The sequence below is a fragment of the Physella acuta genome, unplaced genomic scaffold (genome assembly GCF_028476545.2).
Source record: "Physella acuta isolate Inbredline_101_S28 unplaced genomic scaffold, ASM2847654v3 ptg000592l, whole genome shotgun sequence".
Classification (NCBI taxonomy): Eukaryota; Metazoa; Mollusca; class Gastropoda; family Physidae; genus Physella; species Physella acuta.
Genome location: NW_026732111.1, coordinates 412,300 through 484,388, shown reverse-complemented (window position 1 = coordinate 484,388; position 72,089 = coordinate 412,300). Strand labels below are relative to the sequence as shown.

At 35.4% G+C, this 72,089-nt stretch overlaps 5 protein-coding genes across 7 annotated transcripts in view; 1 reads left to right on the top strand and 4 right to left on the bottom strand.

Moving 5' to 3' along the window:
• The window catches only part of LOC131947415 (repetitive organellar protein-like), a 12,157-nt gene extending 6,025 nt beyond the window's left edge, over nt 1-6,132 (bottom strand). The window contains exons 1-4 of the mRNA XM_059308629.1: nt 5,956-6,132; nt 5,687-5,791; nt 5,434-5,488; nt 4,570-4,799 (exon numbers count right to left, since the gene is read on the bottom strand). Coding sequence (XP_059164612.1) covers nt 4,570-4,799; nt 5,434-5,488; nt 5,687-5,791; nt 5,956-6,132 — 567 coding nt within the window. The remainder of the gene's footprint in view (nt 1-4,569; nt 4,800-5,433; nt 5,489-5,686; nt 5,792-5,955) is intronic.
• Nucleotides 6,133-14,333: 8,201 nt separating this feature from the next.
• Nucleotides 14,334-19,852, bottom strand: LOC131947414 (ERC protein 2). Its single transcript, XM_059308628.1, has 10 exons — nt 19,713-19,852; nt 18,729-18,827; nt 18,422-18,548; nt 18,098-18,229; nt 17,181-17,938; nt 16,863-16,967; nt 16,582-16,636; nt 14,833-14,888; nt 14,509-14,685; nt 14,334-14,360 (listed from the first exon to the last, which is right to left on the bottom strand). The coding sequence occupies exons 2-10, from the start codon at nt 18,825-18,827 to the stop codon at nt 14,334-14,336; spliced, it is 1,536 nt and encodes a 511-aa protein (XP_059164611.1). The 5' UTR covers nt 19,713-19,852.
• A 4,519-nt stretch (nt 19,853-24,371) lies between these two features.
• LOC131947318 (uncharacterized) lies at nt 24,372-31,682 on the bottom strand. 2 transcript variants are annotated; one of them, XM_059308512.1, is made up of 7 exons: nt 31,657-31,682; nt 31,145-31,243; nt 30,839-30,965; nt 29,354-29,485; nt 29,056-29,195; nt 27,836-27,890; nt 24,372-25,269 (listed from the first exon to the last, which is right to left on the bottom strand). In XM_059308512.1, exons 1-7 carry the CDS (start codon nt 31,663-31,665, stop codon nt 24,881-24,883), a joined length of 951 nt encoding a protein of 316 aa, XP_059164495.1. In that variant the 5' UTR covers nt 31,666-31,682; the 3' UTR covers nt 24,372-24,880. The 2 variants fall into 2 exon arrangements, with proteins under 2 accessions (XP_059164495.1, XP_059164496.1); XM_059308513.1 differs by lacking the exon at nt 31,657-31,682 and adding an exon at nt 31,530-31,630 and having other exon boundaries at nt 30,839-30,968.
• A 14,562-nt stretch (nt 31,683-46,244) lies between these two features.
• Nucleotides 46,245-52,526, top strand: LOC131947303 (chromosome partition protein Smc-like). 2 transcript variants are annotated; one of them, XM_059308482.1, is made up of 9 exons: nt 46,246-46,307; nt 46,644-46,777; nt 49,220-49,318; nt 49,440-49,566; nt 49,785-49,901; nt 50,036-50,946; nt 51,174-51,278; nt 51,484-51,538; nt 51,821-52,526. In XM_059308482.1, exons 3-9 carry the CDS (start codon nt 49,220-49,222, stop codon nt 52,210-52,212), a joined length of 1,806 nt encoding a protein of 601 aa, XP_059164465.1. In that variant the 5' UTR covers nt 46,246-46,307; nt 46,644-46,777; the 3' UTR covers nt 52,213-52,526. The 2 variants fall into 2 exon arrangements, with proteins under 2 accessions (XP_059164466.1, XP_059164465.1); XM_059308483.1 differs by lacking the exon at nt 46,644-46,777 and having other exon boundaries at nt 46,245-46,307.
• A 6,529-nt stretch (nt 52,527-59,055) lies between these two features.
• On the bottom strand, nt 59,056-62,217 carry LOC131947413 (uncharacterized). The gene is made up of 5 exons (XM_059308626.1): nt 62,145-62,217; nt 61,540-62,006; nt 61,108-61,162; nt 59,331-59,710; nt 59,056-59,073 (listed from the first exon to the last, which is right to left on the bottom strand). Exons 2-5 carry the CDS (start codon nt 61,876-61,878, stop codon nt 59,056-59,058), a joined length of 792 nt encoding a protein of 263 aa, XP_059164609.1. The 5' UTR covers nt 61,879-62,006; nt 62,145-62,217.
• Nucleotides 62,218-72,089: the final 9,872 nt, after the last annotated feature.

Here is a 72,089-nt window from a genome sequence, read left to right as displayed (position 1 = left end):
GCTCTAGTTGAAAAGGTTGGTGGCACTTTTGAGCAGTCAATACTTTTTTTTGCCACACTTAGAGAGTGTACTATTCATTATCAATGATTTCTACCAAATTATCAGTCAACAATTTAGTGGTGCCACTTTATAAAACGCATACTGATGTAACTTTAAAATGAACATTTATTTAGCTTATCTATAAATTACATGCAGATGTCTGAGTACAACCCCACCCATGAATCTTTGAACATTTTGTTGGAACAGTTAAAGAAGATCCATGTTCATGTCAAAAGTAATTTAAGTCGTTGTGTCACACAGGTAAATCAAATATATATATATATATATATACAAATATATATATATATATATATATATATATATATATATATATATATATATATATATATATATATATATATATATATATATATATATATATATATTTAAAATGCTTTTTCAATACTATATTTTATATCGAACTTATTTGAATTATAAATCTGTATTTTAAATAAATATTGTTATGGCTACTGCCTTTGCTCACGACGAACATTTATTTTAACTGAATTAATAACGAAAACTATTTATCTACTAATCTATTTGCCCTAATTAATTAGGACAAACTAAAAACCAGGAACTGGATGGATAAAACGTCTGACACTGATATGACATTGATACAGCATGTAGTAAAGTAAAAGTTTGTATCTTGCTTTTAGAATTGGCAGCTACATGTTCAAAATTTTGTTGATTTTTTTTACTATCAGTTTTTAAATATCAATTATGTAACATATAACGGAAAAATTTAGGCATGACATTTAGTTATTTTTTGAGTGAATAGTTTTTAATTATTATGGAGCATACGAAAAGCAGGTGATGTTTATTTTTTGAACGAAGTCATTAGTTAATATATTTATTTTAGATTGATAAAGTATGTAGTAAAAATCAAATTGAAAAGTTGAAAATGATAGATAGTTTTTGTCTTGATCAAAACATATTTTATTTTATCATCGCTTTCTAAATGAAATTATATATTCTTACCAATGAAAGACTTGCTTATAAGTTTCAAATAACCCATCTTTAGACCAACCTTTTTTTTACAGAATACAACATGCAGTCTACTACGACAGTTGGACAACACAAGACACCTGGTCTAGCAGACAACGAGGAATCGCAAACTGGTGGGAGATTTTTTAAAATTTATAACAAATATTAGCTAAAAAGGTGGTGAAACTAATGTCGCCTAAAAGGTTATTTACAGTTTACGTTTACAGAAGTTGTTTCAATACTATAGTTAAATAAACATGTTGTTTTGTTTTTGTTTTCTAGTGTGTGGGAATAACTCTCATTTTACTTCTTAAACTTCTTTAAATAATACAACTTTATTAAATTTAACTTAACAGTTGCACTCACAGCTACCCAATAATTAACAATTTATCTCGTTAAATTTTTGTAACCGCTTTTCTTTTCAGTGACCTTTACTTTTTCGCTGCGTTTTTTTTATACTTTACATGCACCTGTTCAAAACATAAACTGTGACGGATTTTTGTTTCGTTTTCGCGTTCACAGTTTTGGTGAAAAGGGGACTAAAAAACAGTCATTGATTAGTTGAATGATGATGATATAGGAAATAAAATGAAATATGCAATATAATAGATAGTATAAAAACATTACACATTACGAAACGCTAACCAATAAATACTACGTAAACACTATACACTACCCAATACTCACTATTATATAATAGATTTACTAACAGTTATACTAACCTAAAAAACAATGAACAAATAATTAACACATGTGTAACAATGTAAAGAAACGTTTAACAAAACATACATGTTTTTTTCCTACTTTACAGAGAAACGTGCAGCATGTCACAGATATGGTTGTTATATCCATATGAAAGACAACTCAATGATCACATCGAATTCAAGGATGAAAACATTTGGTGAAATTAGAGAATACAACGGTCAACATTTTAATCAAACAATAGGAACATTTGTATCACCACATGATGGTTTATATCTTGTCTGTGTTACTCTACATGATTAGGAATACAAACAGATTAGAGTTGGTGTGTGGGCTGGAGGGATGTGGTGTTTGTCTAAAGAAGTGAAATGTGCAGACACTAGCGCTGCTGGGTCAGTGGTTGTTGACATGAAGAAAGGTGAAAAACGTTACTTTGAAGTGTCTCAAGCAGAACAAGCCACAAAGTTATCTCACCGCAGTAGTTTTACTATCGTTAGTTTATAGAAGTACAAACAAAACATGGTGCATGGTTAACTTTACAAACAATGAAACTTGTATCCACAATGTTAAATACCATGCAAATATATTAATCTTGCAAAAATATTTTCTATTTCTTTATATAATTCCACGTGTTATTATTTGTTTTTATATCAATACAATAAACACCTAACCAGCCCAAAGTTCTATTTACTTAAACAATATAAAATATTAAGTGTCAGGGACTGTACCAATAGGACTGAAGTTTTAAATCTTTACAGGAATGTTGTTCAGACGTTCTTTTGTTATTATTTTGTAAACACTAAAACAACATTAAACCTTTAAAGTGTGATGACTGGGACAAGGGACATAACCATTAAAATACATTTCAATGTCTAAATGTCTTCAAAAGTTTCTCCTGAGATTTTCTTTACACTTTACTTTCTCGTATACAAAGTATGAGGTAGTGTAGTAATCATGCAAAAAAAAAAAATCGAGATTTGTAATTTTTACAAATCTCGACATTTTACACCTCCTTGAGTTAGAAAAAAAACATACATTTGCAATTTTGTCCGCATGTCTCTGTGTGTGTATATGTGTAAGCCTATGTCTTTAAACACGATAACTTCAGTATTGGTACAGCTAGGCTAATGAAATTATATATATAAGTAGTATATCAAATGTGTAGTTCGGTATCAACTTTTCCGCGATTTTCAGAACATGGAACTGGGACTTATTCATATGTAATTAAAAGTGTCAGTTTATTTGTTACAAATGCTTACCCGGATGACAATTTGTATGGAAATGATAAATTAACGAATTTAGATGACACGTACCTCACTTATTCAGACGGATTGGGGCGTGTAAGCCTGATCATAGCGAAAGCGTAATATTAACTTATGTAAGAGATGTCTGTAAAAAGGACGTTTAGCTTTATGTAATTCCTGTAGTTTCTCCAATGTGTCTGTAAACCATCACAATATGTTTTAAATGTTTGAAAAGAAGTAAAGTAAATAAAGGAGAGTTTTTGACTTTGACATATATATGATGTGTGTAGTCAGCACTTTGCCTAGCCGCATTAGCTTCAAAGCTGGGTAGGGTCAGGAAACAGAATTCGAACTCGAGACTTTCGGGTTAGCAGCCTAGCGCTCTACCTCTTTGGCCACCCCGTCCCAAAATGTTTCATTGTGTTACTCATAGAGTTTGTTTTGTACACATGTTACTTTTTCGTGTGTCATCAAATATAAAATAAAAGTGTAAGTATTATGTCAAAGTTGTGTTGATTAAATTCATGTTAAATACTTTTAAATACATTTTATGTTATCGGTTATAAAAATAAAAGTTGTTTTCACTTAATCCTTATAACACTGGTTCCCAAACTGTGGATCGACTGGGTGATCGCTTTTTAAGAAATCGGAAATAGCTTAAATTACTACTTCCACTCAACAGAAATTACTTAAAATTTGACACAAGGCAGTGAACTAGATCTTTTACTTACATGTGAGATTTCGTTTATCTATTTCGTTTACTGAAAAGTTTGATACAGATCTACAAATTTAATATAATACTTATATATGAAATTTTATCAACCTAGCTGTAACGGTGCTTAAGTTATCGTGTTTAAAGACACACACACACACATACGCACACACACAGAGACATACGGACAAGATTGCAAAAGTATGTTTTTCCGACTCAGGGTGAAGTAAAACGTCGAGATTTGGAAAAATCTCCTTTTTTTTTTTTTTTTTGCATGATTTCAATATTTACTCTATACTTCGTATACTAGAAATTAAAAAAGATGTAATATATAAAAACATACTCGAGTGTAGCCGTGTTTAATCTCGAAAAACAACTTCTTATATATCAGTTTCAGATTTAACACATACAAACATTGTATTTTTATTTTCATCACATTAAACGTACATAAATTATACATTACACATAAAGCTCTAATACAGAGAAGTAAAAATGTACATAAAAATATAGTTATATGTTTATTTAAATCAAGTAGAACATTAATTGGTGATCACATTAAATTATATGGAAGTGTATAATGTTAACTAAACAAATAACATATAAACCATGTATGTGTGTGTATACATGTAGTCTACACACATAGTACGTTGATTGTGTGTATTTAACATGTTGGTTACATATTTTATTTTTGAGAATTTACCATCCAACATGTTTTATGTTGTACTTCTATAAACTAACGATAGTAAAACTACTGTAGCCGGATAACTCTGCGTCATGATCTGTGTGAGCCACTTCAAAGTAAAGTTCTTGACCTTTCTTCATGTCAACAACCACTGACCCAGCAGCGCTAGTGTCGGCACATTTCACTTCTATAGACATACAACACACGTTTTCAACCATCACATTAACTATAATCTGTTTATCTTCACTCTCATTTAGTGTCACACTGAGAAGATATAAACCATCCTGTGGTGAAATAAATTTCCCTGTTGTTTGATTAAAATGTTGACCGTTATATTCAAGTACTTGATTAAATGTTGAAATAATTAATCCACCACTGACAGGTGTTGAATCAACAAGTTCCATATAACAAGCATATCTGTTACGTCCACGTGACTCTGTTGATTAGAAAACATATGTATGATTTACTTGATCAATTTCACGAGTGTTCTGACTATTTGATCCATAATATTTTGTAAATTGTCGTTGCATTAGTTTATTTTATCATCTCATTATATCTGTTTTGTATGCAGTTTATAATGTAAGTAAAATTGACAAACCCAAATCAAACAATTATTTAAAAAAAAACTGTATATAAGAATCTATAATGTTTATTGAAACACTAGACCACTAGTTTAGTACGGTCCTTAGTTTGTGTAATGCTAGGTTATTGTTTCCCACGTATTGACCTTACCAGTTAGCAGGTCAATTAAAACGTCACAAAACGTACAACAAATGTTAAATACGTTATGCTAAAACCGGGTGTACGACAAATGCGGTTTGTCCCAAGGCCGATTGACAGAATGGACACTTTCCCGAATGCGACAAATATCATGTTATGGTCTGTCTGGCTAACGAACATTACGTTATGATCTGTCTGGGTTAGGGTTAGGGTTAGGGTTAGGGTTAGGGTTACCAATAAGTTAGCATTAATAACTAAACGTTGTATGTGTTACTTTCTCACGAGAAAAAATAAACCATTATAAGTCTTAATAAAGTTTCTTTAATTATTTGTTTTCAAAACACACTTACCGATTAAATGAATTTCTTTGGACATCTTTGAAATGGTAATTTCAATATTTTCAAGCTAAACAAAAATAAAGTTTAAATGAAATAAATTTCCTAAATATTAGTAAAAGATACTGAATAGATGATGCAGTGACCTACGCTTTTCTTTATATTTATTTAAATATTAGTGTGTTTTTATATGTTATAAGAAAATAATTTTTTTCAGCTTTTTCGTGCATGATTAAATTATTACCTTTTTAAAACATTTATAACATACCTTGTGTAATCTTTGTTCCCTTGTTCCCAAGTTCTGGTTAAAGATTTGAATCAGTTTGTCAATAGACATCAATCTTTGTTGCAGAAATTTGTACATCACAATGTGCTGAGTGAATTATTAAAATTAGACTATTTCTATTGCAGATACTTAAAAGTGTGCCTTGCCATTAGTTTCAAAATCGTAAGTATTACTGGTGGAAAACGAATCAACTGACTTTTAATAATATTTTAAAATGTTGTTCTTATAATTGGAGTAAGAAAAAAGTTTACCTTTGATTGCACTTTCTCAAGTTTCATTGTTGTATCGACAATGATTTTATGATCTTCTTGTAAAGAAACAATCTGATCAGAATGTCTTTTAATTTCTTGAGTTATACTGTCTGTTTTATTTGTATGATTTTGCAATTCTTTATTTATTGTGTCCAATTTGATTTTATGTTCTTTCATTTCTACAGAGATTTTCTCTAGTGTGTTGTTTGACTTGGATTCTTTTTCTTTTAAACTTTCAATTTCTTTGTTCAGCTCCTTTACTTTGTTATCTTGTTCACTCATTTGTTTTCTGAGGTTTTTAAAATTCTGCTTTTGTTTTTTAGTGAGTTGTTCAATGTTTACCCCCATGTCATTCTGTTCTGTTACAAAGTTGTCTCTCCATTGTTTTATTTCTGATATGTCATCTGTAGACTTGTGTTGTGTGTCTTGTAGAGAAGATATGACTGTCTCTATCTGCTCAAGACGACTGGCGTCTTGTAGAGAAGATATGGCTGTCTCTATCTGCTCAAGTCGGCTGACGTCTTGTAGAGAAGATATGGTTGTCTCTATCTGCTCAAGACGACTGGCGTCTTGTAGAGAAGATATGGCTGTCTCTATCTGCTCAAGTCGACTGACGTCTTGTAGAGAAGATATAGCTGTCTCTATCTGCTCAAGACGACTGGCGTCTTGTAGAGAAGATATGGCTGTCTCTATCTGCTCAAGTCGGCTGACGTCTTGTAGAGAAGATATGGTTGTCTCTATCTGCTCAAGTCGACTGACGTCTTGTAGAGAAGATATGGTTGTCTCTATCTGCTCAAGTCGACTGACGTCTTGTAGAGAAGATATGGCTGTCTCTATCTGCTCAAGTCGACTGACGTCTTGTAGAGAAGATATGGCTGTCTCTATCTGCTCAAGTCGACTCAATACTTCTAAGGCATTGTAAAGTTAAGTTAATCGCTGAAGTATATATGTTTATGTAATAATTAAAAATATTATTTCTTTAAGAAAAATTAACTGAATTACACATCTTACACGACTTTTAATAAAGATAGTTAAAACATATTAATACCAGATTCTTCTTGAACTTTTTGTTTTAAAATTCTTTGGTCACGTTGTTCTGTTGCTGTAGTGTGTGGTTTAGACTGGGATAAACAAGGAGTTCCTTCTTCTAATTCTAAGTGTTCTTGATTTTCATCTTGTTTAACAAACGCATTAATATATATATATATATATATATATATATATATATATATATATATATATATATATATATATATATATATATATATATATATAATATAGTGTTACATATTATTAAAATGATGTTTTGTTATTTTACGATTTCTAAAGCTATAATAATAATTTAATATATTTATTACGAGGAAACGGTACAATAATAATATTGTTATTTATTATTTCAAGAATGTTTTTGAATTTATCAATGATTATATTTTTACCCCAGATTGCCTAGAACGGTCACAAAAAAATGGACGACGGTTTTCTTGTGTTTGGTAATTGGTCCTCAAGAACATAAATATAAAGATACCTTGTATGTTATAAGATTGTTAAAATATTTACTTAGAATTTGTGAGGCTACATCCAACATAGCCGTGGTCGCTGATTCAAGTTCCTGGTATAGCACGATGTAGGTGATAGACGGGTTGTCATTTTTATCTTCTAACCAAGACTTACTTTTTTCTACTGCCTGACGAAACATTAATTTTGATACTATTTATAGCATATGTGTCAATTATTATAATTGTGTGTAATATCAGTCTAAAAAACGAGTAGCACACAATATCTTTCGCATATTAATATGTGTTTAGTAGGAATTTTTTTTTTACATTTTTCATAGCTTGAATGGCAGGTTCGATAACTTGTATCTGTTCTTCCAAATATTTCATGTGTTCTGTAACATGTTTGACCTGAATTCGAGATCGCATCTTAGTAAATACAGATCTTCTCTTCAATCTTTCTCTTGTCTTGGTGGATGTAAAATACTCTGTAGAGATTGGTTAATCTTATAAAGAAACTTTAAATACAATATTTTACTAAGGATTTATTTTGAAATGTCTACATATATAAAGATATTAAAACGCCAGATGATATGATATGTGATAGAGGTAATAGGATGTTTTATCTTGGTACTTAAGTAAGATATTTAGATTATATAGTGTTACCTTATCGTATATATTACTATTATAGTTCTGTCTGTCTTTCTGTCTGTCGGGAACGCTCTAGAGAAAATACAAGGAAATGTAAAAGATGCATAGTGAAAGACCGTGACGTCACAAGGAACACATAGGAAGTTTTCAAAATGAAACGAAATATGTACAGTTCTAAAGCCAGAAAAGTACAAACAAAAATGATGTCATTTAGTCTAGACTAAACATAGAATTAAAAAGCCATTTCCGAAAAAAACCACAATAATAATGACGTTATTGTTCTTGAAACAACACCACTAACATTACCGCCGTATTTATTTAGAGATTATTCGAGAAAGATTGGGGGAGATCACTCCCGGTTTATTTTACAATGGGCTTATATCACGTTTAAAAATCCTCTACTTTATCAAAAGTCATCGTGAATAGGAAACAATCTTCATGAATAAAGACAAAAAAAAAACATCTTGTTAGTCCATTGACCTGATTATATAGTGCAATAACGTTCAGGAAATCTGGATAGATTGTAACGTTTTGTAACAAGTGTTTCTTCTAGACCTTTTTTCACCGGTGGTGGGGGGTAACTTGATATGTTCGTCGGTGGGTAGGGGGTGGACTAAATTTTCGGGGGGAGTAGCAGACATTGGTAAATGTATATAGTTTCTATACAGTTGACTATTTTTATAAGGCATCTCAGCGGGAGGAGTGGAGGGGGGAAGCAAATGTATGTAGAAAAAATATGCATTAACCGGTGGAATTTTTCGTCCCCCCCTCCTGCCCGGATAAAAAGGTCTGAAAGAAACACTGCAAGTAGGTATCCTGTTTGGCTGTGCCGGTCAGCTCCATACGGTTTGTCTGGCCTATCATTTCTACGAACCTTTATTACTTACTCTTTAATGCCTCTTTGCTTGCGTTTACATATTCTTTTCTGCGTGCCCTACTAATTATCTCATCTAGATACATAGTGTTAGTTCCAAATGGATACGTTCTTCTTATACTATTTATAAATGTGCACCTTGATAAAAGGTTATGTCGTATACTATGAGATGAAAGATATAAATTACACAGTTACACATCAGTGTGTAGTGTGCTAGTGACCTAAATATTAAGTGTTGTTGGGTTAGTTACCTACATCGACATCAATTGTTATAAATTTTGTTGCCATAAATAATTATAAGTTCTAACAAAAATACTTACAAGAATGTTTTCTAACTAAATCACCTTTTAAAATAACTTTTAAACACTTTAATAACAGCTGTATGTGAGTGTATGTTCGTCGTCAGGACAACTCTATGACCTGTACATACAGATATAATATAGGGATTTCCCATTAGACAGTTTTAGTTTCATTATCAAGCCGACTAGATCTAAAGGACCCAAACATCAGATAAAATAATATTAGGGTATTGTATATAGTGTGAAATAATAGATTGAATTTTTAAATGTTTGATATTTAAAAAAATCAAAAACCCTCGAACACAAGTTTTAGCTAAATATTTTCTTCTACCCGTTATGCACCCCGTTAGAGTCGGCGTCCGGGCGGTCGCCTCACCCACCCTCCTTTCGCTAAACCTTTGGTAATAATTATTGACACGTCACTAAGTAAACCTACGGATAAATATGTATATGTAAAATATATTTTTAGATTTTTTGGAATGCAAGCTTATTTCTAAAGTATATTGTTATATAGTCAAATTAAATCAACTGTTATGGTCATGATTATATTAAACTACTACTAATTAAAAGAAAAAAATTAAAATTCTAAAACAACAGCCCAGATCATTATTAAAAATAAATTTTATATTTTAGAGATAAAATTAAACCAAATACTTAAATCACACAAATATAAGACTTTTGATTTAAATGTAAATAAAGTAAATTAATTACAGTTCCGAAATTGCTATAGACCTACTAGGATTTCTCTATTTTACTACAATACCTATTAAAAACAATAATACTTGGATCTAGATAACATTTTTTTTACATTTAGTTTGATTGTTCAAAACAGTAATTTAGGTAAAATAATATATAATTATCTGTAGTATTTATACGTCATTTAAATGCTTTTTATACCTATCTCAAGCGAAATTAAAGTTAACGTATATTAATTTAAACAATGAATATTCGTGTAATATTTAAATAATTTAAAATTTATTATGCAGCCTTTTGTTTTATGTGTTGATTGTTATCATTACTAAATTCAATAGATTTTATTTTATAAAAATTATCTGTTTACAGATACTTTATAATTTCCGGATTCCGTTTAGCTCTCAGGAAAAACAGGTCTAAAGAAGTTCTACAGTTCCTAGGCCACATATGTTGATCCGTGAAAGTTAGAGTGCTAACCGGGAAATCCCGCTATTACATTACACCCTGATGTCACAATGCAAGGGACATATCAGCCACTGCTCAAGTTTGGCAAAATAGTTTTTACGGTAACTTTTAGTTTTATCTTTTAGGAACACATAATATCTCGTGGCATATACAGTTGTCAAAATGTTATTAAACTTTTTCGGATTGGGATGTGTGTAGGATCTAGGTACAGACAGCATGCAGTCCAGCAAAATTTCAGATATAAAATCTAAAGTTGGTGTTTTATGGTGGTGATGTCGTCAAAATAATGTTTCAGTGGATGGTTGAGAATTACATTAAAAATATCCGATAAAAAATAAACATTATTGTATATTAAGGCTTGCTTTAAAATATACTTTTGCCTATTGAATTGTAAGGACTAAATGTGTCATTTAGATCTTAGTGATGGGTTGTCTTGTTGTACTTAAATCTACTTACTAGTCAAACAAATGATAATTACGACAATTAGGGTTTGTGTTTTAAAATTGTATATCCTATCAGAAGAGGTTGATGGTAATGGCGAAAAATGGCTGGTAAGTTCCAGAATACCCATACAACAGTATACAATTACTCCGTTGGGACAACCAATACATGAAATGATTTCTGTCCTTAATTTTAATTATCTTTGAGTTAGCTGTTTTAAAACTTGAACTATTCTATAAAAACAATAAAAAGGATAAATTAACGAATGTAGATGACAAGTACCTCAATACCTTAGGCGGAATGTGCAATGGAAGCCTGATAGTAGCGAAGTCGTAATATTATTTTATGTACGATGTGTGGTTATCGGTGTTGAAAAAGGTTGTTTATCTGTAATATTTCGGGTGTCATCTACTATAAATAAAATGTAAATATTATGCCGTTGTTGTATTGATTACATTCATAGTAAATACTATTAAATACATTTTATTTTAAATTTTATAAAAATAAAAGTTTTTTTAGTTACCCCTTATAACAAATCTAAACACATTTTATTTTAGCACAAAAGTAAAATAAAACCTAGGATACAGTGGCTACAGAACTAAAATGCACAGCAGAGCTTTTTTACAAGTACACAAGAACAAAGTGTACTATGACCACGTGATTAATTACAGCTCAAAACACGAGTGGTGAGCACTAGGGGAGGGGACATGGTACTACGTATCAACAACATCCACCCCTTCCATCCCCAACACTCATTCACTATATAAAGCAATTTGACATTGCGTTGTGCATTAATTGTAAAATTAAAATAAACGTATCAAAGTGAGAACAGATTATTTCAATAAAACCTTAAAACCTTAAATAAAACAGACAAACGTGATTAGTATTTGCAGCTAGGCTTAACTAAACCTATGGTTAGCCTCAGAGGCGTATCCAGGTTTTCGTAGTAGGGGGAGCGAAAAGAGCAAAAAAGGCGCCGAATTTTTAACACGCTCTATATACGTGTATTTTATATATATATATATATATATATATATATATATATATATATATATATATATATATATATATATAATTACTAGCTGTATGTCATTACTTCGCTATGATGTTAAATAAATTGAAAGTAACACTCTGAATAAATAAGAAAAAACACACAATGTAGGCCTACAAAACAAAAATTGTATCAATCTAAACAAAAAAAACAAACAAAATATACACACACTACAACCAAAAATAATGAACGTAACACAATCTGTTTTGTAATTCTTGTAAAAAAATTTCTTACATTAAAATTCCTGGAAAATTATTTAAGACAAGTGAAATAGGGGAAATAATCACTCTCTTAATATAAATATGTATATATCTACACATTTAATCATAAATGTCAAAACAAATAAATAATTACTTTAGAATATAATGAAATTGTTTAATACTATTGGTGTTCACAAATGTTTTTGTCTCTAATCAGAATTTAATATATAGTCATCATAAATGCTAAAGTATTACAGCATAATGAAAGTTTTTAAAATCAGAGTTGGTATAAAACCACGCTTTTCGATACAATAGAAAAACATTCGGAATAACAGCCTACATTTAACTAAATCTCGGTCATTTAGTTCATATCATATATTTTTTTCAATTAAGTACTGCTTCTTGTGTTCCTCAAAGATCATTTTTTAACATAGCGATAGGTATGGGTTAGATCACTGTATTGCTCACATACCTTTTTACTGTCCGGTTACTTTAGGTCAATTATCCAACTCAGTGTATACCTAGGCGTGACATTAATGTCGCTCTACACGATTGTGGTGGTGAGGTGTATGGGGGGGGGGGGGAGATAACCAACTCAGAGTGAACATAGCGTCAGTTTTTAGATGACTGTTCTAAACATACATATATATTACACATGTATACTGATTCAGAAATAGATTTAAATAAGTAGCAGTGGTATTATGACAATATTTTTTTTTACAGAGGGGTCCATTGGGGAAGAGGGGTTGTAACTGTTTCATATAATTTGTAATCGTAATCACTATCGCTCAAACTGTAAGAATACTTTTTAGAATGGCAAACTGATGCAGCTGTTAATACGTGTTGTAAAGGTAGACACTACTAGACTAGTACAATAATGCTTAATTGCTGCATGAAAAGAAATCTTGTGATTTACATAGATGTGCCGACCAAAAATATTTTTTTAACAAATATCCTTGTTTAAAACTTTGAGTTTAAAAAGTTTCCAAAAAGGCGCCACTTTGCTGAAAATGGTCACAGGGGGAGCGGCCGCTCCCCCTGCTCCCCCCCCTGCGTACGCTACTGGTTAGCCTACACTAAAGTAGACAGGTTAGAGTTTCTTCAATGATTGTAAACATTTGGCTGCATACTTGATTTTCAGTTCCGCTGAATAATTTGCCATTATTGAGATCTGTGGCGAAGAAATGTAAATTTTAACGTGAAAGATCTACTTAATCATCAGCTTTCGTAGTTTGTTTCCGTACAGAAAATATCACACAAAGATGTAATTTATAAAAACTTACTTGAGCGTAGCAGTGTTAAATCTACCATAACCACTACTTTCTCCACTAAGCCCTAACCCAGCTAACTAAACGAACCATTACTTATCTGTAATCCAACCCTGATCCGCTTCCCACACACAATACATACACCAAATTACTTTAGGTCTGTAATTTAAATTGTTCTAGTATTTTTTAAATTTAAAAAGGCGTATTATTCTTTAACACCATGGTTAGGTTATTATTCCTGATGTAACCATTTACCTTCCTAATGTATCTTACGTTTATTTATGTTTGTGTTAAATAGGCGAACTATTATGTGTAATTTAGATTAGGCAATGGACGGTGTAATGATTTTAGGTGATTATTGGTTACGTTTAGTAGAACGTAATTCGGTTCTATGTCTGTGCAAGACTGGGCAGTATGTCTAACGTAAATACTATTTATATACTGATGTATATATATATATATATATATATATATATATATATATATATATATATATATATATATATAATAGAGAGATGTGAATATTTTGTATATATATGTAGCCATGGCCTATTTGTGTATGTGTTTTTGTAGGTGTTAATTCTCTTATACTATGCTACTGATTTAACACTATTAAATAGTTACTTGCAATATCTTTCTGCATATTATAAAATGCATATCTTGGATTTTTTTATAAATACCAGACATAATAATATAGATGTTGTTCAGTGAAATTTTTCACACATTTATCTATTAATAGTTAATTTGCTTTTTGTCGAAAAAACGGATTTAAATTTCATATTTAACACTATTTAAAAACAGTTTAACACACTAAACTTACACAATTAAAACGCTACACTTTAAGCTCTCATACAAATAAGTAAAGTATAAGTAAAAGGAGAGTTATCTGTATGTTTATTGTAGTCCAGTAGAACATAATAATATTTCTTGTGATCACATTGAATTAATTGATGGAACTGTGTACAGATAGCTAAAGAAATAATAAATAAACAATTCATTGTAAAACATATAGTCTACACACATAGTAAGTTGTTAGCGTGTGTTTAACATAAACATAATTTATTGTTTTTAAAAATTTAACATCTACTATGTGTTGTGTTGTACTTCTATAAACTAACGATAGTAAAACTACTGAGGCAGGATAATGCTGCGCTTTGATCTGCTTGAATCACTTGAAAGAAAAGTTCTTCCCCTTTCTTCATGTCGACAACCACTGACCCAGCAGTGCTATTTCTGGCACATTTCACGTCTATATCCGTACACCACCTGCCTCCAGCCATCACACCAACTTCAATCTGTTTATCTTTACATTCATGTAGAGTGACACAGACAAGATATAAACCATCATGTGGTGATACAAATTTTCCTGTTGTTTGATTAAAATGTTGACCGTTATATTCACGTACTGCACTAAATGTTGAAATAATTGATCTAGCACTGACAGGTGTGGAACTAGCAAGCTGCACAAAACAAGCATATCTGTTACATACACGTGACTCTGTTGATTAGAAAACATATGTATGATGTACATGTTTAATTTCACAAATGCTATAACTACTTCCTCAATAATATTTGAGAATTTTCGTTTCATTAGGTTATGCTATAAACCCTAAACATTATCTCATTATATGTGTGTTGTATGCAGTTCAGAATGTAAGTAAATCTGGCAAACCCAAATAAAACATTTTTTTCTCAAAACAATAAAATGTGTATAAGAACCCATAATGTTTACATAAGTTTGTCTAAATTGAAACACTAGACTACTAGTTTAGTACGGTCCTCAGTTTTGGTTGTGAAACTACGAGTGTAGTACGTAACGCAATAAGCCACTAAAGGTACATCAAATATTGTATGCATTATATAATAATCGTGTCTACAACAAAATCCCGAACGACTCTTGTTCGAAAGCCGATTTCCCGAATGCAAGTGTCTATTCGGGTATTTGGCTGATTCGGAAATCTTGTCTTTCAGGAAATCGTCCGACTCCAGTGTAATTACATAGGGCTTATCTATCGAAACAAAAATTACTAGAACTAAAGTTGTTTTTATGTACTTAATAATGACCGATAACAAGATTTTTTATTGTTAAGTTCAGTTTACATTAAATAAATCAGATACTAAGATGTTAAAAATGTAAAAATTATCAATGTTTTCATGTTATTATTATTTTTTTTAAATTTCAGCCCTGGCTCGTATGTGACAACTTCTTAATATTAGAAACTTAAAGTGATGTTCATTGGAAACTTAAGCTCTGTAAATGTCTAACTCTACTAGGATAAACCGCTGTAGGTCGACCCCGACACACCAGGTGGTGTAATGTACCAGGTGGTGTAATGCACCATATGGTGTAATGTACCAGGTGGTGTAATGCACCAGGTGGTGTAATGCACCAGGTGGTGTAATGTACCAGGTGGTGTAATGTACCAGGTGGTGTAATGTACCAGGTGGTGTAATGTACCAGGTGAGGAAACAAACACCTGACGGAAACCCACGGGTCTAGAGACTGGCACTATGGGTGAGTGAAATGTTCCATTCTTTATTACGTTATGGTCTGTCTGGCTAACGGACATCACGTGATGGTCTGTCTGGCTAACGAACATCACGTTATGGTCTGTCTGGCTAACGAACATCACGTTATGGTCTGTCTGGTTAACGAACATCACGTTATGGTCTGTCTGGCTAACGAACATCACGTTATGGTCTGTCTGGTTAACGAACATCACGTTATGGTCTGTCTGGCTAACGAACATCACGTTATGGTCTGTCTGGTTAACGAACATCACGTGATGGTCTGTCTGGCTAACGAACATCACGTTATGGTCTGTCTGGCTAACGAACATCACGTTATGGTCTGTCTGGTTAACGAACATCACGTTATGGTCTGTCTGGCTAACGAACATCACGTTTAGGTCTGTCTGGCTAACGAACATCACGTTATTGTCTGTCTGGCTAACGAACATTACGTTATGGTCTGTACGCGGGTACGTCCGTGTAATAGAATTGCAGAGAGTAAGAGATTTAGAGAGATCGTGAGAGTGGGCGGTAAAAAAACGTATTGGTTATCATTGAGAATTATTGATAGGTTTTACTATTGTTACATTTAAACGAGAAAATCAATAGATAGAATTGTCATTCAATCTTTATTGTTATATAAATACGTTTTAAAAACTTTTTTTACAAAGCAAACTTACCTATGAGAAGAAAATCATTAGACAACTTTGAAATAGTATTTTCAAGCTCACCCAGCTAAATTAAAATAAAGTGTAAAGGAAATTAATGAAACAATCACAAATCTACTGACCCACTAGATTTTATAGATAATGATAACTTTTAAGAAAAGGAAATAATTTATTGTATATTATTATTTAATTATTAAAACTATGTATTAGTGAAATCCCAAAAGTTATGGACTGGGGTAATTTAGGATATATCAATTTTGCAAATGATTTTTTAAACAGTATTTCAAAAATACCGTATTTAATCTTTCTTCCCTATTTTCCATGTTCTGGCTAAAGATTTGAATCAGTTTGTCAATGGGCATCAACCTTTGTTGTAGAAGTTTGTACATCACACTGTGCTAAAGACCGACGATTATAATTAAAGATTAAAAGAAATTTTCTACAATTAACTATTTTTGTTGTACATTAAAACTCACATGCAATTAACATTTATATAAAAGTTATGATTATAGGTTAAATTAGTCAACTGCCCCTTTTAACAATTTGAAGTAAATTAAATTGCAATTAATAATAGAGCTTTGTACACAAAACACACCAATTTTAAAATGTACCTTTAATTGCAAGTTTTTAAATCGGGTTGATGTTTTGGCCAAAAGTTTATTATTTTCATCTTGTAAAGAAACAATCAAATCAGAATGGCTTTTAATTTCTTGTTTTATACCGTCTCTTATATCTTGCATCTCTTTGTTTATTTTGCGCACTTCGTTTTCATATTCTTTCTTATCGAGAGACAGTTTCTCTAGTGTTTTGTTTGACTTGGTTTCTTTTTCTTTTAAACTTTCAATTTCTTTGTTCAGCTCCTTTACTTTGTTATCTTGTTCACTCATTTGTTTTCTGATGTTTTTAAAATTCTGTTTTTGTTTTTTAGTCAGTTGTTTAATGTTTACCCCCATGTCACTCTGTTCTGTTACAAAGTTGTCTCTCCATTGTTTTATTTCTGATATGTCATCTGTAGACTTGTCATTGGCGTCTTGTAGAGAAGATATAGCTGTCTCTATCTGCTCAAGTCGACTGACGTCTTGTAGAGAAGATATGGCTGTCTCTATCTGCTCAAGTCGACTGACGTCTTGTAGAGAAGATATGGCGGTCTCTATCTGCTCAAGTCGACTGACGTCTTGTAGAGAAGATATGGCTGTCTCTATCTGCTCAAGTCGACTGACGTCTTGTAGAGAAGTTATGGCTGTCTCTATCTGCTCAAGTCGACTGACGTCTTGTAGAGAAGATATGGCTGTCTCTATCTGCTCAAGTCGACTGACGTCTTGTAGAGAAGATATGGCTGTCTCTATCTGCTCAAGTCGACTTAATATTTCTATGGCATTATAAAATTTAGTCAATCGCAATAGTAATAAAGTTTGAAATTTATTATAATATGCTACTTTTCCTTTAAGAAAATATATTTGAATCATTCACCTTGAAAATACTTGTTTCAATTAAATTATTTTTTGTAAAAACTATGTGTCTATAGTACCTGATGGTTTATAAAGTTCGTTAAGGACTTGATCTGTTGACTGCCTACGGCCACGTTCTTCTGTTGCTGTTGTTTGTGAGGTAGACTGGGATGAAAATGACTTTCCATCTTCTACACTTTCTTTATTTTCGCCTTGAAATTTTTAGTAAAATTGTAAAATATATAAATGGTATTTGATCAATTGAAATATATCAATTTTAAATAAGTAAAAAATCCAAAATTGACCAGATTTTACAGTCATTATTTGTATTACATTATTGATATTTAACTGATACTCCTGAATATCAATTAAAGTAAAACACAATGGTGTTTTAAAATATTTACCTAAAATGTGAGACGCTTTATCCAACAAGGCCAAGGTAGCTGATTCAAGTTCTTGACATAGATCACAGTATGTCAAAGATTCGTTGTCACTTTTATCTTCTAACCAAGTCTTACTTTTGTCTACAGCCTGCTGACATAAATCATTTTGTCTTAGCGTTAAAATGTGTGTCAGTATGTTATGTGAGAATATTGTGTTTTTTAAATGTTTGTGGTTTTTAAATACTATACTCCATCATTATCTACAACAAGCTTAATATAAAAAGCACCAAGTCAATGATGAATTCAGGGAGAGACAATAACCACTTACACCTTGCAAAGCTTCAACCACAGGTTTCAGGACGTGTATCTTTTCTTCTAAATAGTTTATGTGCTCTGTAACATATTTTACTTGCACTCTAAGACGCATCTGAATTAACAGAAATAGAATTCATATACTAGAACGAATTTATAATGACGTTTTAAAATAACGAATCTTTTCCTCACAATCAAACAATTCTTATAGTCTATATACATGGACTTGATTTATTTAAACATTACTTAACACGAATGAATTTCAGAGCATTTAAAGGGCATTAACTCATGTTTGCAGTCTTGTGATTGGTCAATTGTCTAACATGTTAGGCTTGTAAAAAGAAGTTGATGGAAATTATGCTTTTGTGTAAAGCATGGATTTTACATTAACGTTACTATTTTAAAATATAAACTCACTTTTGACAGAAGAATCAAATAAAGTTTCAGCTGTTTTTGCAATTATCTTAGACACCTTAAATGTATACTCACATTTGACAGAAAAATAAAACAAAGTTTCATTTGTTTTTGCCTTTAGCTTAGACAATTTAAATGTACGAGCCGGCCAGCGGCGTAACATACGCCGCTATTTAGTTCTTGTTTTTTCTACTTTTCAGTAATTCATAATTTGTGAATTCGACAGTACCAATGCTGACACTGAAAATATTTCTTTAAAACACTATAAGTAGCTCGTTAAGGACCATAACCCCCCCCCCTTCCTCCCCCCCCCCCCCCCCCCCCCCAACGTTTAAAATCGTTTCAAACTAAATTATCTGCCCCTAATAGCCGTGACTAAACCTGACTCCACGAAGGTAAATATAGCGTGAACCATAGCTCACTAAGACCATGTAGGGGTGGGGATGGTAGGGAGCGCGTTTACAGCTTGTTTTCTAGCGTCTCCCAGAAGAGAATTATATATATAGATACTCACATTTGACAGAAGAATAAAACAAAGTTTCATTTGTTTTTGCCTTTAGCTTAGACACTTTAAGCGCATACTCACATTTGACAGAATAATAAAACAAAGTGTTCAGTTGTTTAGCCTTTGTTTTAGACACTCTAGTTCCAGTAGAAACAAACTGTCGCTTCGCTTCAATAAACAAAATATCACGTCAATAACACAAGTTACCTCTTTCATGTAGTGATGTCTGTGTTGTATGTGTACTTTGTATTGACCCGTTCTTTGGCTTAATTTCCTGTCATTTATCTTTTCAATGAACATATACAACATTTTACTAGCGTTATCATTAATTTTACACATGCTATGACTTTATCAGCTATATCTACTGTGTGAAGGTTTGATCAAAACACGGCGAGTATGTGCCAGCTGATCGTGTATGTGTAGGTGCCTGTACCCTACTATAGGTAGTACATCAGCCAATTACTAATTTATATAAACAATTTCGTCAGCGTAGAGTAAATAGTTGCATTAAGGGCTGTAAAGTTTCATGGGCAAACTGTAAAAGCAATTGTGTATTTAAAATGACTTAATACAAGTTATGATATTAAAAACCTGATTTTCTCATCACATATGTTGTTTCAAATGTTGATATGCAGGTCCTTAAATGTATGAATTTGCTATTTCAATATAATTCTTAATTTAACATCTTTTAATAAGAAACAACAAGAAAACAAACATACACCATGATTCTATTAAAAAAATGTTCCAATAAAATAAATTTTTATCAAACAACAGCTAATGTCATTTGTAATTTATACTCTGATATATGCATTGTAAAATTTAGTATATATGCTTTTATATCTCGATTTCAACCCTCTGGCAGATAAGGCTCGATCCCTCCCAACACTAAAAAAATAAGAACGAAGAAGAAGAGAAGAAGATGCAAGAGCCATGCTTCAAGCTGTGAGTGGGTTTAGTATTATTAGATTATAACTTTATATTCTAAGGTGAAAAAATAAATATTTGTCCTGTTTCAGTGTTTTAGATAATTGCATGAAGCCATGCTTTAAGCTCAGAGTGGGTTTAGTATTATTAGATTATAACTTTGTTTTCTAAGGTGAACAAATAAATATTTGTACTGTTTCAGTGTTTTAGATAATTGCTTGAAGCAAAAGCTGGTTGTGTGTTCAGTATTGTTAGATTATAACATTGTGTTCTTATGTAAACAAATAAACATGTCTCCTGGTTCAGTCTTTTAGATAATAAATTTGTAATCAGTTCTAGGTCAAGATTTTTATGGTGTTGTTTCCATCTAGATCAGTATCAGGATATCTTCAACAGATTGTGTGTGCTACGTGTCGTGTAATATTGTCAACAGTTTTGGTTATTGATAAAATTTCATTGTATGAGGAAAAAAATGTAAGTTCCAATGTTGACTTCATATAAATCGTGCTAGAAATGTATAACTATAATATAAAAAGTGTTTATTACAATTTCATTATATCAATTGATATTAAGGCTTTACGCTAAAAGCTATTTTACAAATAGAAGAACAATTCAATTTGAAATGATAGATTTCAGCACTGTTTAAAAATAAGTATGTTTCGAATGAACATTATAGAATTCATGTGATAGTGTGGTCAGGTGACACAGCCTTGGAGTGCTAACCTGAAAGTCTCGAGTTCGCAACCCGTGCTTGAGTCTAAAGAACGTCCCTGATTCCATCCAGCTCTGAAGGATACTTGACTCACGACCCCGTAACGCCGACTGTCACTAAAACGCGACATATAATTTTGCTTAGCGTATACTTGTTGGTACATTTATCCTAATGTTGCCGGTCGTTGTGTGTTGGGTACATCAAGACAGTCATCTCGGTACCACTGGTCACTCTGTCAAGTCGAAATTTTATGACGTCACGCTCTCTTGACTTACGCGCGTCGAAAATAAATGTCTTCGTGAACTCAGCCTATTATATTGATTATTGTTACCAAATAGGTTGACCGTTTTTACTACAATTATACTAATAGCTTTATTATTCACTCTGTTATGCAAATTAATAGTATAATTCACATAAGAGAATAATTTAGGAAATTATCTTCCGATTACGCTTTGTTGCGTTTACGTGACATCCGGCAACAAGACATAAAATTGTACTTGGGTGCCAAGCAAGTGTACAGGAAAGTGATGCTTCGCCTAGCTGTCGTTGCTTCAAGCTCTAAATAAGGAAGGATGTTAATATAAGCTTCTCCTTTATATATAATGTACACTTTCAAACGTTATGGGCCATGAGGCGGGTGAGGTAGAGTTCACCTGTTTCATTGGCCTCGGTATATGGACAGAACGGTGCTAAAAAAGAGTGGTCATGCTGTTGGGTACAATATGAAGAATTTAGCTTTGAAATAAATATCCATTTAATTTCTTAACTTTGACCGTTTATAATTCAAAACTTTAGGTTATTAAAATTGACTTTTACCGCTGTTTGTGCTTCCCTACTGTATCTAGCATAACAAGACAGGCCCTCACCTGGAATCCACAAGGCAAGAGGAAGAGAGGCAGACCAAGAAAGACCTCGAGACGTGACCTGGAAGAAGACACCAAGAAGATTGGATACACCTGGGGACAGTTGGAGACACTAGCCCAGGACAGAGACGTCTGGAAAGCTCTTGTCAGCGGCCTATGTCCCAGTAGGGACGACAGGCAAACATGACATGACTGTCCGGCAGCGGACGACCCCACCCGCTTCCCCTCTACATCAACTGGACCCATGGGTAGCCTACACTAAAGTAGACAGGTCAATGCTACTTCACTGATAGTAATTCTTTAGCTGTAGACTTGTTTTGTATTAAGATACTAGTACAGAAAGCAAACCAAACACTTGCGATAATATAAAAAAACCACCAATCAAACAGCCACAACAAATAAAGCAATCACACTGAACTTAATCAACACGACTAGACAAAGAACAGAAGACGAAAACAGACTAGTAGCAACGGCTATTTATGGATCGACTATATTGGAATATAGAATAAGATCTTGTTTTATTTTTAAAATGTGGCGAACAGATATACATTTTAACGCGAATCATCTTCTTAACGGTCTTGAGAGTTGTTTGATGTGCGAAAACACGTAAGTATAGAGGTTTATTTCTCATTTAAAAAAAGAAATAAAACTCGAGTAGCCTTGTTTAAGTTACGTAAAAATTACATTCTTCACTAAACCTTAACCAAACTAAATAAACTAAGCTTTTTTTTTAAATCCCTAATTAAACCCATACCCCCCTCTCCACACACAATATATCTCCTTATTTACTGTATGTCTTTATATTTTAAGTTGTTTTAACTTTTTAAAAGGCTTATTATTTCTTTAATCTGATGTTTATATTACACGCGAAGTAACTGTCTGCGTGCCTAATGTTTCTTACTTTTATTATGCTTGAGTAACATAGGCGGTGCTGTATGTATAATTTAGATAAATAAATGGACAGAGTCAAGATATTAGTTGATTAACGGTTGTGTTAGGATCAACACAGCTTAGCTATATGTCTCTTAGTAACAGGGTAGCATGTCCAACATGCATTATATATATATATATATATATATATATATATATATATATATATATATATATATATATATATACATATATATATATATATATATATATATATATATATATATATATATATATATATATATATATATATATATATATATATATATAATATGGTCTATATATTGTCAGACTTATGTATTGTCTATTTATGTGTGCGTGTTTGCGTAGGTGTTAATTCCCATAAACTGTTACTGACTAGAATCACAAGAGCGGTTTTTGTTTCGAGAATAATTGTAATTTATTTATTTTTTTACCTTGAAACAAAACAAAAATTATTGGCAGTATCTTTCAAAATATTTACAAATTCATAAGATGGATTATTTTTTTAAAATATATCTCACACATATTTAAGTTACCAAGTGAACTTATTCCTTTTTTACTTTCTCGTATATACGAATTATAGAGAAAGTCTTGTAATCGTGCAAAAAAAAAAATCGAGATTTTTACAAATCTCGATGTTTTACATCTCACTGATACGGAAAAAACATAATTTTGCAATCTTGTCCTTATGTCTGTGTGTCTGTGTGTATGTGTGTGTGTGTGTAAACACGATAACTTGAGTACCGTTACAGCTAGGTTGATGAAATTTCATCTATAAGTATTTTATCAAAATCGTAGATCCGTATCAACTTTTTCTACTTTGAATTTTTCAAAAGCCTATAACATGAGTACTATTTCAGATAGATAAATGAAACTACACATGTAAGTAAAAGATGTAATTCTCTTCGTTCTTTCAAATTTTGATTAATTTCCGTTGACGGGAAGTACTAATTTACGCTATTTCCGATTTCTCAAAAACGCATCTAAATTTATAAAGTACTAATAATATTGCGCACCATTATGAACATCTTTATTTGGCGTTCGCTTGGTGTGCAATACTTTTTTTTATGAGATTCTATTTTATTTTAAAAAGTTTATGAATTTAAAATGGATTAAAAATCATAACTATATCCCGAGTTCCCATCCCCTGTTGTTTTATATAAGAATATTCGAGAAAGTTAAGGGGAGATCACTCCCGGTTTATTTTAATAGTTCATTGTGTTCGTCCGTAAATGCGGATTTTAATTTCAAAATTTACACACAAATACTAGGTTTTGTTTTTAACAAATGCAATGATATACATATACATAGAAACAAAAGATTTAAAAAACTGATGTATCTCATATGTTTATTGGGGGTCCAAAATCAAACAACTGCTGCCTTGTAGTTTGTTCTTGGTTGGACAAAGGCTATGGAAGCAAACCCAAAAAGAAAAGCAGGCTGAAATCGGAGTCAATGGCCTCAATGGCGCATAACCCATTTACACGTAATCCTAAATTGTGATGGAAGCATGGTCGAGTCGGAAAAGCTCATGTATGATAAATTCGAAAAAAGTCTCGAGTTCAAACTCTCTGGCAGATAAATCTGGATCCCTCCCAACACTAAAAATTAAGAACGAAGAAGAAGAAGAAAGATATGTTTATTGTGGTCACGTACAATATATTAATTGGTGATCACATTGAAAAAGTTAGAACTGTATAATGATGACTAAAAAAAACAACATACAAACCATTAAATGTTTATGTACATGTAGTAAGTTGTTAGCGTGTGCTTAACATGTTGGTTACAAGTTTTACTGTTTTGAGAATTTACCATCAACCATGTTTTGTGTTGTACTTCTATAAACTAACGATAGTAAAACTACTGTAGCAGGATAACTTTGCGCCTTGATCTGATTGAATCACTTTAAAGTAAAGTTCTTGACCTTTCTTCATGTCAACAACCACTGACCCAGCAGCGCTAGTGGCGGCACATTTCACTTCTATAGCCGTACAGCACCTGCCTCCAGCCATCACACCAACTCCAATCTGTTTATCTTCCCTTTCATTTAGACTGACACAGACAAGATATAAACCATCATGGGGTGATACAAATGTTCCTGTTGTTTGATTAAAATGTTGACCGTTATATTCACGTACATCCCAGAATCTTGAAATAATTAATCCAAGACTGACGGGTGCGAGATCAAGCGCCACATGACAAGCATATCTGTGACCTACACGTGACTCTGTTGATTAGAAAACATATGATTAATTTTACGAATGTTCTGACTACTTGATCCATAATATTTGTAAATTGTCGTTTCATTAGTTTATGTTATCATCTCATTATATGTGTTTTGTAAAACATAAACTGTATATAAGAATCTATAATGTTTACATAACTTTGTCCAAGACGATAAATTGAAACACTAGATCACTAGTTTAGTACGGTCCTTAGTTTGTGTGGTGTTAGTTTATCGTTTCCCACGTATTGACCTTACCAGTTTAGCAGGTCAATTAAAACGTCACAAAACGTACAACAAATGTTTAATACGTTATGCTAAAACCGGGTGTACGACAAATTCCCGAAATACACTTGCGCGAATGCCGTTTGCCCCTAGGCCGATTTCCGAATGGACACTTTCCAAAATGAACATTTCTTAAATACCAAATAGACATTCTTAATCAATTCAAGTTTGCCTTTAGGATAACACAATTCTTGGCATAAAAACAAATGTGTTTATATTTTTGAAAATGTGTATACTTTTAAGATTTAACATTTAATGTTTGAAAATTGAGATATTGCTGTAAAAAACGTTGTTCTTTAATAATGTAATGCTATGTTGGCTGCGGTGTTTTTATACTCTCTTGATGTAAGTTTTGAAAACCTTGTTTAGCCGACGTGTTGCGGTGGTTTGATAGCGTTTATGACACGGTGTAGTCGGCGCGGCGTCTCGTTACGTTGAACAGAGACGCGTTTGTTTGATTTATTTTGTTATGCTTAACTTGTGTGATGACTATTTCACAATTGAATGAAGCGAGCCTTAGGCAGCGAATTTAAAAACTAAAGGTAGTCAATTATATTTGATCTTCATTTAATGCAGCTTGTTTAGATAATGTGTTGAATCTATTACTTAATACAGAAAGTGAGAATCATTTTAAAAACATCAGATAAGTGAAAATTATGTTTTCGTCTTGTTTCATAGATAGCAAAAGATGTAGGCCCTACACTTTCTATAATATAGGAAATACTAATTAATTCATAATGCATGCTTGAAGATATTAAACAGTATTTTGTTCCCTTTCAATTTGGTAAGACATTTATTTAATTATCAAAATTTCACATTTAAGTTGATTAAGAATGACTATTTGGTCATCTGTAATGTTACCATTTTTCGGGCAAAAGGTCTTCGGGTAAGTGGCTTTTGGGCATTTGTCCCATTCGGGCAAGTATCAATTCGGGCATTTGTCCCATTCGGGCAAGTATCAATTCGGGCATTTGTCGCATTCGGCAATTGACCATTCGGGCAGTTTAATTGTATATGGATTATCTATTGAAACAAGAATTACTAGAGCTAAAATTGTTCTGTTGTACTTAATAATGACCGATAACAAGATCTGCATAGTCTACCTTTAGTATTTTTCATTTCAGGTTAAAGTCAATTAATGAGAGAATAAAATGTGACCATCACGAACGAACATCACGTTATGGTCTGTCTGGCTAACGAACATCACTTTATGGTCTGTCTGGCTAACAAACATCACGTTATGGTGTGTCTGGCTAACGAACATCACGTTATGGTCTGTCTGGCTAACGAACATCACGTTATGGTCTGTCTAACTAACATCACGTTATGGTCTGTCTGACTAACATCACGTTATGATCTGTCTATCTAACGAACATCACGTTATGGTCTGTCTGGCTAACGAACATCACGTTATGGTCTGTCTGACTAACATCACGTTATGGTCTGTCTGACTAACATCACGTTATGATCTGTCTATCTAACGAACATCACGTTATGGTCTGTCTGGCTAACGAACATCACGTTATGGTCTGTCTGGATAACGAACATCACGTTATGGTCTGTCTGGCTAACGAACATCACGTTATGGTCTGTCTGGCTAACGAACATCACGTTATTGTCTGTCTGGCTAACGAACATCACGTTATGGTCTGTCTGGATAACGAACATCACGTTATGGTCTGGCTGGTTAACGAACATCACGTTATGGTCTGTCTGGCTAACACATCGTTATGGTCTGTCTGGCTAACGAACATCACGTTATGGTCTGTCTGGTTACGAACATCACGTTATGGTATGTCTGGTTAACGAACATCACGTTATGGTCTGTCTGGCTAACGAACATCACGTTATGGTCTGTCTGGCTAACGAACATCACGTTATGTTCTGTCTGGCTAACATCACGTTATGGTCTGTCTGGCTAACATCACGTTATGGTCTGTCTGGCTAACGAACATCACGTTATCGTATGTCTGGCTATCAAACATCACGTTATGGTTTGTGTGGCTTACGAACATCACGTTATGGTCTTTTCGTGAAAGAGAATGGCCAATATTTGCAAGTCGGGAGGGTGTTGAAAAGGAGAGAAAGGAGAGATATTGAACAGAGGTAAGCAAAAGTTTTAATTTGAATACAGATCGGTTAGCATCGTTTAGTGTACGTCATAGTATTAGTTGCGTAACATTATTACCACTAATAAAGTATATTTACCGTTAAATCATTATTGTTTTAAGATAATTCTTTATTTAGTTTCATTTTTTGTTTTTGTTTTTCAAAGCACACTTACCGATCAGATGAACTTCTTTGGACAACTTTGAAATAGTATTTTCAATATTGTCAATCTAAATAAAAACAAAATATAAATTATATAAATGAAACAATCGCATAGTTACGTTTAACTTCAATAGCTCTACTGACAATAATTGGAAATGGCAACTTGTAAGAATAAAAAATAATTTAAAGATGTTTATAAATATAAATTAATTAACGAAATCAGGGGGTATTAATTGGACTAATAACAAGGTGTTAATAATTAATGCGTTGCAGTTTTATTTTTCTGTTTTTATTACACAAATTTCTTCTTTATTCTTTCTTCTCTAGTTTTCAAGTTCTGGTTTAATATTTGAATGAGTTTGTCAATAGGCATCAATCTTTGTTGCAGGAGTTTGTACATCACACTGTGCTAAATGGATTATTTTTAATTTGACTATTTCTATTGCATATTAAAATTGCTTAGATTAACTTATGCCTTAAAGTTAGTTTCAAAATCAAAAGTATGACTGGCAAAAAATGTAATCAACCGACTTTTAATTACATGTTACAATTTGGTTATAATATATAGACTTGAAAACTTGAAAGTAGGTGTATAAATGTGTGCCTAATTAATTATAAATGTGAATGTTTACCTAGGATGTATCGACCAACGGGTCAGTTGTAGGTTAGATAGATATAGGTTAGAATAATCTAGAATTAGGAGAGAGTGCGTGCGTAAGTTGAGTTTACCCTAATGTATTGTTAACCCCGATGTGTTGATGTATTGTTATCCCAAGGTCGAATGCGGTATAATAGTTGGAGTGAATGGTTGCCAGCGGTTAGTTGGTAGCGATTAGGGCGTGGGATACTCTCTTATGTGAAGAATTGAGTCCAAATAAAATGTATACTATATGTGTAACGAATCGTTGTTGAGTTGAATCGAACCCGGACGTAACACAATATTTTATTAATATATTTTTCAAAAGATATAATCTGATCAGAATGTCTTTTAGTTTCTTGGGTTATACTTTCTGTTTTATCTGTGTGATGATGTATTTCTTTGTGTAAGTTGTTTTTATACTCTTTCATATCTAGAGACAGTTTCTCTAGTGTTTTGTTTGACTTGGTTTCTTTTTTTTTTTTAAACTTTCAATTTCTTCGTTCAGTCCCTTTACTTTGTTATCGTTTTCAATCATTTGTTTTATGTGGTTTTTAAAAGTCTGTTTTTTTTTTCGTTAGTTGTTTCATGTTTACCCCCATGTCACTCTGTTCTGTTACAAAGTTGTCTCTCCATTGTTTTATTTCTGATATGTCATCTGTAGACTTGTCATTAGCGTCTTGTAGAGAAGATATGGCTGTCTCTATCTGCTCAAGTCGACTTAATATTTCTGTGGCTGTATAAAATTAAGTCAATCGCAATAGTAATAAAGTTTGAAAATCATTATAATATGCTACATTTCCTTTAAGAAAATATATTTGAATCATTCACCTTGAAAATATTTTTTTAACTTAATTTTTTTTTTTTTTTGTAAAAATATGTGTGCATAGATACCTGATGGTTTATAAGGCTCGTTAAGGACTTGATCTGTTGACTGTCTACGGCCATGTTCTTCTGTTGTTGTTGTTTGTGAGGTAGACTGAGATGAAAATGACCTTCCATTCTCAACAATGTCTTTATTTTCGTCTTGTAATTTTCAGAGAACATAAATTAATTTAAATATGTGTAATAATAATTCAGTTGTAGTTTTACATAGTATTGAATATTTATTAATGCAAGTTTGTGTGTTAATTTTTGTATGTAAAATACTTTCTTTAGAATTGATATAAATGATTAATGTTATTTGATAATATGAATCTAATATATAAAGCTCAGTTCTGTATGTAATGAATATATTTGTCGTTGGTCTTGGATGAATTTAAGTGTTAGAAAATTATCGTGCGCATTTGTCTAAATTTATGAGCTAAAAAATTACTATTGAAAGTGTTGGGAAATAATTTTCATTTTTCAAATTATAGTAATAATTGTCGGCATGTTCATTAAACACAAGTTTAAAAAAAATATAATCTTTTACAAAAATTCTAATTATGTCTTTATTTAGTCCTATAGCACTTACTTCCCTTTTATAAATTAGGAAAACACAATTACTTCCCTTTATAAAACCATTGCATTTTGTGGAAAATAATTTACTTTTTAATTACTTTGTTTTGGTGTTGGGAAAAAAAATTACATAATTAGCGGGGATTGATCAAGTGCAAATGTTGTAGGTATTTTACGGATAAGCTTGGAGTATTATAATTGTTCATCAAATTGAAACATGCGCGTTCGTTTAAGTGAGTGCAAAAGACTATGAATAAGTTGGGGTACTATAGTCGTTCATTAAGCTAAAACAGGTGATTCCGCCCCGGGCGTTTATGTTCGCGTTAGTGTTTTCTTTGTGTTTAGGTGGGTTTGCGTTAGTGGTTGCGTTTTGATTTGGTTGGTTTTTGTTCTTTCTTTTTTCGTTTTTGTTTGTGTTTTTTTGTTTGGGTTTATATTTGTGTTTTTGGTTGGTTTTGCGTTTGGATTTGGTTTGTTTTCGTTTGCTTTTTCGTTTTTTTTTTGTTGTTGGTATTGGTGTTTGTGGTTGGGTTTGTTGTTAGGTTTTTGTTTTCGTTTTCTTTTTTGTTTGTTTTTTCTTTGTGTTTGTATTGGTGTTTGTGGTTGTGGTTGGGTTGTTGTTAGGTTTTTGTTTTCGTTGTATTTGTAATTGTAATTGTGTTAGCGTTATGTTTGCGTTTTGTTTTTTTGGTTGGTTGTGGTTTGGGTGGGCAATGCCGGGTTTATGATGATTACTAAACACACAGGTAATGGTCTTTAACAGAAAGGTTTTTCACAGAAGCCAGAGCAGGGCCTGGCCGGGACGGCTAGTATATATTAATTTTAAATAAATACAAAACATATTTAATTGTCCAGTTTTTACTTTATTATTTGTATTAAATTATTGAGATTTAACAGATTATCAATTAAAATAAAAGAGACATATTTTAAAATATTTACCTAAGATATGAGCCGCTACATTCAACAAGGCCAAGGTAGCTGATTCAAGTTCTTGACATAGATCACAGTATGTCAAAGATTCGTTGTCACTTTTATCTTCTAACCAAGTCTTACTTTTGTCTACAGCCTGCTGACATAAAACATTATGTCTTAGCGTTTAAATGTGTGTCAGTATGTTATTTGAAAAAATTGTTTTCTTTAATGTTTTTAGTTTTTAAATACTATACTCTATCTTTATCTACAACATGCTCAATATAAAAAGCACAAAGTCAATGATGAATGCAGGTAGAGACAATAACCACTTACAGCTTGCAAAGCTTCAACCACAGGTTTAATGACGTGTATCTTTTCTTCTAAATAGTTCATGTGCTCTGTAACATATTTGACTTGCACTCTAGGACGCATCTGAATTAAACAGAAATTCACATACTATAACGCATTTATAATGACGTTTTAAAATAACGAATCTTTTCTCGACATCGAATAATCAAACACTTGATTTTTTTATATAAACATTACTTAACAGGAATGAATTTCAGAGCATTTAAAGGGCATTAACTCAAGTTTGTAGTCTTGTGATTGGTCAGTTGTCTAGCCTGTTAGGCTTGTAAAAATGAAGTTGATGGAAATTATGCTGCTGTGTAAAGCATGGATTTTACATAAACGTGACTATTTTAAAATATAAACTCACTTTTGACAAAAAGAATAAAACAAAGTGTTCAGTTATATAGCGTTTGTTTTAGACACTCTAGTTCCAGTAGTAGCAAACTGTCGCTCTGCTTCAATAAACAATGTATCACCTCAATAACACAAGTTACCTCTTTCATGTAGTTATGTCTGAGTTGTATGTGTACTTTGTACTGACCCGTTCTTTGGCTTAATTTCCTGTCATTTATCTTCTCGATAAGCATTTGACACATTTTATTAGCGTTATCAACCATTTTAAACATAAAATGACTTTATCATCTATATCTACTGTTTGAAGGTATGATCAGTACATGGCGAGTAGGCCTATGTGCTAGCTGATCGTGTATGTGTAGGTGCCTGTACCCTACAATAGGTAGAACATCAGCCATTCACTAATTTATATAAACAATTTCGTCAGTGTAGAGTAAATAGTTGCATTAACGATCTGTAAAATTTCACAGGCAAACTGTAAAAACAATTGTGTATTTAAAGTGACTTAATACAAGTTAGGATATTAAAAACCTGATTTTCTCATCACATGTTGTTTCAAATGTTGATATGCAGGTCCTTAAATGTATGAATTTGCTATTTCAATATACTTCTTAATTTAATACCTCTTAAAAAGCAACAACAAGAAAACAAACATACACGTTTATTCTATTTAAAAATGTTCCAATAAAATAAATGTTTATCAAACAATAACTAAAATCATTGGTAATTTATACTCTGATGTATGCATTGTAAAATGATTTAGTATATATGTTTGTTTTTTTAAAGCAAATTGCTAAGATATTTTACTTATCTCTAAATAATGTTTTTTCTCCAAAAGCTAAATGAATATTAAAATGTAATGTCAAATTACAACGTCATCCGGTCTTGCATCAATTTGGTGCAGGACTAAGTAGCAGCTACTCCCGACGTGTGCGAAAGTTACCTTAAAGTAAGTTATTAAGGGCATCAGGTAGTATCCTGACCCTCTGTGCAGGACGCCACTCAACAAATCCCTGGGACTGAGATAGTCGCTCGGGAACACTGGGAGCCCGATCACACCCTTTTCTCTTTGGTTTTCTTGTACTGGGCGTGTTGTAAAACAAAATATCACATCCACCAGTTCCCAACCGACAGTACATTTATTGGTTTACATTATTTTATTATAACTAAAGTCGTCTGTTTAGTGTCACGTATACTTTAGGCTACATGCAGAGGTATCAATAAATGTATTTTTTAAAAATGTTTTAAAAATGACCATTTATCACACACACACAAGCCGCCTATTCTCCCCCACACCTTGACCACACAACAACGACAAGCCACACTGATACACGTGTGGACTCACACATTTTTAAAGATGAAATCACTAATATCTACTATCAACAGAGGCCCGTGTATATAAGCCTTACATGTGTGACATCTACCTAGATCACAACACACCGGTAACTGCTGGATCAATTCTTTCTACTTTTCAACTTGTGTGGGAACCTAATGGCAGTCAATTTAATCAGACATTAGGAAAATTTGAAGCACCAGATGATGTTGACTATCTTGTTATTGTAACTTTACAGGGGCGTGAAGATAAACAAATTACAGTTAGTGTTTTAAAGGGAGATAACGAATTGCAAAAGCTAATTTGTGTAAAGTTTGCTTTAACTTCTGCTTGGGGCACTACTATTGTTGCCATGAAGAAAAGAGAAGCACTTTACTTAAAAGTGGATGGATCAGATGCAGAAGCCATGCTTCAGTATAGTTTTATAACATTGTGTTTTTGTGTAAACAAATAAACATTTCTCCTGTTTCAGTGTTTTATTGGGTCGGCGTGGTCGAGTCAGTAAAGCTCATGGTTGCTAAACCGAAAAGTCTCGAGTTCGAACCATCGGGCAGATGAGGCTCGTTAGCGGGGGACAGCCACTCTTCTATGAGAGACAACTCCAAAATTAAAACAACTGCTGCCTTGTAGTTTGTTCTTGGTTGGACAAAGGCTATGGAAGCAAATCCAAAAAAAAAAAGAAGGCTGAAATCGGAGTCAACGGCCTCAATGGCGCAAAACCAGTTGACACGTAACGCTTAATTGTGACTGTCACTAAAACGTGACATATAATTTTGCTTAGCGTATACTTGTTGGTACATGTATCCTAATGTTGCCTGTCGTTTTGGGTTGAGCACATCTAGACAGTCGTCTCGGTACCACTGGTCACTCTGTCAAATCGAAATTTATGACGTCACACTCTCTTGACTTACGCGCGTCGAAAAAAAATGTCTTCGTGAACTCAGCCTATTTATATTGATTATTGTTACCAAATAGGTGAACTATTTTTACAACAATAATACTAATAGCTTTATTATTCACTCTGTTATACAAATTAATAGTATAATTCACATAAGAGAATAATTTAGGAAATTATCTTCCGATTGCGATTGTTGCGTTTTCGCGACATCCGGCAACAAGACATACAATTGTCCTTGGGTGCCAAGCAAGTGCACAGGAAAGTGATGTTTCGACTAGCTGTCGTTGCATCAAGCCATAAATAAGGAATATAGTCTTCTCCTTTATATATAATGTACACTTTCAAACGTTACGGTCCATGAGGCGGGTGAGGTAGAGTTCACCTGTTTCATTGACCTCGGTATATGGACAGAACGATGCTGAAAAACAGTTGGTACGTCCCGGGTTAGATTCGAATTCAAGAACGACTCGGGTTAACGTTCGATACGTTTATTAGGTCTCACATATCACATTTCAATATAGCCCTCGACCTAACCCTGCCAACTAACTAACCCCTGACAACCATTCACTCCAGCTTTTATACCGCATTCGACCTTGGGATAACAATACACAAACACACCGGGGTTAACAATATTCTAGGGTAAACTCAACTCACACACTCACTCTCCCCTAATTCTAGATCATTCTATCCTATTCTAGTCTAACCTACAACTCCCCGGAATGTGTTCTATAGTAAATTTATATTCCTGTAGCAGTAAGGACCAGCGTGTCAGTCTGGCATTATTGAACCTACATTTATGAAGGTATTTTAGAGCACGCTGGTCCGTCTGCAGTACAAAGCTAGCGTTGTATAAATACAACGCTAGTTTGCCTGTGGCCCAGACAATTGCTAGGCACTCTCTTTCTATAGTAGAGTACCGAGTCTCTCTCGGTTGGAGTTTTCTACTGATGTATTTTACTGGTCTTAGGACCCCATTTCTCATTTGCATCAAGGCTGCCCCGATACCCCGTGACGAGGCGTCGGTCCTGAGAATAAATTGCTCATTAATATTAGGTAAAATAAGAAATGGTTCTGAGTTCAAGTGTTTCTGGACCAGTCTTAAAGCACGGTTACATTCATCCGACCACACGACCTTTTCAGGTTTACCCTTTGCTAACAAGTCTGTCAGTATTGCGTTGGCCTCGCTGAATTCTGGTATAAATTTAGCATAATACCCTATAAGACCCACTAATGATCTTACCTCTTTCTTTGTGGTGGGTATTGCTACGTTTAAGATTTTGTTTCCCTTGTTTCTCTCTGGTGTCAGTAGCCCCCTCCCCACTATGTGCCCTAGGAAATTAATTTTTTCAAACCCTAGCTCTAATTTGGCAGGTCTTACTGTCAGGCCCGCGTCCTTCAATCTATTGAACACCGCCTTTATTGCCATAAGGTGTTCCTCCCATGTCTCGCTGTAGATACAGATGTCATAAAAAAATGACACCACATTTTCCAAGTCTTTTAATACGACTCGCATTAATCTGGCGAATGTGGCGGGTGCCGTGCATAGGCCAAAGGGTAGGTAATTAAACTGAAATAGGCCTCAGGGTGTGACAAATGCGGTGAGTTTTTTGCTGTCATTTTGCATGGGGATCTGCCAATACCCTTTTGTGAGGTCGAGTTTAGTAAAATATTTTGCCCTATTTAATTTAGCGAACAGCTCATCTGTATCTGGGATGGGTTCCGCGTCGTAGACTGTGACTGCGTTAAGTCTCTTATAGTCTACACAGAACCTTGTCGACCCATCTTTTTTCTTAACTAGTACTACACGTGCGCTGAAGTCGGAGTCGGACCTCTCTATTATCCCCAGTCTCTCCATTTCGTCCATCTCTTTCTTCATAAGCTCTCTTCGGGCGTATGGTATGCAGTAGGGTTTCGTTCTTATTGCTCTGGTGTTGGTCAGTTTTATTTTATGTTCTAGTAAACTTGTTTTTTCAGGTAAGTTGCTAATTACAGCTGTGTACTCTTGGATAATTTTGTCTAGATCCGTCCGCTGTGTTTTTGTCAGGGTGTCTCCTATTTTGATATCACTTAACTTAGTTTCCTCCAGTATGTCGGGAGTTTTTATTGTGTCCAATGGAATACCCGGTTCCATGTCCTCCTCATCTGTTAGTGATACTTGGTTTTCTTCTTCTGCCTCCACCACTCCTGACACTGCCGCTAACATGGGGTGTCCCTTGCTGTCGTCTGGTTTTTGTCTGTGATGGTACAGCATCATCCGATTTACATGGACCACCTTAGTGCTGTCCCCTGTTTTAATAACATAGTCCAAGTCTCCGATTTTTTTTAAGACTTCGTAAGGTCCCGCCCACCTTAGCTCAAGTTTGTTTAATAGTTGGGGCTTCAATATCAGCACATGATCCCCCACTTTGATATCTTTGGTTGTGGCTGATCTATCGTAGTAGCTCTTTGCTTTATTTTTCTCATTTTTTGATTTGCGGGTTGCATAACTGCATGCCGTTTGCAACTGCTGCTTAAGGTCCAGCAGGTAGTCATATGCAGCTCTTGTCTTATATTCCCTTACTTCTCCTGTGAGGATATCCTTTAGGATGCTCATCGGGCCCCTCACTTTCCTGCCGAACATAAGTTCGAATGGCGGGTAACCAGTGCTTTCGTTTGGAACTTCTCTGTAGGCAAAAAGTGCTGCTAGGATGAACACGTCCCAATCGTCATCCTTGTCTATAGCTACTTTCTTTAGCATTTCCTTCAAAGTTCCATTCCATCGTTCTACCGCCCCGTTGGCCATGGCGTGATATGCCGAAGCGTGAATGATTTTAATCCCCAACATTTTAGACACGGTGCAGAAAATTTCCGACGTGAACTGTTTGACCTTCTCAGTGGCTTTTGATTTGGTGACTCAAGATTCTGACCATCTGGACTCTCTAGCTCAGGAAGTCCAGGATCTAAATAATTAATTACAGAATTTACATTTTCTGACTCTAGGCTACTTGGTTCACTCATATCAACAGAACTTGGTTGTGGAACAAACTGAGTTGGTGTGAACTGTTCAGATTTGGTGGGATTGATAGATTCACACTTATTATCTGCACAAGTTATTTTTAACTGGTCTGCATGTCTACGGACAATAAGTCCATCATTTGTTTTTACTTTATAAGACACAGGTCCTGTACATTGAACAATTTGACCTGGCATCCATTTTTCCCCTCTCCCATAATTTCTCAGATACACATTATCATTAACTCCAAATTCTCTCTCAATGGATGTTTTGTCATGATTTACTTTTTGTGTATGTTGATGTTGGGAAACAGACCTTTGAACAGTTGGATGTAGTAGGTCAAGGTGAGTTTTAATTTTCCTACCACATAAAAATTCGCATGGTGCAACACCTGTTGTTATATGAGGAGTTGTGCGGTATTTGGCTAAGAACCTGTTTACTCTTTCCCTGAGAGAAAATTTGTTACCGGTACTCATTTTTACCATAGCGGTTTTGAATATGCCTACCGCTCTTTCAGCCAAACCATTCCCAGCAGGATGATAGGGTGATGTGTTTATATGCTCAATACCATTTGCTACACAAAACAGTTTAAACTCATGAGCAGTGAAACTAGGCCCATTATCTGAAACAATTTGATCAGGTAATCCATGAGTTTAAAATATTTCCTTAATAATGGTATCACTTGCAGTGATTGTGTTCATGATTTTAACTTCTAACCACTTAGAATGTGAATCAATAACAATTAAGAACATTTTGTTCATGAAGGGTCCGTCCTGCGAAATCTATATGTATACGTTTCCATGGTTCGATTGGCCAGTCCCAGTTTTGCAAAGGTGCTGTAGCTGGTTGATTTGAATGTTGTGCACAGCTTGAACAAAGCTTTACATATTTTTCAATATCAGCATCCATATGTGGCCACCAGAACCACGATCGTGCAAGACTTTTCATTTTGGAAGAACCAAGATGAGTATCATGTAAAGTTCTTAAAACTTCTTTTTGTAACATTTTAGGGATAATAACCCTTGACCCCCATAGTAAACATCTATCTTCTAGACTTAACTCTGTTTTTCTTATTTTATATGGCATTAGGTCATCATTCACAGACTCTTCAGGCCAACCATTCTTACAGTACTCATATACTTTTATCAAACACTCATCTTTTTGTGTTTCTCTCTTAACATCATTCACATTTATATTGGAGTTATCCATGATAGTGAAAAGAACAAATACATCTTCTGGTACATAACTAAGGCTTTGGTTTTTTAAAGGTAAACGACTAAGACTATCTGCACTATTCTCAGATCCAGGTTTGTATTTCAATTCAGAATTGTATGCAGCTAGTGTGATAGCCCATCTTTGAATCCTTGGTGAGGCATGCTCAGGCAGGGGTTTGTTTTCCCCAAACAAACCCAGCAATGGCTTATGATCTGTAAACAGAAACTTGTGAAATTTCTTAATACCAAAAATGATGCCTAAGCCTTCCCTATCTAACTGAGGATAATTTTTCTCAGCCTGGTTCAAAGATCTACAGGCAAAAGCAATGGGTCTGTCGCCCTTTCCATCTATGTGTGATAAAACTGCTCCTACACCATCTGGTGAAGCATCAAATGTTAAGATAAGTCTTTTCCCTGGGTCATAGTGAGTTAGTAAGGTGTCAGAAGACAAAGCTTCTTTTGCTGTATTAAAAGCAGCATCTTGTTGTTTACCCCAGTGCCAAGTTGCAATTTTCTGCAGCAGCTTGTACAGTGGTGATAGTTTATCAGACAGATTCCCTATGAACTTCGCATAGTAATTTATCAAGCCCAAAAAAGCTCTTAGCTGTTGGGTATTTTCAGGTTTGGGTGCTTCTTTAATGGCTTTTGTTTTCTCAGGTTGAGGTCTGAGACCTTGTTTGCTCAATATATAACCAAGAAAACTAATATCTGTCCGCATGAATTGACATTTATCTTTGTTTATCTTTAAACCTTTTTCACCAACTATTTTCAAGACTTTATCAAGTGTTTTAAGATGTTCAGTGTCATTCTTACCAGTTATGTACACATTGTCAAAGTAAACACAAACATTTGGAATATCCTTAAAAATACTGTCCATGACAGCTTGGAAAATTCCAGGGCTGGATGATATACCAAAACATAGTCTTTCATATTGGTAGAGTCCCTTATGTGTGTTTATTGTCGTATAGACTTTTGAATCTGGATGCAGTTCTAGTTGAGTGTAAACATGACTAAAATCAGTGAATTAGTCTCCTCCTGCCAACTTCAAAGAAATTTCCTCAATGTTAGGAATAGGGTACCTATTTAGCTCTATTTGCTTATTCAGTGTAGCTTTATAGTCTCCACAAATTCTTACAGAACCATCATTCTTTAACACTGGCACAAAGGGCGTTGCCCAATCGGAATAGTCTACCTTCTTTATGATGCCATTGGATTCCAATCTATTTAGCTCATTTTCAATTTTATCCCTCATTGCATAAAGTGGAACTCTAGCTTTGCAGTATCTTGGATTTGTGTCTTTAATGCTTATCTTCACTGTCCTATCATTTAGTAATCCTGAACTACCAAAGACACCTTCATTTTCAGATATAACTTTATCTATTGAAGTAAAACTAGATTCTCTTGCTTTGTTCACTGAAAATATACTCCCCCAGTCTAACTTAAGATCAACTAACTAGTTCCTACCTAGTAATGGCGGTCCATTTCCTTCAACCACAAGAAGAGGACGTTTAACACTTTGACCATTATAACTTACATGAACTATACACTCTCCTATCACTGGAACATTGTCACCTGTGTATGTTGTTAGGCACTTGTGACATGGTTGTAGAGGCACTGATCCTCCTGTGACAGCGTCAAAGTCCTTCTTTGTGATGACGGTTAGAGATGCTCCAGTGTCAAGTTGGAAGATGATGCTCTTACCGTTGATACAAATTAGTACATTGATGGGAGCATGACTTGTTGATTTCACAGAGAACAGGTTGAACTCCGGCTACGAATCAGTTTGAGCATTTTCACAGGTAGAGTGGTTCATTGGTTGGGTTAGGTTGTCCTGGTGACAGTTAACATAGTGCTGCCTTTGGTTGCGGTACTGTCTTGACTGGCTAAATCTAGCAACAGACGAAGACTTTGTAAAGCAGGCCTTGGCAATGTGACCTTGCCTACTGCACTTATAGCAAGTTGCTGACTTGAACTTGCATCGATGAGATGCATGGGGACCGTTGCATCGATGACATTTTTGATAATTATTACTAGATTTAGATCTAGGATTTGAACTTGCAGGCCGTTTAGCATAAGTTGAAATGCTCTGATGGGGTTGGTGTTTGTTGACTAACCTGCTGTCTACTGCATGGATCCCTGAGGGCGCTAGAAATCTGACCGCCTCGGATGACTGCTGGAATGAAGTTGCAAGTTGTATTGCTTTTTCCAATGTTAGATCTGACTCGAGAAGCAACTTTCTTTGAACATCAGGGCTGTTTACACCTGTCACAAACTTTTCACATAGTCTGTCGGACAGCGTGTCACCGAATTCACAGAATTCGCTTAGATGACGTAAAGCAGCAACATATTCTGATATTGATTCGTTTGGTTGACGAGTCCTACCGTCAAATCTGGCTCTACACAGGAACTTGGGTGGTGTGGGCGCATGGTGGTCTGTTAGCAGTTTGCTCAGCTCGTTAAAGCTCTTGGTAGCTGGACTAGCTGGTGCGCATAAGTCCTTTAATAGCCTGAATTGTTGAGGCCCTATGACTGTTAACAAAACAGCTCTCTTTTTGGCTTCTATCGTCACGTCGTTAGCTTCAAGGTAAAAGCTTAACGTATCCAGATAATCATGAATGGTTTCGTCATTCGAAGTAAATTCTTTTATCTGGCCGTACAGCGCCATCATCCTAGAAATACTTAGCCAATATGCTCTAGCAAGCTTCTTTTTAAGTAAGCATGTGCTCTTTTTCTGTGAATGATTTATCGTCGTCGCCAAATGTAATGGATTGATGTTTTTATTATTACACACTAGACGATAGAGCCACGTTGATGTATATCTAGCTTTATTCGAAACCGGAAAACACATGACAAAACCAGGGGACATCACTCAAAACAACATTATAAATATAAGACTAATACAAAAAGAGTGAGTTCCCTTGACTTCACAATTCTCAATATATTACAGGGTAGCATGTCGAACATGCATAATATATATATATATATATATATATATATATATATATATATATATATATATATATATATATATATATATATATATATAAAATATGGTCTATTTATTGTCAGACTTGTGTATAGTCTATTTATGTGTGCGTGTTTGCGTAGGTGTTAATTCACATACACTGTTACTGACTAGAATCACAAGAGCGGTTTTTGTTTCGAGAATAACTGTAATTTATTTAATTTTTACCTTGAAACAAAACAAAAGTTATTGTCAGTATCTTTCAAAATATTTACAAATTCATAACATGAATTAATTTTTTAAAATATATCTCACACATATTTAAGTTATCAAGTGAACTTATTCCAATTTTTTAATAGATAATTTTGTTTGTCCGAAAACGCGGATTTCTATTTCATAGTTTACTCACAAAAAGCTAGGTTTTGTTTCTAACATTTACAATGAAACACATATACATAGAAACAAAAGATTTTTAAAAACAGATGTATCTCATATGTTTTGTGTGGTCACGTACAACATAATAATTGGTGATCAAATTGAAATAGTTGGAACTGTATAATGATGACTAAAAAACAACAACATACAAACCATTACATTTTTATGGACATGTAGTAAGTTGTTAGCATGTGCTTAACATGGTGGTTACATATTATATTGATTTAAGAATTTCCCATCCACCATGTTTTGTGTTGTACTTCTATAAACTAACGATAGTAAAACTACTGTAGCAGGATAAATATGCGTCTTGATCAGCTTTAAACACTTCAAGGTAAAGTTCTTGACCTTTCTTCATGTCAACAACCACTGACCCTGCAGCGCTAGTGTGGGCACATTTTACTTCCATAGCGTTAAACCATATCGCATTAGTCCTCACACCAACTCCAATCTGTTTATCTTCACTTTCATGTAGTATTACATATGCAAGATATAAACCATCATGTGGTGATACAAATGTTCCTGTTGTTTGATTAAAATGTTGACCGTTATATTCACATACGTCATGAAAGGATGAAATAATTGATTTAGCACTGACAGGTGTTGAATGAGCAAGCACCAAATGACAAGCATATCTGTTACATACACGTGACTCTGTTGATTAGAAAACATATGTATGATTTAAGTAAAAGTTTTATTTCACGAATGCAATGACTATATAATCCAGAATATTTGTGAAATGTCGTATCGTAAGTTTATGATAATAACCCTAAACGTAAACTTATTATATGTGTTTTATATGTAGTTCAAAATGTAAGGTAAAATGACTAACCCAAATAAAACATTTTTTTAAAATTGTGTATAATTATCTATTATGTTTACATAATTTGTCTAAGACCACAAATTAAACCACTAGATCCACTAGATTAATACGGTCCTATATTTTAGTGGTGTTAGTTTATCGTTTCCTAAGCATTAAAACTACGAGTGTAGTAGGGAAATTAATACGTCACCAAAGGCATAACAAATATAATGGGTTTTGTTATAAACATACATTACGTATTTGTTCAATTATATATTAATTATATAAGGTTTATCTATCGAAACAAGAATTTATAGAATTAAAGCTATTCATTTGTAATTATGAAAATTAAGTAAAACCGATTACAAGATCTGCACCGTCAACCCAATTTATACTTATTTCACGTTACAGTAAACAATTGTATATTAAGATGTTGCAAAAGTTAAAATTTAAAAGTTTTCAAGTACTATTTTATTTTAGATTTAATTCCTGCCTTAAATGTGGCATTGTCTTAAACATAGAACAATAAAGTGATGACGTGACTTGGAATTAATTAATTAATTTTATAGTTAATTTTAATCTGCAGCTCTGTAAATGTCTTACAGTACTGTGGTAGACCGCTGTAGGTCGACCCCCGACATACCAGGTGGTGTAATGTACCAGGTGAGGAAACAAACACCTGACGGAAACCCACGGGTCTAGAGACTGGAACTATGGGTGAGTGAAATGTTCCATTCTTTATCACGTTATGGTCTGTCTGGCTAACGAACATCACGTTATGGTCTTTCTGGCTAACGAACGTCACGTTATGGTCTGTCTGGCTAACGAACATCACGTTATGGTCTGTCTGGCTAACGAACATCACGTTATGGTCTACTGGCTAACGAACATCACGTTATGATTTGTCTAGCTAAAAAACATCACGTTACGGTCTGTCTGGCTAAAGAACATCACGTTATGGTCTGTCTGGCTAACGAATATTACGTTATCATCGAGTACTTAACGTCAAATCTTTATTCATGTTAACTTTTCACCAGAAAAAAGTAGTATAGCCATTGAATCACCATTATTATACAGTTCGATTTTAAGGTTATTCTTTATTAAGGTTTTTTTTTCAATGGACACTTACCCATTAGATGAAAATCTTTGGACAACGTTAAGATAATATCTTCAATTTTGTCAAGCTTAAGAAAAATAGTTTTAATGATGTGAATTAATTAATTACATACAATTTCTGTAGATATAATTATGGGAAATGGTGATTTGCAAGAATATAAAATAATCTAAGAAAGCTTCTTCATAAAAATATTTACAAACAAAAAAAAAGTTGTCTAAAAACAAAGTGTTATTGAAATTGCTTTTATTATAAACTAATTATAAACATACTTTATGAAATCGATCTTCCTTAGTTTCCAAGTTCTGGTTAAAGATTTGAATCAGTTTGTCAATAGGTATCAACCTTTGTTGTAGGAGTTTGTACATCACACTGTGCTAAAGAGATTACTACAAATTTGACTATTTCTATTGCAACTAAAAGTGCAGACTTTAAAAAGTGCATTGAAATGATTTCCAAAATAAAAAGGTTTACTGGTAGAAAAACTAATTAACTGACTTTTAATTACATGTTACTACTTGATGATAAAATCTGGAGTAAGTAAACGTTCAAACGGCGGCCATTTTGAAAAAAACATCCTTTTCTGGAGTTTTAAAATTTCATAAACTAACATAAATATCGGCTATACAAACATTGATCCTGCTTGTACTAACGCTAATAGAGTCAGCTGGCTAGTTTTTGTAACAGAAATCACTCTAGAAATATTTTTTTTTTAATTTTCTAAATTTGGTGTGACGAAATTCCAAGGGAAATAATGCTAAATTCAATGGAATTTCACCAAATTTTTTTTTGAAAATTTGAAAAAAATATGTCTAGCTGTTTTTCGGTAACAAAAATTAGCCAGCTGGCTCTATTGGTGTTAGTTTAAGAAGGATCAATGATTATATGGGCGGTTTATATGTTACTTTAGGAAATTTTAGAACTCCACATCGGTAGTTTTTTCCAAGATGGCCGCCGTTTCCATGGCAACCATATTTTCAGAAGAGTCCCTGGTACATCCAAATATTTTTCCTTAAGTACCCTAACTTATACATGCGCAAATAAATGTAAAAGGCTTTTTAATTAAAAAGTTTTTTTCCCCGTTTTTTTCGTGTGAGTGAGCTAAACCAAATATTGTGTGTGTGAGCTAAACCAAATCTTGTGTGTGTGAGCTAAACCAAATCTTGTGTGTGTGAGCTAAAACAAATCTTGTGTATTTGAGCTAAACCAAATATTGTGTGTGTGAGCTAAACCAAATCTTGTGAGTGTGAGGTAAACCAAATCTTGTGTGTGTGAGATAAACCAAATCTTGTGTGAGTGAGCTAAACCGAATATTGTGTGTGTGAGCTAAACCAAATCTTGTGTGTGTGAGCTAAACCAAATCGTGTGTGTGTGAGCTAAACCAAATCTTGTGTGTGTGAGCTAAACCAAATCTTGTGTGTGTGAGCTAAACCAAATCTTGTGTGAGTGAACTAAACCAAATCTTGTATCCACGCAAGCGGTGACACACATATGTTGTTATACTGTAAGCAATGATTAGGTGCAGTATTCTAGACGGAGATATAAGCAATGTTTGTATACATGTTTGTGTACCTGTTTGTGTACATGTTTGTGTACATATTTGTTTAAATGTTTGTGTACCTGTTTGTGTACATGTTTGTGTACATATTTGTTTAAATGTTTGTGTACCTGTTGGTGTACATGTTTGCGTATCTGTTTGTGTACACGTTTGTGTACATGTTTGTGTACATATTTGTGTACATATTTGTGTATATATTTGTGTACATGTTTCAGTACATGTTTGTGTACATGTTTGTGTACATTTTTATGTACATGTTTGTGTACATGTTTGTGTACATGTTTGCGTACATGCTTGTGTACATGTTAGTGTACATGTTTGTGTACATGTTTTGGACATGTTTGTGTACATGTTTGTGTACATGTTTGCGTACATGTTTGAGTACATGTTTGTGTGCCTGTTTGTGTACATGTTTGTGTAAATGTTTGTGTACATGTATATAATGTGTGCAAGATTTGTGTATGACATTCCAATTCCTGTACCAGGCTAGTGTAGGTAAGTTCTGTTCTGTGTACTTTTATATAGCCACTAAATCTTAGTTTGTGTACAAGTTTGAAATTTAGAATCGCCTGTGTTTGTGTACATATTGCAGAAATAATACAACTGTCTTTAGTGTTAATGAGCGTGTGTTTTATTTAGTCTTATGTTCTGTAACCCGTTTGAGTTTGTCTTTACGTTGTGTGACCCATTTAATTATCTGCTACGGCGTATCACTGTGTTCACAAAAGTGACATATTATGAAAAAAGTGTTACATTATGTGAGACATTTAAAACATAACTTTCACGGTTTACATACACACTAGTAGCTGTAGGAATTACCAAGGATAGACACACCTCGGACGTAAAAAAAATATTACGACTTTAATACCATCAGGCTTCCATGCCATGTGTCATCTACATTTGTTGTTATCTTTGTTCTGCAAATTTATCTCTGGGTAAGTCTCACGTTTATAGCAGAGTATTAGTCAGGCATATGTACAAGTGGGCTGGGGGCAGTACCCTCAAAAATTTCCCCCTGAAGAAAAGTATACCCCCAACACCCCACCACCTGTCACACACCGATGGTCGAAATTTACAAAAATAAGTTTTATATAGAAAGTATGTATGTACGTTAACCTGTGCCCCCGCCCCCACCCCAAGAATTTTCAGAAATAAATTTGAGATTTTTTATGATTTTTTAATGATTTTTTATACACTTTTGTACAAAATATATCTTACATAGTTGTACATTTTCTATGTAACTAGAAAGTGTATGCAATTTAAACTTGTTTCACTATGATAAAGGTGTTTGTTACTATAGGAATGTCAAATTTAGGTTAAAACCATCTGCAGCTAACAAATGAGCAAACAATCTAATAATGTGTCTACCGGGAAAACCCACTGTTATAAAAATATCTTTGTTCCCTCAATAAAGATGGCGGAAACCCAAGAGATGAACTAGACTGCTGTCTTGCATAGAACTAAAACACAGTTAAATCAGGTAAACTCACAATATATATTGGTCTTTAGTCATAAAGAAAATCAGTTTAACATCTTTATAACTTCAAAATGATGTAGAATTTAACAAATGTATTGAATAAATACTTATTAATAAGCTTAACAGTATATATAAGAAATAAAGTAAAGCATTAAGATTATTAAAGTAACCAAAGTAAAGTTATTTACAACAAGTTTGTGTTTTTTTTTATAACCAGATACAAATACTTTCGATTGTATGTCTATTATTTGTTTATCGCATATTAATTTATTCAAAGTATTTTGATTTTTTTGACTGGTAGTCGTTCAACTAGCACTAACATTTTCTTGAAACTTTAAGCAACTATTTGGCTGTTGTGAAACAGAAAGTGATATAAGGGAAATCCCGGTGTTGTTAAGCGGACTTGGTGTAACAAATTAAATAACAAAAGGGACATAACTGTTTCTGCTCTTGTTGTCTAGCCCACTATAAAGGTAACAAGTACCTGCAGTTTTTACCTTTCACAACTAAAGGTCATATTTTATGTTTGATTTTGCCTGACCAATGTGTTCCGGACAGATTTATCCATTAGGCATATTGGGCACTGAGCCTACGAACTTTTAGGGCCTATGAGTTTTTAACACAAAAATAATTAGCGAAAATATAAATATAAAGTAATGAATTTTTCGACTCAAGAAATCTTGAAATTATATCCGCCTAAAGGCAACAATTAACACAGCTATTAAAGGATCTGGAATACGGGTCGTGGCCGAAAGTGCTAATGGAGGTGAGCGAGTTGACAAGAATCCTTCCATCATGTTGTTGACATGGAATAAAAACGTGCCCTTTTAGATTTAGCAAACAAAGCAACCGTAAAATAAAAATAATAAAAAATAAAAACTTAACTCTTAACAGACTAAGGGTTTTTAGTGATATTTTCAGTAGCCGGCAGTATGCTTGCTTCTTTTGACCATAAGTAAAGTTAGAACATCAGCACACACATGTGTTATATATCATTGTGTAGGTTTTTTCGATTTGCCTTTAATATCAGAGAAGGGATTTAGGTGTTAACTGTTGGTCTTAGTTTTGTAGCCTAAAATCTGATGGTTTAGTTTTTAAAAAACAAAAAAAAACTTAAAATCAACAGTCCCTAAGAAGAAAAAAAATTAATTGATAAGAGCTATAGGGTTTATTTGTATATTTTATTGTACAACAACCATATATGTACAATTATGACAATTTTGAATGCGCGGAGTCTAGAAATGGATTTTTCACAAATTAAATGACATTATGATCTTTTTACACAAATTGGTCCTTCAGCAAACACTTTTTACACTACAAGTAGCAAACATAGGTTAGCATGGAATCAAACATACACACAAGTAAATCTAAAAAAAAGATCAAACTGAAATATCTGCAGTACTTCTAATTAAATTAAAAATAGATGCTTTTTTGATCTTCAATTGATAAATAATGTGAACATATGTGATAACTACACAAACAATTTCCTTCTTTTTGTAAACTATATAGTACCGCATACACTTATCGACACTTAACTTTTATTCTTTTAATTTTTTATTAATCAATACAATAACAATTTAAAAACTTTATGCTAATCTGATATACTATGCATGGTTTATAGAATGGTTGGAAAATAATGGTGGATTATAATCTAAAGAAACAGGATGGATAAGTGAAATATTATCTAACTCTCAAACCAACTGATGAAGAGTGTAATTGGCAATACTTTGTTGGAATTTTTATTTCTAAGATATCTGGATTCTTTTCTCAATAATCTTGAAACTAAATATAGAAATAAAATCTATTCAGAATAATTTAGAATTAATGCTATAAAAGTTCCAAATCCAGTGAACTTGAAAAATAATTTGTTGAGTTTACGGCTACATTTATTTTTATTTTCATCAAGCCTAAGTTATAACCGGATGTTTCACTTTCGTAAGACAAATATTGATTGGCTGTACAGGAACTCCGTGATCGCTAACTATTTGTTAACAAAATTTGGCAGATTATGTTTTTAAATAACAATGCAAATTTGAACACCATGACCCAGTGTTCCTTTTTTCGCTTACAATGTGTACAATAAAATTTATTGCAGCATATATATAGCTGGATGCCATAGTTTATATCGCCATTACACGTGAAAACCAAATTGTTTTGATTTTTTAAATTTTTTATTAAGTTACCAGAAATATTGAAAACATCAAATAGGCCTACATCCAATCTTTAGTATTGTTAAAGTCCGTAAAAAACAGACAGCCAGGGTTTTATAACCATATTAATTGTAACTACTTCATACATGATTTTTAAATTTTTTAATGGGCCTCTCGAATAATTTCGCTCGCGTACATTACGTCTATTAGAGTTTAATGCATAAAATGTCAAGGAAATCTTTAAATTGGCACTCAATATATTAGCGTGGAAGAGTGGCCAATGTTGAAAAGTTATATCTGATGTAAATTTGTGAATGTTTATGTTTGCTTCAAAATAAGTGTTTGACAATGGAAAATAAATACCATTTAATGGAACAACATCAGGTTCATACACATTTCAGCGAATGGGGTTGTCTTGCAAATTGTTTTGATTTTTAAAATTGTCTTGTGAAAAAGAACAAATTAGTGAGTGACCCTAACTTTAGAACGCTAATGAAGTAGATTTATGTTGGTTTCTAGCTACGTTTTTCAAGCATACAGTTACCCTGGTATCTCAGTATCTTGCCTCAGCAACAAATAATGAAATAATCTGAAACTTGACATTTCCAAGAAAAAAATGAAAATAATTAATCGATGTTAAGTAATTATTAAAAACATGAACCAACAATACAAATCGTGACGAAATAATACTAACAAAAAAGCAACCTAACAATATTGTTAGTGAAATTACTTTAATGCATTAAGCTTATATATGTTTAATTTCAGATGCGGCCAAAAATTCAAGTCAAGCTTGTTACTGAGCACATGAGATATTTGGAGGAAAAGATTCAAGTTTTAGAACCTGCTATTTCAGTGATCAAAAAGGTATGCAATCGTTAATGAATACGTTGTACCTTCTATTGTTATATTCACTATTCACAAGACTTACATCATAAATAGTAGAAAAGTTGTTTTTTAACTAGACATGTGTGTTTAATATCATCAGGCATTAGAAAAAAGTCAGTCTTGGATAGAAGATAAAAATGACAACCCGTCTATCACCTACATCGAGTTATGCCAGGAACTTGATTCAGCGACAACGGCCATGTTGGGTGCAGCGTCACAAGTCATGCGTAAATATATTTTCTTTATAGTGCTTTATTGTATATTGAACACGCAAGTAATTATATATTACACTCTAATTACCATTTTCAAAATAAATTAAAACAGTTGTAAATGTAGATAGTTAATTAGGTGCTATTTTCCAAATAAATAGAACATTATCCAACACAAATGAAAAGTTTTAAATATTTCAGACACTTTAAATACATAATTGATTTGTATCAACCAGATGAGTATCAACATAACGAAGACGTCGAGGACAGAACGCCATATTTACCTCAGTCTAGACAACAATCTACAGCAACAGAAAAACTCGACCTAAGTGAATCAAAACAAAAACAAACTGGTATTAACGATTACATTTTATATAAAATATGTCTTTAAACGTTAAAAGTTACGATGCTTAATTAAATTTCATCAAGGGATAAGTATATTTAAACAATAATAATACTTTGCATACATAAATTTACTATATCATAGAAATATTGAGTCGACTTGAGCAGATAGAGACAGCCATATCTTCTCTACAAGACGTCAGTCGACTTGAGCAGATAGAGACAGCCATATCTTCTCTACAAGACGTCAGTCGACTTGAGCAGATAGAGAGAGCCATATCTTCTCTACAAGACGTCAGTCGACTTGAGCAGATAGAGACAGCCATATCTTCTCTACAAGACGTCAGTCGACTTGAGCAGATAGAGACAGTCATATCTTCTCTACAAGACGTCAGTCGACTTGAGCAGATAGAGACAGCCATATCTTCTCTACAAGACGTCAGTCGACTTGAGCAGATAGAGACAGCCATATCTTCTCTACAAGACGTCAGTCGACTTGAGCAGATAGAGACAGCCATATCTTCTCTACAAGACGTCAGTCGACTTGAGCAGATAGAGACAGCCATATCTTCTCTACAAGACGTCAGTCGACTTGAGCAGATAGAGACAGCCATATTGTCTCTACAAGACGCCAATGACAAGTCTACAGATGACATATCAGAAATAAAACAATGGAGAGACAACTTTGTATCAGAACAGAGTGACATGTGGTTAAACATTGAACAACTGACTAAAAAACAAAAGCGGAATTTTAAAAATATAATAAAACAAATGAGTGAACAAGATAACAAAATAAAGGAGCTGAACAAAGAAATAGAAAGTTTAAAAGAAAAAGAAACCAAGTCAAACAAAACACTAGAGAAACTGTCTCTAGATATGAAAGAATATGAAAACAATGCACACAAAATAAATAAAGAGATGCAAGATCACACAGACAAAATAGACAGTATAGCACAAGAAATTGAAAGACATTCTGATCAGATCGTTTCTTTACAAAAAGATAATAATAAAATCATGGTAGATTCGTCCACCAAACTTGAAAAGGTGCAATCAAAGGTAGGTAAAGAGTTAAAAGGCTAATTAATTGGGTATACCATTTTACACGTACTTGCCTGTTTACTTCCTCCAAATTGTAGTGACATGTTTTCAAAATCAGCTAGTAAATTTCTCCAACAACAATACTTTCGAATTTGAAGCTAATTTGAAGGCACACCACACGTTGGCCTATAAGCCTGCAAACTCATATGCAATAGAAATAGTCAAATTTGTTATAATCCATTCAGCACAATGTGATGTATAAACTCCTACAACAAAGATTGATGCCCATTGACAAATTGATTCAAATCTTTAACCAGAACTTGCAAACAGGGGGAGAAAGATTACAGAAGGTATGTAATAAATGTATTAAAATGTAATAATTTAATTATGGTCTAAAAAGCTGAAAATAAACGATTTTCTTTTAACATATAATAACACACTACTATTTAAATAAATATAAAGAAAAGCGTGGATCACTGCGTCATTTCTTCGATATCTTTACTAATATTTAGGAAATTTACTTCATTTATTTTATTTAAACTTTTTTTTTTTTAGCTTAAAAATATTGAAAATACCATTTCAAAGCTGTCCAAAGAATTTCATTTAATCGGTAAGTTTTCTTGGAAAAAAATAATTAAAGATACTTCATTCAGACTTATCATAAAGCAATGGTGATTTAATGGTAAGTTTTTTTTTCTCGTGAAAAAGTACCAGATACAACGTATAGTTATCAACGATAACTAATCGGTACTCAGTTTATTACTTTTTCACAACTCTGATAAATATCTGTCAATCGGTATGTTAAATAGTAAACATACACATAATTGTGAACAGACACACAGACACTTGTGCAAAAGTTCATGATTAAACTCTAACATATACTTTCCAACAGAGACCCGTGTATGTCAGCCTTACATCTGTCACATTCAATTGCAAAACAACACAACAGTAACTACTGGATCAACTCTTTGTACGTTTAAAAAAGTTTGGGAACCTTACGGCAGCTATTTTAATAGAACCACAGGAAAACTTGTAGCACCAGATGATGGTTTCTATCTTGTGATTGTAACGCTGCAGGAATCGGAGGATAAACTGATTAAAATTGGTGTTTACGGGGATGACAGATTTTATAAGAACATTTTTGTCAAATCAGCCAACACATCTGCCGCTGGATCAACTATTGTTGACATGAAGAAAGGCCAAGAACTTTATTTTAAAGTCGGTCAAGCTGATGATGGAGCTAAGATACAAGGAGGAAGTGGATTTACTATACTTAGATTATAAATTTTATCATGCTTATGAAATAAATAGTTTATCGTTTATTTCACGCCACATCATTTTCGATTGTTTTTAATTATCCAATTTTCCTATATTCTATGCATGTGCATATCGTTTCAACAGGTAAGTTTCAATTTTTCTGGCAGACACATTATAGAGAAATCTGTGAACATACTGGATTATGATCTACACTTCATTTTTGAAAGCAAATGGTTTAACTTCTTTGTTTGGTTGCATTTTAGAATACATACAATTAAATGTACAAAGAGTTTGTGTTTGAGTGTTATAACATAAATTAATGTTAAGACAAATTAAAGTAGCTATGCTTCGCATGCAATTTAAAATGAACATTATACATTATAAAATAGTATGTCTTGTCAATTAAGTACATTTATGTAGCATAATAATTTTAACATGCTTGTCGCATACTGCTTGCAGCACCACTTTCTGTCGTAGTTTAATCATGTCAAGATTTAAAGATGTACATGAATAATATAATGGTCAAAACTTTAATCAAACAACATAATAGTTTATATAAGTATACGAGGAAGTAAAAATTGTCCAATTGATGAAATTAAACAGACTAGTTTTTTATTTGTTTCAGTTGTTGTTTTAAATGCTATAGAACCCTTTAGGATATGGGTTAGTACGAAAGTAATATATTAATATTTGTAGTGATAAACGCATACGTACGTTGCAAAATGTTATTTTAAGACGTTCTAATACTAAGAAAAAAGAAATAAAACAGGAGTGATTTCCCATAAATTTTAACGGTATATTCGTATATCACCATAAGTCGGAAGGCACTTGTTTTTAGGGTTAGGGTTAGGGTTAGGATTATATATTTCCATTACAAATAAAAATGTTAAATTTGCAAAATACAATTATATTTATCAAGTATAGAGTATAATGTATGATTGTCAAATCATTTTTTTTTATCCATTTTTAAATATTTTCTTATTTAAGACTTAATAAAATTACAAATATACATTCTTAATATTATATGCAGTAAAAGTAATGCTAGGTAGAGTTAGAAAAAAGTCATGTTATCTTCAATGTATAAAGTAAATAATCCTCTTCATACCTAGCGATCCATTAGGCAGACAAAGTAGAGCTCTTGTGTTTCTTGACCTCGGAATATGAACAGGGGCGGAACTACAGTGCCGCCAGACCCCGCAATGCGGGGGGGGGGGGGGGGACGCCATTTGGGGCCCACAGACGACCATAATAAAAAAAATATAGTTAAATTTAAAAAAAATTTTCTTGCATTTTTGACTTGATGGTTGGATTATCTTTATTCTATAGACACCACCCCACGCTCTTGTATATTCTTTTTCCCTTTGTTTTTAAACCAATGTGAAAGGCGAGTCAACTTTCTCCTACAATTAAACTTAGCAAAGATAAGCAAACATTCATACCACTTCGATGACTTATTTCCCTTTTTAAATAGTCAAATAGGGGTGCTCATGAGCTCCTTTTAATAGATTTTATACTAAACAAATTAAAAAGCAATAACTTCTCTTAATTTTTTTTTTATATAGTACTTACTAAAGAATGACATTGTATAAAAAGGAAATGTATTTAAAATTAATAATATAAATACAAAAAACATAAAAATAAACATAACACTAGACACCATTAATTATACAAAGCTTTCATGTTTTATATTCTTTTGACCGACTAGAGGTAAAGAGGGCTTATAACAGAGATAATTAAAACTGATTTTCACTAAACATAGGCCTACTAATTGACTTACATACATTACATGATGTAGTAATCTGTTTTATTTGAAAAAAATCATTTTCAAAATCCCGAACAGGCCAGTAATGAGTATCCTATGTTCGTATTTTCAGTTTGTATATATATATATATATATATATATATATATATATATATATATATATATATATATATATATATATATATATATATATATGGGGGGGGGCTAAAAAAAATTTGCGGGGTGGCCCTTTTTTTCTAGTTCCGCCACTGAATATGAAGTTTTAGTTAATGAGTTAGGTGGACACCCGAGTTAAACGAAATCAGGGACGCTGAACCTGCTGGATCCAGATTCTATCTTGAGACTTTCGAGTTAGCAGCCTTTTACTCTACCGCATAGCCACGTCGTTACCTCTTTAGTGTATGAAGTTTAAAATAAGCTGATAGCGAGAATGAACCCTTATGGTAATGATCAACTGATTTTTTATTTATTTTTTATTTTTGGTTTACCAATACAACAATAATTATTTCAGCTAAATTCTTAAAATAGTGAAACCGCTTCCTTTTTTGCAGGAAAGACCCTGATCCTGATTGTTGAACTTTAAAATATAGTTCTTGACCTTTCTTCAACGGAACTACAGTTGACCCGCAAGCAGAAATATTGTCAGCTTTAGCATAAATAGTTTTATGCTGTAGTTTTCTAACTTTTTTATGACGTCACACTCCGTTGACTCAAGCACATGGACACAAATTGTGTCTTCATGAATTCAACCCACTTATAATGATTATTATTACTAAATGAATAGTCAATTTAAGCTACAAAAGTGCTAATAGTTTTATTATTCACTATTTTATGTGTATTAACAGTTTATTTCACATATTAGAATAATTTAAGAAGCTATCTTTGGGTTACGTTTTTGCGACATCAGCAACTAAACATTAAATTGTACTTGGGTGCCAAGGAAAAAAAAAAAGTGCACAGGAAAGTGATGCTTCGCATAGCTGTCGTTGCTTCAAGCTCTAAATAAGGAAGGATGTTAATATAGTCTTCTCCTTTATATATAATGTACACTTTCGAACGTTACGGGCCAAGCGGCGGGTGAGGTAGAGTTCACCTGTTTCATTGACCTCGGTATATGGACAGAACGATGCTGAAAAACAGTGATCATGCTGCTGGGTACAATATAAAAAATTTAGCTTTGAAATAGCATTGTAAAATATGAGAAGAATATAAAAAACTAAATACAACAACAGGAAGTGAGGTGGTCGACCACTATCCTGGATACCACCAAAGATAGGTCTTCACAGTAACCATGACAATAATAACACTTACAATAGACGTACACCACGAGATCAATACAGTAGCGTTAAAATATGCTGACAAATATGCCCACTCCAGTGATGGTGAGTACCCACATCAGTGGCATTATACAGGCATCCAGTACTGACAACATAGTTATTAAGTACCAACAGCTTCAGCACTGAGTACCCACTTTAGTGACTCTGAGCACCTACAGATTTAGCACTAAGTACCCACTGGCTAGTGAAATCATATAATACGCGGCAATACAATTGGATTTTATTCAAAGATTTATAAGGATTTATTTACTTAACATTCTGATATAAATCAACGCCATTTATCTTGGCAAAAAAAAAGCGACGCACCCCTACCACTTTTTTTTTTATCGTTACACAATACGCTTGGTTTCTTTTCTAAATGTTATAAGAGCCATCTACCTACCAGTCCAGGGTAAATCCCTAACCCTAACCCACAGCAGTGATACTGAGCACCCACAGCTGAGTACTTATAACAATGTTATCGATTACCAACAGCCCCAGCGCTGAGTACCCAAACAGTGACACCAAGTACTCAATACACATGACTTCAGCACTCAGTACCCACTGCTTCAGCATTGAGTACCCACAACATTGTAGCTACAGCACTGGCATTGGGTATCAATAGCACTATTATTCGAGTGTAAGTGCAGTAGAACGTACCGAAAAAGCACATAGGCCTTCTACCAGAAGCAGAAACATTGGGTAACAACAACTAAGGCACCGAGTATGCTATTTTACTGTTTAGGTAGCGACGTACGAATCCATGATATTTATTTCAAGTTAATTCCATGTTTCCAGGCAAGATGGGTTAAATTAAAAGATGAAGTTGAGAGAACAGTAGCATTTAATTACAATGAACTAGTTGCGTGATTTTCTAGCAAAACTGGCTAGTGAAATCGTATATTACGCGTTAATACAATTGGTTTTTATTCTAAGATTTATAATGATTAATCTACTTACCATTCCGATATAAATCATCCCCATTTATCTTGGCAAAGAAGCGACGCACCCCTACCACTTTTTTTATCGTTATACAATACGCTTGGTTTCTTTTCTAAATGTTATAACAGTCATCTACCAGTCCAGGATAAATCATTCCGATTTAAGCCGACAGAATTGCACCCCCTCCTCTCCCATCTTAATGGTAAACGATCTTTCCAGGTCTCTGGTTCTTAAGAGTGTACTTCACGTTTACCCAAACTATGCAGAAAGCAGTTGAAAAAGACTTGTATCCATTTAATTTCTTAACTTTGACCGTTTACAATTCAAAACTTCAGCTTATTAAAATTGACTTTTACCGCTTTTTGTGCTTCCCTACTGTCGGCAGCGGACTACCCCTCCCGCTGCCCCTCTACATCAACTAGACCCATGGGTAGCCTACACTAAAGTAGACAGGTCAATGCTACTTCACTGATAGTAAACATACAGCTGTAGACTTGTTTTGTATTACGATTGTATACTAGTATAGAAATCAAACCAAACACTTGCGATAATATGAAAACCCACCAATCAAACAGCCACAACAAATAAAGCAATCACACTTAACTTAATTAACACGACTAGACAAAGAACAGAAGACGAAAACAGACTATTAGCAACGGCTATTTATTGATCGATTATATTGGAATATAGAATAAGATCTTGTTTTATTTTTAAAAACTGTGGCGAACAGATGTACATTTTAACGCGAATCATCTTCTTAACGGTCTTGAGAGTTGTTTGATGTGCGAAAACACGTAAGCTCTAGTGGTTTATTTCTCATTAAAAAAAGAAATAAAACTCGAGTAGCCTTGTTTAAGTTACGTAAAAATTACATTCTTCACTAAACCTTAACCCAACTAAATAAACTAAGCATTTTTTTTTAAAATCCCTAATTAAACCAAGAACCCCCCCCCCCCTCTCCGCACACAATGCATCTCCTTATTTACTGTATGTCTTTATATTTTAAGTTGTTTTAACTTTTTTAAAAGGCTTATTATTTCTTTAATCTGATGTTTATATTACACGTGAAGTAACTTTCTGCCTGCCTAATGTTTCTTGCTTTTATTATGCTATATATATATATATATATATATATATATATATATATATATATATATATATATATATATATATATATATATATATATATATATAGGAAGCTATGGAAGCAAATCCAAAAAGAAAAGCAGTCTGAAATCGGAGTCAATGGCCTCAATGGCGCATAACCCATTGACACGTAATCCTTAATTGTGATGGAAGTATGGTCGAGTCGGAAAAGCTCATGGCTGATGAATTCGAAAAAAGTCTCGAGTTCAAACTCTCTGGCAGATAAATCTCGATCCCTCCCAACACTAAAAATTAAGAACGAAGAAGGATATATTTATTGTGGTCACGTACAACATATTAATTGGTGATCACATTGAATTAGTTGGAACTGTGTAATGATGACTAAAAAAAAACATACAAACCATTAAATGTTTATGGACATGTAGTAAGTTGTTAGCGTGTGCTTAACATGTTAGTTACATGTTTTATTGTTTTAAGAATTTACCATCCACCATGTTTTGTGTTGTACTTCTATAAACTAACGATAGTAAAACTATTGTAGAGGGATAACGCTGCGCCTTGATCTGCGTGATACACTTCAAGGTAAATAAAAAAAATCGGGCATGTGAGGTGGTATACTTGTAATAACTAAGTCTAAAGAGTTTTATATGTAAAAGGCATAATTAAATCTATTAATAACATAGTCTGTTCAAGGTCCGCGATTTGATGCATCGTTCAAAGACTAGTAAAAGACACATTAATAAGTTGTGTCAAACACTAGCACCAAGTATAGAGTATCGAATATACCAAATTTGATTGCCAGTCTTTATGATCTCCTATATCGTTGTCGGTCTGTCAGATATTTGGTCACATTTACGGTAAAACATCTGATCTTGGTGGGCCGTGTGGGGTCAGTCCATCTGTACTTTGGGTTTAGGCCATATCAAATAAACAAATGAGTCGGCGAGTGTTGTTTTTTTTTTGTTAATGATCAGAACTATAGTATAGTTTGAAAGGGTTATATTCATACACTATAGCATATTTCATGGAGTTTTAAACGTATTCCTCGAGTTGATGCAACAGTACCTTATGAAAGTGCCAAAGGAAGAGACCCAGAATTTCACACTCTGGTTATGTTTCTTATACACTTTATTTTTGAAATGATGTAGAAATAAAACAATGTCTAATATTATCATGTAGATTTAATAAACTAACCTGTTGTATTCTACTCATCAACACTAATCTGTTACAAAAGATATAAGCAGTCTACTGGTACAACACTTAACACTTAAATCTCTCATATATCAAAATATATAATTGACGTCAAATATTCATTAAATATATGATGTATATCAACAGTAAATGATTTTGTAAGTCTAATATGTGTCAAATGAAAATAACGATGTTCTAAGGTTAGAATTTATTCAACTAAATTTACATAAAGATAATGTGTCATGTGCTTCTAATTTCACGTTCGCTGTTTCTTGTAGCAATTATGTGTTACACTTTTTATTACACATATACATGTTTATATAAATAATTATATAAATAATGATTTAGTTTAATAGATGTAACGTTTTTTGTTTGTGTTGATGTTTGTTAATTTAAAGATACAGTGTTACTAAATAAAGAAAAACATGTTTTTAATACAGACAAGCTGTAATTTATTTATTGAAGTTCATTTGGTTTGTCTTAAGGCTTATGATGACAGTTACATATTTAACAAGATAAATACGTTTTATTTTTTTTACAATCCAAACGTACTCAAATACGTTTGTGCTCCTAAACAGTAAAGGAAATGGTACATACTTATATTCTATAACGTTGGTCAAGTAGAAAACATAATTAGTGATCATATTAAATCAATAGAAACAAAATGATACCTAAACAAATATCATGTAAACCATTCAAGTGTTTGTAGACATGCAGTCTACACACATAGTAAGTTGTTCACGTGTGTTTATAATGGTGGTTACATATTTTTTTCTTTTAAAAATTTACCATCCACCATGTTTTGTGTTGTACTTCTATAAACTAACGATAGTAAAACTACTGTAGCCGGATAGCGTTGCCCCTGGATCTGCGTGAATTACAAACAAGAAAAGTTCTTGACCTTTCTTCATGTCAACAGCCACGGACCCACCAGCGTTAGTGTCGGCACATTTCACTTCTATAGACGTACACCACACGCCTCCAGCCACCACAGCAACTTGAATATGTTTATCTCCCAATTCATGTAGAGTGACACAGACAAGATATAAACCATCATGTGGTGATACAAATTTTCCTGTTGTTTGATTAAAATGTTGACCGTTATATTCACGTACTTCATCAAATGTTGAAATAACTGATCCAGCACTGACAGGTGTGGGTCTAGCAAGCTGTACATTACAAGCATATCTGTTACATACACGTGACTCTGTTGATTAGAAAACATGTATGATTCACATGTTTAATTTCAAACATGCTATGACTAATTAATTCATACAATGTTGGCTACATTTATATTTACCTTTAACATTGTTTACATATTTTTCTCTAAGACTATTAATTTTAACTGTTAGTTTAGTACCGCCCTAAGTTTTAGTGTTCTCAGTTTATCATCTAACTGTTTTGAAAGTATTAATTTTAAACAAGTATAGCAGGTCACGTAAAATGTTGCTAAAAGTAAAACAAGTTAATTATGTTCCGTATGTGTACACGTTGTAGTTTAATTATAGAGGGCTGATTTATGAATACAAAAAAAAAACACCTGAACTATAGTTATTCTGTTGTATAGAACAGACTTAGATAAAACCAATGACAAGATACGCATTATCAAACTTTACTATTGTTTATTTCTCGACAATTTAAATTAATTAGATACTGAGATGTTAAAATGTAATTTTTTGTTGTTGTTTAATAGTTATAATTTTGTTTTTGATTTAATTCATGGATTTAATGCGACGCGGTTTTAATATAAAAAAAATGAAGGGATGTTGTGACGATAATTGCAACTAATAAAAAAATAAATTAGTTAATTGTATACTGCAGCTCTGTAAATGTTTTACTGTACTAGGGTAGACCGCTGTAGGTCGACCCCCGACATACCAGGTGGTGTAATGTACCAGGTGGTGTAATGTACCAGGTGGTGTAATGTACCAGGTGGTGTAATGTACCAGGTGGTGTAATGTACCAGGTGGTGTAATGTACCAGGTGGTGTAATGTACCAGGTGGTGTAATGTACCAGGTGGTGTAATGTACCAGGTGGTGTAATGTACCAGGTGGTGTAATGTACCAGGTGGTGTAATGTACCAGGTGGTGTAATGTACCACGTGGTGTAATGTACCAGGTGGTGTAATGTACCACGTGGTGTAATGTACCACGTGGTGTAATGTACCAGGTGAGGAAACAAACACCTGACGGAAACGCACGGGCCTAGAGAATGGCACTATGGGTGAGTGAAATGTTCCATTCTTTATCACGTTATGGTCTGTCTAGCTAACAAACACCACGTTATGGTCTGTCTGGCTAACGAACATCACGTTATGGTCTGTCTGGCTAACGAACATCACGTTATGGTCTGTCTAGCTAACAAACACCACGTTATGGTCTGTCTGGCTAACGAACATCACGTTATGGTCTGTCTGGCTAACGAACATCACGTTATGGTCTGTCTGGCTAGCGAACATCACGTTATGGTCTGTCTGGGTAACGAACATCACATTATGGTCTTTTTGGCTAACGAACATCACATTACGGTCTGTCTGGCTAACGAACATCACGTTATGGTCTGTGTGCGATTTGGTTTGAAAAAAAAATTCAGACAAAACCTACCTAATAGATTGAAATCTTTGTTCAACAGTGCAATAGTATCTTCAATAGTTTCAAGCTAAAAAGAGATTTAAGAAAATTAGTTTAAAAAATCACACAGTTACGTACAACATACAACAGCTTCACTGATGTTAAATGGTAACTTGTAAGAATATAAAATAATTTAGAGGGTGTGTTATTTTTAAAGTTATAGATGTATCATTTAATTTAAGAAAACGTGTATTAACAGCTCTATTGACAGAGTGGACACATGTAGACGGTGGACACGTGTATAATGCATATTATATCTAACATAAACATGTGTCTTAACATTAATAATTATATTAAAGTATAACTGGTGATAAGGTTACTGTTTTTTTTTTATTTAACCTTGTTATAATAAGCTATCTGGCGAGTATGTGTAAACTTGTGAATACACATAATTAGCAATTTTACCTTTTCTAATTGAGTTGATGTATTACACACGATTTTATCACACTCCTTGTGTAGGGCAGCCATCAAATCAGCAAGTCTTTTAATTTCTTGTGTTATACTGTCTATTTTGTCTGTGTAATCTTGCATATCTTTATGTATTTTGTGTACATTGTTTTTATATTCTTTTATATCTAGAGACAATCTCTCTAGTGTTTTGTTGGACTTGTATTCTTTTTCTTTTAAACTATCAATTTCTTTGTTCAGCTCGTTTACTTTATTATCTTGTTCACTCATTTGTTTTCTGAGGTTTTTAAAATTCTGCTTTTGCTTTTTAGTCAGTTGTTCAATGTTTACCCCCATGTCACTCTGTTCTGTTACAAATTTGTCTCTCCATTGTTTTATTTCTGATATGTCATCTGTAGACTTGACATTGGCGTCTTGTAGAGAAGATATGGATGTCTCTATCTGCTCAAGTCGACTCAATATTTCTATTCCAGAATGAAATAAAGCTAATGACAATTTTATAGTTAATAAATACTCATTCTTAAAAAAAAAAGCAAATTTAATGTACACACATGAACACTCTAAGTGTTAAATAGTTGGTTTAGTTTTAAATTAATGTGTACCTGCTGAATGTGAAATTTGTTTATTAACATGATATGTTGATTCACTATGATTGTGTTCTTCTGTTGCTGTAGTTTGTGGTGTAGGCTTAGAAAAAGATGGCGTTCCTTTATCGACATCAACGTGCTCTTGGTTCTCATCTGTTGTAATAAAAACCAAACATATAATTTTTTGTTATATTATTATGTAAGTAATGGTTTATTTTACATTAACATTTTGCCCCTCTACAGTTATTATAAAAATATAATTAATAAAATATGTTTTTAGTAGTTACTACAATAAAATGTTGTTAATTATCACTTTAATAAATTTGTTTAAGGAATATATTTACATGTGTCTTACAACAGTGGTAACAATAAAATGTTTTTCTTCTGTTTGACCATATGTCATGAAGAAAATAAATATAAACCAATAATTAATCTAATAAAATTGTTAAAATATTTACCTATGGTTTGTGACGTTGCATCCAACAAGGCCGTGGTCGCTGATTCAAGTTACTGGTATAGCTCGATGTATGTGATAGACGGCTTGTCATTTTTATCTTCTATCCAAGTCTTACTTTTTTCTAATGCCTGATAACACATTTAATACTCGTTATAATGTTTTCATTTTATTTGCACATCATAACTGTATTTAGTTGCTGTAGATTTAAGAAACATGAAAGAAAAGTTTTGTTTTTTATATGAATCTATGGTTAGCTGAAAATAATTTCTTACAATTTTCATAGCTTGAAGTGCAGGTTCAATGACTCCCATCTGTTGTTCCAAAAACTTCATGTGTTCTGTAACATGTTTGACTTGAATTCTAGATCGCATCTTAGTAAATACAGATCTCACTTTTTAATCTTGCTCTTGTCTTGTTGGATATCTATTACACTGTCGAAATTGTTCATTTGAAATATGGCTTATGCAAATATAATACAAAGTCACTTGATGTGTGTTAATGTGCTTGTGTTTTAGCTGTTGTGTGCTGTAGAGGTATTGACACAACTGCTGTGTGTTAGTGTCAGTGACCTACAATTTAAGTGTTCGTGTGTTAGTGACCTAAATGTTGTGGTTTGGTGCGTTAATTATCTACAAGTAAGTTAGGGTCTAAATTTTAGTGTCCTGGTAGGTTAGGGACGGATAATTTGACATAAAGCATTGCAGATTTTTGTGAATTAAATATTATTTGGCACAAAGATCTGTTTCTCAATTACACATTACATTTCAAATCATACTTACATATTAATTATATATAAAACTGTGGGAAACATTTTACATTCAAAGAGTAAATTTTAATATAAATGTAACGTATATTTTCTGATCAAATGTGTTATGTGTAAAAACAGGTAATATCGGGGTTTCCCGTTAAGTTGTTTCAGTTTCGGTCGACGTCATAGAAGTCCTGACACACCAAACTAATACATTACTGCCATTAAACGGACAAAACTTTAAAGTACTGAGGTAAAATTAACGTAGGTACACAATACGTAATTAGTGTCGTAATCAATTGTGTAACTCTGTAAAGTCTATTCGATCCATAACCCAGACATCCTTAGATTAAATTTTACTTCCGGTAGCAAAGGACAATGCCGTTCATTATAACTGTATAAATTATGTTAGAAATATTGTAAAAATTTGTTTCTTATGATAGAAGTAAAAAATAAAATAGGATTTTAATATTTTGATTGTTAGGAATGTAGGTATGCAGAGAAGGATGTTATATATGGATTAAAGGTTTTTAGACAGGGTGAAAACGTGAAGTTAAAAATTGCATTTGTATTATGTTATGAAGAAAATTCAAGTATTTACTTTAGTGAACATTATATTTCTTTATAGGTTATATATTATATATTTTGTGTGCGGACAATAAAGTTGTAGTATAATGTCTTTTAATTATTCACTATTTCAATACCATTATGTTAAAACCTACGAGACATTGCCACACGTTTCTAGTAACGCATTTTAAAAATAGCGAAAACAGTAAATAAGTCAACACTACCTTAAGGCAGTAATCGTTTAATAAAAAAACAAAGCGACTTTTGAGGCACGTGACAAAGACAACATTACTGTATTCTTAACCTGACATATACGTCTACACTCTGATTACCCATCACACGTCTACATGTGTCCACCGTCTACATGTGTCCACCGTCTACATGTGTCCACCGTCTACATGTGTCCACCGTCTACATGTGTCCACCGTCTACATGTGTCCACCGTCTACATGTGTCCACCGTCTACATGTGTCCACCGTCTACATGTGTCCACCGTCTACATGTGTCCACCGTCTACATGTGTCCACCGTCTACATGTGTCCACCGTCTACATGTGTCAACCGTCAACATGTGTCCATCGTCTACATGTGTCAACCGTCAACATGTGTCCACCGTCTACATGTGTCCACCGTCTACATGTGTCCACCGTCTACATGTGTCCACCGTCTACATGTGTCCACCGTCTACATGTGTCAACCGTCAACATGTGTCCATCGTCTACATGTGTCAACCGTCAACATGTGTCCACCGTCTACATGTGTCCACCGTCTACATGTGTCCACCGTCTACATGTGTCCACCGTCTACATGTGTCCACCGTCTACCCACCGTCTACATGTGTCCACCGTCTACATGTGTCCACCGTCTACATGTGTCCACCGTCTACATGTGTCCACCGTCTACCCACCGTCTACATGTGTCCACCGTCTACATGTGTCCACCGTCTACATGTGTCCACCGTCTACATGTGTCCACCGTCTACATGTGTCAACCGTCAACATGTGTCCATCGTCTACATGTGTCCAGCGTCTACAAGTGTCCACCGTCTACCCACCGTCTACATGTGTCTACCGTCTACATGTGTCCATTGTCTACATGTGTCCACCGTCTACATGTTGTCCACCGTCTACATGTGTCCATCGTCTACATGTGTCCACCGTCTACATGTGTCCACCGTCTACATGTGTCCACCGTCTACATGTGTCCACCGTCTACATGTGTCCACCGTCTACCCACCGTCTACATGTGTCCACCGTCTACCCACCGTCTACATGTGTCCACCGTCTACATGTGTCCACCGTCTACCCACCGTCTACATGTGTCCACCATCTACATGTGTCCACCGTCTAAATGTGTCCACCGTCTACATGTGTCCACCGTCTACATGTGTCCACCGTCTACATGTGTCCACCGTCTACATGTGTCCACCGTCTACCCACCGTCTACATGTGTCCACCGTCTACATGTGTCCACCATCTACCCACCGTCTACATGTGTCCACCGTCTACATGTGTCCACCGTCTACATGTGTCCACCGTCTACATGTGTCCACCGTCTACATGTGTCCACCGTCTACATGTCTCCACCGTCTACATGTGTCCACTGTCTACCCACCGTCTACATGTGTCCACCGTCTACATGTGTCCACCGTCTACCCACCTTCTACATGTGTCCACCGTCTACCCACCGTCTACATGTGTCCACCGTCTACATGTGTCCACCGTCTACATGTGTCCACCGTCTACATGTGTCCACCGTCTACATGTGTCCACCGTCTACATGTGTCCACCGTCTACCCACCGTCTACATGTGTCCACCGTCTACATGTGTCCACCGTCTACATGTGTCCACCGTCTACATGTGTCCACCGTCTACATGTGTCCACCGTCTACCCACCGTCTACATGTGTCCACCGTCTACATGTGTCCACCGTCTACATGTGTCCACCGTCTACCCACCGTCTACATGTGTCCACCGTCTACATGTGTCCACCGTCTACATGTGTCCACCGTCTACCCACCGTCTACATGTGTCCACCATCTACATGTGTCCACCGTCTACATGTGTCCACTGTCTACCCACCGTCTACATGTGTCCACCGTCTACCCACCGTCTACATGTGTCCACCGTCTACATGTGTCCACCGTCTACATGTGTCCACTGTCTACCCACCGTCTACATGTGTCCACCGTCTACATGTGTCCACCGTCTACATGTGTCCACCGTCTACATGTGTCCACCGTCTACTCACCGTCTACATGTGTCCACCGTCTACCCACCGTCTACATGTGTCCACCGTCTAGCCACCGTCTACATGTGTCCACCGTCTACCCACCGTCTACATGTGTCCACCGTCTACATGTGTCCACCGTCTACATGTGTCCACCGTCTACCCACCGTCTACATGTGTCCACCGTCTACATGTGTCCACCGTCTACCCACCGTCTACATGTGTCCACCGTCTACATGTGTCCACCGTCTACATGTGTCCACCGTCTACATGTGTCCACCGTCTACATGTGTCCACCGTCTACCCACCGTCTACATGTGTCCACCGTCTACATGTGTCCACCGTCTACATGTGTCCACCGTCTACATGTGTCCACCGTCTACATGTGTCCACCGTCTACATGTGTCCACCGTCTACATGTGTCCACCGTCTACATGTGTCCACCGTCTACATGTGTCCACCGTCTAGCCACCGTCTACATGTGTCCACCGTCTAGCCACCCTCTACATGTGTCCACCGTCTACATGTGTCCACCGTCTACCCACCGTCTACATGTGTCCACTGTCTACCCACCTTCTACATGTGTCCACCGTCTACATGTGTCCACCGTCTACATGTGTCCACCGTCTACCCACCGTCTACATGTGTCCACCGTCTACATGTGTCCACCGTCTACATGTGTCCACCGTCTACCCACCGTCTACATGTGTCCACCGTCTACATGTGTCCACCGTCTACATGTGTCCACTGTCTACCCACCGTCTACATGTGTCCACCGTCTACCCACCGTCTACATGTGTCCACCGTCTACATGTGTCCACTGTCTACCCACCGTCTACATGTGTCCACTGTCTACCCACCGTCTACATGTGTCCACCGTCTACATGTGTCCACCGTCTACATGTGTCCACCGTCTACATGTGTCCACTGTCTACCCACCGTCTACATGTGTCCACTGTCTACCCACCGTCTACATGTGTCCACCGTCTACATGTGTCCACCGTCTACATGTGTCCACCGTCTACCCACCGTCTACATGTGTCCACCGTCTACCCACCGTCTACATGTGTCCACCGTCTACATGTGTCCACCGTCTACATGTGTCCACCGTCTACATGTGTCCACCGTCTACCCACCGTCTACATGTGTCCACCGTCTACATGTGTCCACCGTCTACCCACCGTCTACATGTGTCCACCGTCTACATGTGTCCACCGTCTACATGTGTCCACCGTCTACATGTGTCCACCGTCTACATGTGTCCACCGTCTACCCACCGTCTACATGTGTCCACCGTCTACATGTGTCCACCGTCTACATGTGTCCACCGTCTACATGTGTCCACCGTCTACATGTGTCCACCGTCTACATGTGTCCACCGTCTACATGTGTCCACCGTCTACCCACCGTCTACATGTGTCCACCGTCTACATGTGTCCACCGTCTACATGTGTCCACCGTCTACATGTGTCCACCGTCTACATGTGTCCACCGTCTACATGTGTCCACCGTCTACATGTGTCCACCGTCTACATGTGTCCACCGTCTACATGTGTCCACCGTCTAGCCACCGTCTACATGTGTCCACCGTCTAGCCACCCTCTACATGTGTCCACCGTCTACATGTGTCCACCGTCTACCCACCGTCTACATGTGTCCACTGTCTACCCACCTTCTACATGTGTCCACCGTCTACATGTGTCCACCGTCTACATGTGTCCACCGTCTAGCCACCGTCTACATGTGTCCACCGTCTACATGTGTCCACCGTCTACATGTGTCCACCGTCTACATGTGTCCACCGTCTACATGTGTCCACCGTCTAGCCACCGTCTACATGTGTCCACCGTCTAGCCACCCTCTACATGTGTCCACCGTCTACATGTGTCCACCGTCTACATGTGTCCACCGTCTAGCCACCCTCTACATGTGTCCACCGTCTACATGTGTCCACCGTCTACATGTGTCCACCGTCTAGCCACCGTCTACATGTGTCCACCGTCTAGCCACCCTCTACATGTGTCCACCGTCTAGCCATCATCTACATGTGTCCACCGTCTACATGTGTCCACCGTCTAGCCACCGTCTACATGTGTCTACCGTCTACATGTGTCCATCGTCTACATGTGTCCACCGTCTACATGTGTCCACCGTCTACATGTGTCCACCGTCTACATGTGTCCACCGTCTACATGTGTCCACCGTCTACATGTGTCCACCGTCTACATGTGTCCACCGTCTACATGTGTCCACCGTCTACATGTGTCCACCGTCTACATGTGTCCACCATCTACCCACCGTCTACATGTGTCCACCGTCTACATGTGTCCACCGTCTACATGTGTCCACCGTCTACATGTGTCCACCGTCTACCCACCGTCTACATGTGTCCACCGTCTAGCCACCCTCTACATGTGTCCACCGTCTACATGTGTCCACCGTCTAGCCACCGTCTACATGTGTCCACCGTCTAGCCACCCTCTACATGTGTCCACCGTCTAGCCATCATCTACATGTGTCCACCGTCTACATGTGTCCACCGTCTAGCCACCGTCTACATGTGTCTACCGTCTACATGTGTCCATCGTCTACATGTGTCCACCGTCTACATGTGTCCACCGTCTACATGTGTCCACCGTCTACATGTGTCCACCGTCTACATGTGTCCACCGTCTACATGTGTCCACCGTCTACATGTGTCCACCGTCTACATGTGTCCACCGTCTACATGTGTCCACCGTCTACATGTGTCCACCATCTACCCACCGTCTACATGTGTCCACCGTCTACATGTGTCCACCGTCTACATGTGTCCACCGTCTACATGTGTCCACCGTCTACATGTGTCCACCGTCTACATGTGTCCACCGTCTACCCACCGTCTACATGTGTCCACCGTCTACATGTGTCCACCGTCTACATGTGTCCACCGTCTACCCACCGTCTACATGTGTCCACCGTCTACATGTGGCCACCGTCTACATGTGTCCACCGTCTACATGTGTCCACCGTCTACATGTGTCCACCGTCTAAATGTGTCCACCGTCTACAGGTGTCCACCGTCTACATGTGTCCACCGTCTACATGTGTCCACCGTCTACATGTGTCCACCGTCTACCCACCGTCTACATGTGTCCACCATCTACATGTGTCCACCGTCTACATGTGTCCACCGCCTACATGTGTCCACCGACTACCCACCATCTACATGTGTCCACCGTCTACATGTGTCCACCGTCTACATGTGTCCACCGTCTACATGTGTCCACCGTCTACATGTGTCCACCGTCTACATGTGTCCACCGTCTACATGTGTCCACCGTCTACATGTGTCCACCGTCTAGCCACCGTCTACATGTGTCCACCGTCTAGCCACCCTCTACATGTGTCCACCGTCTACATGTGTCCACCGTCTACCCACCGTCTACATGTGTCCACTGTCTACCCACCTTCTACATGTGTCCACCGTCTACATGTGTCCACCGTCTACATGTGTCCACCGTCTAGCCACCGTCTACATGTGTCCACCGTCTACATGTGTCCACCGTCTACATGTGTCCACCGTCTACATGTGTCCACCGTCTACATGTGTCCACCGTCTAGCCACCGTCTACATGTGTCCACCGTCTAGCCACCCTCTACATGTGTCCACCGTCTACATGTGTCCACCGTCTACATGTGTCCACCGTCTAGCCACCCTCTACATGTGTCCACCGTCTACATGTGTCCACCGTCTACATGTGTCCACCGTCTAGCCACCGTCTACATGTGTCCACCGTCTAGCCACCCTCTACATGTGTCCACCGTCTAGCCATCATCTACATGTGTCCACCGTCTACATGTGTCCACCGTCTAGCCACCGTCTACATGTGTCTACCGTCTACATGTGTCCATCGTCTACATGTGTCCACCGTCTACATGTGTCCACCGTCTACATGTGTCCACCGTCTACATGTGTCCACCGTCTACATGTGTCCACCGTCTACATGTGTCCACCGTCTACATGTGTCCACCGTCTACATGTGTCCACCGTCTACATGTGTCCACCGTCTACATGTGTCCACCATCTACCCACCGTCTACATGTGTCCACCGTCTACATGTGTCCACCGTCTACATGTGTCCACCGTCTACATGTGTCCACCGTCTACCCACCGTCTACATGTGTCCACCGTCTACCCACCGTCTACATGTGTCCACCGTCTACATGTGTCCACCGTCTACATGTGTCCACCGTCTACATGTGTCCACCGTCTACATGTGTCCACCGTCTACCCACCGTCTACATGTGTCCACCGTCTACATGTGTCCACCGTCTACATGTGTCCACCGTCTACCCACCGTCTACATGTGTCCACCGTCTACATGTGGCCACCGTCTACATGTGTCCACCGTCTACATGTGTCCACCGTCTACATGTGTCCACCGTCTAAATGTGTCCACCGTCTACAGGTGTCCACCGTCTACATGTGTCCACCGTCTACATGTGTCCACCGTCTACATGTGTCCACCGTCTACCCACCGTCTACATGTGTCCACCATCTACATGTGTCCACCGTCTACATGTGTCCACCGCCTACATGTGTCCACCGACTACCCACCATCTACATGTGTCCACCGTCTACATGTGTCCACCGTCTACATGTGTCCACCGTCTACATGTGTCCACCGTCTACATGTGTCCACCGTCTACATGTGTCCACCGTCTACATGTGTCCACCGTCTACATGTGTCCACCGTCTACATGTGTCCACCGTCTACCCACCATCTACATGTGTCCACCGTCTACATGTGTCCACCGTCTAGCCACCGTCTACATGTGTCCACCGTCTACATGTGTCCACCGTCTACATGTGTCCACCGTCTACATGTGTCCACCGTCTACATGTGTCCACCGTCTACATGTGTCCACCATCTACATGTGTCCACCGCCTACATGTGTCCACCGTCTACCCACCGCCTACATGTGTCCACCGTCTACATGTGTCTACCGTCTACATGTGTCCACTGTCTACCCACCGTCTACATGTGTCCACCGTCTACATGTGTCCACCGTCTACATGTGTCCACCGTCTACATGTGTCCACCGTCTACCCACAGTCTACAGGTGTCCACCGTCTACATGTGTCCACCGCCTACATGTGTCCACCGTCTACATGTGTCCACCGTCTACATGTGTCCACCGTCTACATGTGTCCACCGTCTACCCACCGTCTACATGTGTCCACCGTCTACATGTGTCCACCGTCTACCCACCGTCTACATGTGTCCACCGTCACATGTGTCCACCTTCTACATGTGTCCACCTTCTACATGTGTCCACCGTCTACCCACCGTCTACATGTGTCCACCGTCTACATGTGTCCACCGTCTACATGTGTCCACCGTCTACATGTGTCCACCGTCTACCCACCGTCTACCCACCGTCTACATGTGTCCACCGTCTACATGTGTCCACCGTCTACATGTGTCCACCGTCTACATGTGTCCACCGTCTACATGTGTCCACCGTCTACCCACCGTCTACATGTGTCCACCGTCTACATGTGTCCACCGTCTACATGTGTCCACCGTCTACATGTGTCCACCGTCTACCCACCGTCTACATGTGTCCACCGTCTACATGTGTCCACCGTCTACCCACCGTCTACATGTGTCCACCGTCTACATGTGTCCACCGTCTACATGTGTCCACCGTCTACATGTGTCCACCGTCTACATGTGTCCACCGTCTACATGTGTCCACCGTCTACATGTGTCCACCGTCTACCCACCGTCTACATGTGTCCACCGTCTACATGTGTCCACCGTCTACATGTGTCCACCGTCTACATGTGTCCACCGTCTACATGTGTCCACCGTCTACATGTGTCCACTGTCTACCCACCGTCTACATGTGTCCACCGTCTACATGTGTCCACCGTCTACCCACCGTCTACATGTGTCCACCGTCTACATGT

Bases quoted from the DNA above. Each gene is read 5' to 3' on its own strand.
- LOC131947318 (XM_059308512.1), bottom strand. The intron at 29,196-29,353 runs GTATCTATGCAC...AATTTTATACAG, and splicing joins CGAGCCTTATAAACCATCAG to CCACAGAAATATTAAGTCGA. The intron at 25,270-27,835 runs GTAAGTGTGCTT...TCTAATCAACAG, and splicing joins CAAAGAAGTTCATCTGATCG to AGTCACGTGTAGGTCACAGA.
- LOC131947303 (XM_059308483.1), top strand. From the start codon at position 49,220: ATGCGGCCAAAAATTCAAGTCAAGCTTGTTACTGAGCACATGAGATAT. The intron at 49,319-49,439 runs GTATGCAATCGT...TAATATCATCAG, and splicing joins CTATTTCAGTGATCAAAAAG to GCATTAGAAAAAAGTCAGTC. The intron at 50,947-51,173 runs GTAGGTAAAGAG...TAATCCATTCAG, and splicing joins TTGAAAAGGTGCAATCAAAG to CACAATGTGATGTATAAACT.
- LOC131947413 (XM_059308626.1), bottom strand. From the start codon at position 61,878: ATGGGGGTAAACATTGAACAACTGACTAAAAAGCAAAAGCAGAATTTT. The intron at 61,163-61,539 runs GTAAAATTGCTA...ATCTCTTTTTAG, and splicing joins CATCAACTCAATTAGAAAAG to CTTGAAACTATTGAAGATAC. The intron at 59,711-61,107 runs GTAGGTTTTGTC...TCTAATCAACAG, and splicing joins CAAAGATTTCAATCTATTAG to AGTCACGTGTATGTAACAGA.
- LOC131947414 (XM_059308628.1), bottom strand. From the start codon at position 18,827: ATGCGTCTTAGAGTGCAAGTAAAATATGTTACAGAGCACATAAACTAT. The intron at 16,968-17,180 runs GTACATTTTAAA...GTCGGTCTTTAG, and splicing joins TTAAAAACTTGCAATTAAAG to CACAGTGTGATGTACAAACT. The intron at 14,361-14,508 runs GTTAGTTTATAG...TTATTTCTTTAG, and splicing joins GCCTCAGTAGTTTTACTATC to CTATCTGTACACAGTTCCAT.